The 51,666-nt window shown below is 41.8% G+C and overlaps 1 protein-coding gene across 1 annotated transcript; it reads left to right on the forward strand.

The window, feature by feature from the left end:
• Positions 1–10,640: 10,640 nt before the first annotated feature.
• LOC115153255 (serine protease HTRA1A) lies at positions 10,641–45,259 on the forward strand. The gene is made up of 9 exons (XM_029698510.1): positions 10,641–11,299; positions 27,140–27,239; positions 27,731–27,935; positions 37,145–37,339; positions 37,418–37,450; positions 37,681–37,795; positions 43,033–43,090; positions 43,344–43,439; positions 44,610–45,259. The coding sequence occupies exons 1-9, from the start codon at positions 10,840–10,842 to the stop codon at positions 44,776–44,778; spliced, it is 1,431 nt and encodes a 476-aa protein (XP_029554370.1). The 5' UTR covers positions 10,641–10,839; the 3' UTR covers positions 44,779–45,259.
• Positions 45,260–51,666: the final 6,407 nt, after the last annotated feature.

A 51,666-nucleotide genomic window follows, 5' to 3' on the forward strand; every position in this document is an offset into this window, starting at 1 on the left:
CTAAAATGGCATTATCTTAATCTTCGCAATTTCAAAGTCTTATTCCAACCTCATAGTGTGGAAATATATATAAAACATCATGTATTTGCCTTCACTGCGCCTTTAAGGCAGCAAGCTATATTCTCTAATGACTGAATAGTTGTCAAGTAACATAGAACTAATCATACTTGTTCATTTCATGCATTCACTGTTGTTTTTATTGAACTAATGTTGTCTTTAGTTATTTACTTTATGGTGTATGACCAAATGATTCTAACATACATTTTCTTTATCTGACTTTAATTTTTTTATTTTACCTTTATTTAACTTGGCAAGTCAGTTAAGAACAAAGTCTTATTTTCAATGATGGCCTAGGAACAGTGGGTTAACTGCCTTGTTCAGGGGCAGAACGACAGATTTGTACCTTGTCAGCTCGGGGATTTGAACTTGCAACCTTTCGGTTACTAGTCCAACGCTCTAACGACTAGGCTACAATCCCACTCTACCCAAACCATAGTATTACAGTTAGAAAGTTGTTGGTACACACTGTGGACTGGTACGAGAGGACTGTGCAGTTCTAAACCAAGCCATGTACATTTGCCTAAACCTAATCCTGCAGGGTACTGTAATGGGGTTTGGATTTGTACCAATAGGACTTCGGTGAGAGAGTGAGTTGTGCGACAGAGTGAGGTGGCTTCATTACGGGACCAAAGTGAAAAGCAGTTACTTCTAGGGTAGGGGATGGTCATTGTCTTGTAGAGATGTTTAAATAATACTCCTAATGGCCAGCAACAGGCTTGACCCCTGACCTCTTCATACCTGTATACTGTACAGTGGCTTTAAACATATTTTTTTTGTGACTGCTGCCCGATTTGTTAAGTTATGATCAAATTGACACTGACAGCTTTGCGTGTGTGAAAACATGGTTTTCTTTAGTGACAGTTTGTTGGGATTGTTTTATTTTGTTATGTTGTAATATAATGTGTTTAGATGTATATTTCCGTTTGAACTTCCCTGTGCCTGTATTGCAAGGTAGTGAAGGTTAACCCAACCATGCTACTCAATGGTCTTATTTCAATAGATCTCATTAGTGGTTCTGCAAAACCATGCAGCTGCTCAAGTGCCTGCAGAAATTCTATTAAACAAAGCTATTCTAATCCATTTTGTCTTGTGTACTAGATTTTAATTGTCGCTATTTATTACGTGGATGACTTGAAAGAAATAAACACTTAGAAAATGCTCATGTGTTGATGAATTATTGCTTTTATTGAATTATTATTGAATTATTATATGTTATTGAATTATTGCAATTCCGTTCAACCTAGATGAGCAGTGGCTCATGATCTGCTCATCCAACTTTCCCACTGGCCATTTACATATTTTGAAATAAAATCAAGGACTAAATCCAGATGACCCAGACAATTACAATTCTATGAAATCATAAACTGTGACATAAACTATGCTAAATACTAAGAAATGGTTCAACCTCTGTTACTCAGCCTAATAGTTAATTGTATGACTACTCTGTCCCCTGGTGGTGAAATTGTAACATTTTGCTTTCTTCCCAGAGTAGAAATGTCACACTACATTTGACTCACTCCTATACAGACTGACCTTTTGTAATAGTCACTTAGCAGTCAACATTGTTTGGGTGTTCTGTGTGAGCAGTGTGTGATCGAATGGAGGCCCGTGGTGACCAATGATGTCATACAGTTGCTTTGTGGACAACAAAAACAACATCTGGATAGACTGTGGGCCGGTACGGCTCTCAGCGTCTGGGGAAGCCCAGTCTCTCTGCCTTTATTGGCCTACAACGGGCTTTTGTGGGGCTTCTGAGAGACAAATAAAGCTGCCGTTGGGCCCTAAGAGACCTTTGCATGTTCTCATGCAGAATGATACATATCACACCAACAATGTGTCCAAGTTGAGATTTGCCTTGCTTTATTTTACTTATTAGGGTGTAACCTAAAGTCGTTTTCATCCAAATGTTTTTTATTGGGTTGATATTGACCCTATAGGTTGCCATGTCATTTTCACAAAATACATTCAAATGGCAAGTGTTTACAACACCAAACGTCATGAACTCCATTGTCAGTTCACTCCCCTCTTCTTAGCAATGCAAGACAAGGTGAACCATTATGAAAACAGGACCCTCTCCATTGGGATGGAGGAGGATGTTAGACAAGCCCCATAGCACCACAGGGGGCCCTAGGCAACCTCCATCCCAATGCCTGGGCCATGAGTATTGGCCCAACCACCTCATTAAACCATAGTCATTAAAATATCCCTGGCCCATAAGCAATCATAGTATGTGAGAGGGGTTTATGACCGTGATTCATTGGTCCATTGTTTGCTGGACCTTTTACAGCCCACCACAGGCATCTAACGTAACAGAGATGCGTTGTTCGCTACACTATATAAGCCACTAGCTATAACATAGGAATTTCCGCTTCTCACACATGCAATTGGCCTATATTTCCTCCAATAACAATTTGTTTAATCTTCAATATGTGCAACTTCAGAAAACTGTTTGGATTTCTGTTAGAATACCACAAAGAGCAGTTTGCTAATTATCATAGGATCAATGTATGTTGAAATAAAAAGCTTTGAATGTTAGCTTTGCTTACAAAATTGATTGATTCATCCCCACCCAAGTTCCCCTCAAATATTGCTTTGTTTTGTTTTGTTCATTTCTGACCACACATATGGCATAATTAATGAATTAAGAAATTGTCTTTTTTTATGATTGAGCAATAATTTTATTTTATAAATGGCTTATAACCCACAGCCACCATAAAACCCCTCACACCATCCCTCGCTGTTGTTTTTGTAGCCTAATTACATGAGTTGAGTAAGTTGCTAAGAGTGACTAGTTCGTATAGGGAACAGTAAAAAACGGGATGTTTAGGGCTGAAAATCCATAATCTCCCTGGCAGAATTATACATGCTTCATGACCAGGGGTGTAAGGTACTTAAGTAAAAATACTTTAAAGTACTACTTAAGTCGTTTTCTGGGGTATCTGTATTTTACTATTTCGATTTTTTTATTACCTTTTACTTCACTACATTTCTAAAGAAAATAATGTACTTTCTACTCCATACATTTTCCCTGACATCCAAAAGTACTCATTACATTTTGAATGCTTAGCAGGACAGGAAAATCATCCAATTCACACACTTATCCCTGGTCATCCCTACTGCCTCTAATCTGGCGGACTCACATTCTTTGTTTATTAGTAATGTCTGAGTGTGCCCCTGGCTATCCGTAAAAAAACATTTTTTTTAAAACAAGAACATTTTTGAAGGAATTTGAAATGATTTATACTTTTACTTTTGATACTTAAGTATATTTTAGCAATTACATTTACTTTTGATACTTAAGTATATTTAAAACCAAATACTTTTAGACTTTCACTCGTAGTATTTTACTGGGTGACTTTCACTTTTACTTGAGTCATTTTACCCGGTCACAGTTTATAGACTTGTTTATGTGTTGCTGTGCAGTTTGTTGCTAACGTTTCTTTGCTACCTGCCAACTTTACGGTTTTTACTTATCAATTACCGTTTTATATTTTAAATTTTTCCCTCGCTTGACTTTTTTCATTCAAGTTTTTCAACCTGTATGCTTTATCTGTACATGGTTCTACATGACCTCCACCAGCCGAAGCTAAGTAGTAACATTAACATTATGCCTTCTAATTGCAGTCGCTGTACTCATCATATACAAGAGAACGGTCGCCTTATGGCGAGGATAGCCGTGCTGCAAGCCCAGCTTCAGATGCTGAAACTGTATCTTTGTCACCAATTAGTACAGATAGTAGTATAAATCCCCTCGCACAGTCATCGCAGCCGTACAATTTTCTCATGGCTTCTGGAAGGAAATGCTGTAGGAATGCTCAACCGGTGTCGCTCATTCAGCCGACAGAAACTTTCAACCGGTTCTCCACATTAAGCAACGAGTCCGAGTCTACTCTGGTCTCTCCTCCACCCGTTACGGGGTCTGGTGGAAGCCGAAGCGTCCCACCATTAGCTCTGACAAATTGAACACCCTATTCATTGGTGACTCCATTACCCGTAGTATTAGACTTAAAAATAATCATCCAGCGGTCACACTGTTTACCAGGGGGCTGGGCTACCGACGTTAAGGCTAATCTGAAGATGGTGCTGGCGAAGCCTAAAACTGGCGAGTGTAGAGAGTGTAGGGATATTGTTATCCACGTCGGCACCAACGATGTTAGGATGAAACAGTCAGAGGTCACCAAGCGCAACATAGCTTCAGCGTGTAAATCAACTAGAAAGATGTCAGCATCGAGTAATTGTCTCTGCCCCCCTCCCAGTTAGGGGAGTGATGAGCTCTACAGCAGAGTCTCACAACTCAATTGCTGGTTGAAAACTGTTTTGTGCCCCTCTTAAAAGATAGAAATTGTAGATAATTGGCCTTCGTTCTGGGACTCATACACAAACAGGACCAAGCCTGGCCTGCTGAGGAGTGACGGACTCCATCCTAGCTGGAGGGGTGCTCTCATTTTATCTATGAACATAGACAGGGCGCTAACTCCTCTAGCTCAGCAATGAAATAGGGTGCAGGCCAGGCAGCAGGCTGTTAGCCACCCTGCCAGCTTTGTGGAGTCTGCCACTAGCGTAGTCAGCTCAGCTATCCCCATTGAGACTGTGTCTGTGCCTTGATCTAGGTTGGTCAAAACTAAACATGACGGTGTTCGCCTTAGCAATCTCACTGGAATAAAGACCTCCATTCCTGTCATTATTGAAAGAGATTGTGATACCTCACATCTCAAAATAGGGCTACTTAATGTTAGATCCCTCACTTCCAAGGCAGTTATAGTCAATTAACTAATCACTGATCATAATCTTGATGTGATTGGCCTGACTGAAACATGACTTAAGCCTGATGAATTTACTGTGTTAAATGAGGCCTCTCCTCCTGGTTACACTAGTGACCATATCCCCTGTGCATCCTGCAAAGGCAGAGGTGTTGCTAACAATAGCACATTTTACGATAGCAAATTTCAATTTACAAAAAAAAAAAAGACTGCGTTTTCGTCTTTTGAGCTTCTAGTCATGAAATCTATGCAGCCTACTCAATCACTTTTTATAGCTACTGTTTATACGCCTCCTGGGCCGTATACAGCGTTCCTCACCGAGTTCCCTGAATTCCTATTGGACCTTGTAGTCATGGCAGATAATATTCTAATTTTTGGTGACTTTAATATTCACGTGGAAAAGTCCACAGACCCACTCAAACGGCTTTCGGAGCCATCATCGACTCAGTGGGTTTGTCCAACATGTCGCCGGACCTACTCACTTCCACAGTCATACTCTGGACCTAGTTTTGTCCCGTGGAATAAATCAAATCCACAATATTTTTCATCATAATCCTGGACTATTGGACCACCATTTTTTTACGTTTGCAATCGCAACAAATAATCTGCTCAGACCCCAACCAAGGATCATCAAAAGCCGGGCTATAAATTCTCAGACAACCCAAAGATTCCTAGATGCCCTTCCAGACTCCCTCCACCTATCCAAGGATGTCAGAGTACAAAAATCCGTGAACCACCTAACTGAGGAACTAAATTTAACCTTGCGTAATACCCTAGATGCAGTCGCACCCCTAAAAACTAAAAACACTTGTCATAAGAAACTAGCTCCCTGGTATACAGAAAATACCCGAGCCCTGAAGCAAGCTTCCAGAAAATTGGAATGGAAATGGCGCTACACCAAACTGGAAGTCTTCCGACTAGCTTGGAAAGACAGTATCGAAGAGCCCTCACTGCTGCTCGAGCATTCCTATTTTTCCAACTTAATTGAGGAGAATAAGAACAATCCAAAATGTATTTTTGATACTGTCGCAAAGTTAACTAAAAATTCCCCAAGAGAGGATGGCTTTCACTTCAGCAGTGATAAATTCATGAACAACTTTGATGAAAAGATAATGATCATTAGAAAGCAAATTATGGACTCCTCTTTAAATCTGCGTATTTCTCCAAAGCTCAGTTTTCCTGAGTCTGCATAACACTGCCAGGACCTAGGATCTCTTGACACATTGATGAAAGTAGTCTTGGCCTCTATACCTTCAAGCTGCACACTGGACCCTATTCCAACTAAACTACTGAAAGAGCTGCTTCCTGTGCTTGGCCCTCCTATGTTGAATATAATAAATGGCTCCCTATCCACCGGATGTGTACCAAACTCACTAAAAGTGGCAGTAATAAAGCCACTCTTGAAAAAGCCAAACCTTGACCCAGAAAATGTAAAAAACTATCGGCCTATATCGAATCTCCCATTCCTCTCAAAAATGTTAGAAAAAGCTGTTGCACAGCAACTCACTGCCTTCCTGAAGACAAACAATGTATACAAAACACTTCAGTCTGGTTTTAGACTCCATAATAGCACTGAGACTGCACTCGTGAAGGTGGTAAATTACCTTTTAATGGCGTCAGACCAAGGCTCTGCATCTGTTCTCGTGCTCCTAGACCTTCAACCCAAATTGGTCTACACGGACAAATTCTGGCCTGGTTTAGATCTTATCTGTCAGAAAGATATCAGTTTGTCTCTGGGGATGGTTTGTCTTCTGAGAAATCAACTGTACATTTCGGTGTTCCTCAAGGTTCCGTTTTAGGACCACTTGTTTTCAGTATATATTTTACCGCTTGGTGATTCGGAAACATAATGTTCACTTTCACTGCTATGCGGACGATACACAGCTGTACGTTTCGATGAAACATGGTGAAGCCCCAAAATGTCCCTCCTTGGAAGCCTGTGTTTCAGATATAAGGAAGTAGATGGCGTCAAATTTTTTAAACAGAGATGCTAGTTCTAGATCAAAAGAAACAAAGATATCTTCTTGGATCTGACAATTAATCTTGATGGTTGTACAGTCATCTCAAATAAAACTGTGAAGGACCTCGGCATTAGCAGGACCCTGATCACTCTTTTGACGAATGTATCAAGAATATTTCAAGGACAGCTTTTTTCTATCTTCATAACTTAGCAAAAATCAGAAACTTTTTGTCCAAAAATGATGCAGAAAAATTCATCCATGGTTTTGTCACTTCTAGATTAGACTACTGCAATGCTCTACTTTCCAGCTACCTGGATGAAGCACTAAATAAACTTCAGTTAGTGCTAAACACGGCTGCTAGAATCTTGACCAGAACCAAAAAATGTGATCATATTACTCCAGTGCTAGCCTCTCTACACTGGCTTCCTGTTAAGGCTAGGGCTGATTTCAAGGTTTTACTGCTAACCTACAAAGCATTACATGAGCTTGCTCCTACCTATCTTTCCGATTTGGTTCTGCTGTACATACCTACAAGTACGCTACGGTCACAAGACTCAGGCCTCCTTACTGTCTCTAGAATTTCTAAGCAAACAGCTGGAGGCAGGGCTTTCTCCTATAGAGCTCCATTTTTATGGAATGGTCTGCCTATCCATGTGAGAGACACAGACTTGGTCTCGACCTTTAAGTCTTTATTGAAGACTCATCTCTTCAGTAGGTCCTATGATTGAGTGTAGTCTGCCTCAGGGGTGTGAAGGTGAACAGAAAGGCACTGGAGCGACGAACCACCCTTGCTGTCTCTGCCTGGCTGGTTCCCCTCTCTCTACTGGGATTCTCTACCTCTAACCCTATTACAGGGGCTGAGTCACTGGCTTACTGGTGCTCTTCCATGCCATCCATAGGAGGGGTGCGTCACTTGAGTGGGTTGAGTCACTGACATGATCTTCCTGTCCAGGTTGGCGCCCCCCTCGGGTTCATGCCATGGGGGAGATCTTTGTGGGCTATACTCAACCTTGTCTCAGGGTAGTAGGTTGGTGGTTGAAGATATCCTTCTAGTGATGTGGGGGCTGTGCCTTGGCAAAGTGGGTGGGGTTATATCCTGCCTGTTTGGCCCTGTCCGGGGGTATCGTCGGACAGGGCCACAGTGTCTCCCGACCCCTCCTGTCTCAGCCTCCAGTGTTTGTCCTGCAATAGTTTGTGTTGGGGGGCTAGGGTCAGTCTGTTATATCTGGAGTATTTCTCATGTCTTATCCGGTGTCCTGTGTGAATTTATGTATGCTCCCTCTAATTCTCTCTCTTTTTCTTTCTTTCTCTTCTCTCGGAGGACCTGAGGACTCTGAATGATCGGCTATGAAAAGCCAACTGACATTTACTCCTGAGGTTCTGACCTGTTGCACCCTCTACAACCACTGTGATTATTATTATCTGACCCTCCTGGTCATCGATGAACATTTGAACATCTTGGCCATGTGCTGTTATAATCTCCACCATGCAAAGTCAGAAGAGGACTGGCCACCCCTCAGCGCTTGGTTCCTCTTTAGGTTTCTTCCTAGGTTCTGGCCTTTCTAGGGAGTTTTTCCTAGCCACCGTGCTTCTACATCTGCTTTGCTTGCTGTTTGGGGTTTTAGGCTGGGTTTCTGTACAGCACTTTGTGACATCGGCTGATGTAAAAAGAGCTTTATAAATACATTTGATTGATTTTCTATTAAGGTATCTTTACTTTTACTTAAGTGTTACAATTGAGTACTTTTTCCACCACTGTTCATAATCTCTGCTGTTGTAAGGCAGTCGGTGTGTATAGCTTCCTATTGATTGGAGAATTATCATATCAAGTTAATCAATGCTATGATGGCCCACACACATGAATGGGAATTTATTATTCACTATTTAATTTTCTAAACAGCTAAATTAAAATGGTTATCTAAAGGCACATATTTTGATTACTCCATCCATTATAGGTACAGTGCATAAGGAAAGTATTCCGACCCCTTCCCTTTTTCCACATTCTGTTACGTTACAGCCTTGTTTTAAAATGGATGAAATAAACAATGTACACACAATACCCCACAATGACAAAGTGAAAACAGGTTTTAAGATTTTTTTGCAAATGTATTCAAAATAGAAAACATGCCTTATTTACATACTACAGACCCTGCAATGAGACTCAAATTGAGCCCCGGTGCATCCTGGTTCCATTGATCATCCTTGAGACGTTTCTACAACTTGATTGGAGTCCACCTGTGGTAAATTCAATTGATTGGACGTGATTTGGAAAGGCACATACCTGTCTATATAAGGTCACTCAGTTGACAGTGCATGTCAGAGCAAAAACCAAGCCATGAGGTCGAAGGAATTGTCTGTAGAGCGCCAAGACAGGATTTTGTCGAGGCATAGATCTGGGGAAGGGTACCAAAACAATTCTGCAGCATTGAAGGTCCCAAGAACACGGTGGCCTCCATCATTCTTAAATGGAACAAGTTTGAAACCACAAAGACTCTGGCCGCCCGGCCAAACTGAGCAATCAGGGGAGAAGGTCCAGAGTTCCTCTATGGATGGGAGAACCTTCCAGAAGGACAACCTTCTCTGCAGTACTCCACCAATCAGGGCTTTATGGTAGAGTGGCTAGACTGAATCCATTCCTCAGTGAAAGGCACATGACAGCCCGCTTGGAGTTTGCCAAAAGGCACCTAAAGGATTCTCAGACCATGCGAAACAAGATTCTCTAGCCTGATGAAACCAAGATTTAACACTGTCCTAAATGCCAAGTGTCACATCAGGAGGAAATCTGTCACCATCCCTACGGTGAAGCATGGTGGTGGCAGCATCATGCTGTGGAGACGTTTTTTAGCGGTAGGGACTAGGACACTAGTCAGGATCGAGATGAACAGAGCAAAGTACAGAGAGATCCTTAATGAAAACCTGCTCCAGAGCGCTCAGGACCTCAGACTGGGGTGAAGATTCACCTTCCAACAGGACAATGACCCTAAGCACACAGCCAAGACAATGCAGGAGTGGCTTTGGGACAAGTCTCTGAATGTCCTTGAGTGGCCCGGACATGAACCCGATCGAACATCTCTGGAGAGACCTGAAAATAGCTGTGCAGTGACGCTCCCCATCCAACCTGACAGAGCTTGAGAGGATCTGCATAGAAGAATGGGAGAAACTCCCCAAATACAGGTGTACCAAGCTTGTAGCATCATACCCAAGAAGACTCAAGGCTGTAATCGCTGCCAAAGGTGCTTCAACAAAGTACTGAGAAATACTTATGTAAATGTGAGATTTGAGGGGTTTTTTAATTATAGATTTGCAAAAATATCTAAACCTGTTTTTGCTTTGTCATTATGGAGTTTCGTGTGTGGATTGATGAGGGGGAAAAAACGATTTAATCAATTTTGAGTAAGGCTGTAGCATAACAAAATGTTGAAAAAGTCAAGGGGTTTGAATACTTTCCGAATGCATTGTATCTAACTACCATCGTGGGTTCGTCCAGCCTGTTGAAAGGGTCTAGTCATTCAGGCCAGTCCTGCACTTCGATCCACTGTATATAGTACAAAAAGTACAGTACAACATTTTTTTTTTAAATGCATGAAATGAAATGTATGCATTCACTACTGTAAGTCGCTCTGGATAAGAGCGTCTGCTAAATTACTAAAATGTAAAAAAAAAAAAAGTATATTCCAAAAGTGTAGCATATTCCAAGTTAAGCCTATATTCCAAAATGGAATTAATTCAAATAGGCCTAAATGCTAAATAAATACCCAAGCCTTAGGGCGTCACACTCATACAATAATTGCAATGCGTGTTATTGTCTGGAAAGTGTGCCGGGTCATGTGGAATTGAATAGGCTTTTATAAATGCAGTGCCAGCAAAAATCCGCTTAGTCGCCTATTGGTGCGCAGTGGAAGTGGAGCTTTTCCAAACCCCGCAGTATCTACAGTGACTGCTCTGCTCTACACTTTTCAGCTAACATATTCAAACGTAATGTAAGTTTTAGAGTAGCCCTGACACTTTTTGTTTACTTCACAATTTTTGGGCAACAGTCCGTTTCACAGTAAACCACCATGTTTTGGTCACTATTGTGCATAACCGTTTGCTTGGCATCCCTACCTGCCGAAGCACAGATCTCTAATAGGTACGTTATCGGCTGTCCCAGTCGTTGTGACAAGGCGATGTGTCCACGTATGCCAGCTGAGTGCTTAGCAGGAAAAATCCTCGACCACTGCAACTGCTGCCCGGTGTGCGCCTCTGGAGAGGGCGAAGCGTGCGGCGGCAATGGGAAGCTTGGAGACCCGGTGTGTGCAGAGGGGTTGGAGTGTTCGGTATCGGGCGGAGTGAGCTACTCTGCCACGGTCAGAAGAAGAGGGAAGAGCGGCGTTTGCGCCTGCAAAACTACCGACCCTGTATGTGGCAGCGACGGTGTATCCTATCGTAACATCTGCGAGCTCAAGAGGGTCAGCAACCGGGCGCTGAAACTTCAGCAGCCACCTGTTCTGTTCATTCAACGGGGAGCTTGTGGAAAAGGTAACTTATTTATTAGGCATATTATTTCATTCCACCACTTCAATGTGCTAATTGTTTTATAATTCTTTCTGGTGGGTTCCTAACTTTAAATCAGTGCTAGTGTTACTCAACTTTAGGCGCAAATACAGTGCCTTCAGAAAGTATTCATACCCCTTGACTTATTCCACATTTTGTTGTGTTACAGCCTGAATTGAAAACGTATATTTAATTTCATCCATCTACCCACAATACCCCACAATGACAAAGTGAAAACACGTTTTTAGAAATGTTTGCAAATGTATTGAAATTAAAATACAGAAATTAATATTCACACCCCTGAGTTAATACTTTGTAGAAGCACTTTTGGCTGTGATTACAGCTGTGAGTCTCTTTGGGTACGTTTCTAAGAGCTTTGCACACCAGGATAGTACAATATTTGCCTATTCTTTTCTAAATTCTTTACGCTCTGTCAAGTTGATCATTGCTAGACAGCCATTTTCAAGTCTTGCCATATATTTTCAAGACAATTTAACTCAACTGTAACTCAGCCACTCAGGAACATTCAATGTCATCTTGGTAAGAAACTCCAGTGTAGATTTGACTTGTGTTATAGGTCAGTGTCTGCTGGAAAGCAGACTGAATCAGGTTTTCCTCTAGGATTTTGTCTGTGCTTATAGCTGTATTTGGTTTATTTTTATCAACAAAAAAAACTCCCTAGTCCTTGCAGATGACAAGCATTCCCATAACATGATTCAGCCACCACCATGCTTGAACATATGAAGTCATACTCAGTGATGTGTTGTGTTGGATTTATCCCAAACATAACATTTTATATTCAGGACAAAAAGTTATTTTCTTTGCTACATTTTTTGCAGTATTACTTAAGTGCCTTGTTGCCAACAGGATGCATCTTTTGCAATATTTTATTCTGTACAGGCTTCCTTATATTCACTCTGCTATTTAGGTTAGTGTTGTGGAGTAACTACGATGTTGTTGACCATCCTCTGTTTTCTTATATCACAACCATTGAACTCTGTAACTGTTTTAATATCACCATTGTCTTTACGGTGAAATCCATGAGCAGTGTCCTTCCTCTCCGGCAACTGAGTTGGGAAGGATGCATGTATCTTTGTAGTGACTTTGTGTATTGATACACCATCTAAAGCCTAATTAATAACTTCACCATGCTCAAAGGGATATTCAGCTTCTGCTTTTTTTATTTTTACATACTGTATCTAGCATCCGGTGTCTCTTTGAGGCATTGAAAAACCTCCCTGGTCTTTGGTGTAATATGTGCTTGAAATTAACTACTCGATTGAAGGACCATACAGATAATTGTACTGTATGTGTGGGGTACAAAGATAGTGGTTAACATGGTTTATTAATGACACCCTATTATTGAACACCAAATGAGTCCATGCAATTTGTTAAGCACATTTTTACTCCTGAACTTATTTAGGCTTGCCATAACAAAGGGGTTGAGTACTTACATTGAAACTATAGTGCAAGTGATCAATGCTGTTCAAGATTCTTCACAGATTATTAAAGCAATTGAGAAGATCTCCACGGACCTGCGACCTTTGCATGCTATCTTGAACATGCACACTTTCTATTATTACATAAAAGACTTATAGTTAGACTACAGTAGGCTAGCCTCAATGTGGCTATGGATGATACTCATTTGAAGGTTGGATAAATACTGTTTGGTTGAAACAAATATCAACATTTAAGATTAAGCTATTGGCTTAATCTTATTTTTTTACTTTTATTTTTTATTTTGTTGAAGACATGAATCCAACATAATTTGTTAACTTGTCGACAAGTTAATAGGCTATTTACTGTATTGCAAAAGTGATATTGAATTGTGTTTGGTTCTCAACGCAGCCAAATATCAACATTTGAAGATGTATGTTTTATGTCATTGTCTTAGTCTGGCTTTGATTCCAGTTTGTCTACAAATTAATGATTGACACCTACTGTATGTTGGATTCACGTCTCCATCTCAACCAAACATCTACAGTTGAAGTCGGAAGTTTACATACACTTAGGTTGGAGTCATTAAAACTTGTTTTTTCAACCACTCCACAAATTTCTTGTTAACAAACTATAGTTTTGACAAGTCGGTTAGGACATCTACTTTGTGCGTGACATAAGTAATTTTTCCAAATAATGTTTACAGATGGATTATTTAACTTATAATTCACTGTATCACAATTCCAGTGGGTCAGAAGTTTACATACACTAAGTTGACTGTGCCTTTAAACAGCTTGGGAAATTACATAAAATGATGTCATGGCTTTAGAAGCTTCTGATAGGCTAATTAACCTAATTTGAGTCAATTGGAGGTGTACCTGTGGATGTATTTCAAGGACTACCTTCAAAATCAGTGCCTCTTTGCTTGACATCATGGGAAAATCCAAATAAATCAGCCAAGACCTCAGAAAAACAATTGTAGACCTCCAGAAGTCTGGTTCATCCTTGGGAGCAATTTCCAAATGCCTGAAGGTTACCACGTTCATCTGTACAAACAATAGTACGCAAGTATAAACACCATGGGACCACACAGCCATCATACCGCTCAGGAAGAAGACGCATTCTGTCTCCTAGAGATGAATGTACTTTGGTGCGAAACGTGCTAATCAATCCCAGAACAACAGCAAAGGACCTTGTGAAGATGCTGGAGGAAACAGGTACAAAAGTATCTATATCCACAGTAAAATGAGTCCAATATCGACATAACCTGAAAGGCCGCTCAGCAAGGAAGAAGCCACTGCTCCAAAACCGGCATAATAAAGGCAGACTATGGTTTGCAACTGCACATGGGGACAAAGATTGTACTTTTTGGAGAAATGGCCTCTGGTCTGATGAAACAAAAATAGAACTGTTTGGCCATCATGACCATCGTTATGTTTGGAGGAAAAAGAGGGAGGCTTGCAAGCCGAAGAACACCATCCCAACCGTGAAGCACGGGGTGGCAGCATCATGTTGTGGGGGTGCTTTGCTGCAGGAGGGACTGGTGCACTTCACAAAATAGATGGCATCATGAGGAGGAGAATTATTTGGATATATTGAAGCAACATCTGAAGACATCAGTCAGGAAGGTAAAGCTTGGTCGCAAATGGGTCTTCCAAATGGACAATGACCCCAAGCATACTTCCAAAGTTGTGGCAAAATGGCTTAAGGACAACAAAGTCAAGGTATTGGATTGGCCATCACAAAGCCCTGACCTCAATCCTATAGAACATTTGTGGGCAGAACTGAAAAAGTGTGGGCGAGCAAGGAGGCCTACACCAGCTCTGTCAGGAGGAATGGGCCAGAATTCACCCAACTTATTGTGGGAAGCTTGTGGAAGGCTACCCAAAACATTTGACCCAAGTTAAACAATTTAAAGGCAATGCTACCAAATACTAATTGAGTGTATGTAAACTTCTGATCCACTGGGATGTGATGAATGAAATGAAAGCTGAAATAAATCATTCTCTCTACTATTATTCTGACATTTCACATTCTTAAAATACAGTGTTGATCCTAACTGACCTAAAACAGGGAATTTTTGCTGGGATTAAATGTCAGGAATTGTGAAAAACTGAGTTTAAATGTGTTTGGCTAAGGTGTATGTAAACTTCCGACTTCAACTGTATGTTAAAGAATAGGACTAAATCTAATCTAACTTGAAATGCACTTTAAATAAAGTTGGATTTATTCCCATTCTTTAACTTTGATTTTTGGTTGAGATGGAGACGTGAATCCAACACAATGATTAACTTGCAGATTACTTTTGAAATCAACCTAAGCTTGAAAACCTAGGCCGCCTTTAATGTATTGTCTATTTTAAATTGTACCCTGGGTTGAATTGAGACACTAGCTGTTGATGACGTTGCAAATGCTATATAGGCCTAAATAGTATCGTTGTTGTTATACTGTATGATTTATAAAGTATGGTTACATTTCATTTTCTCTGTTAAACCTACCCTATGGAATGACTTATAGCATTAGTGAATACATTTAGCTATTAAAAGAACTGTCAATAATCGTTCTCATGATACCACATTGGTTGTAGTCAATGACAAACAGCAAAGCTAAGCAGCGCTGGGCTTGGTTAAAACCCTGGATGGGAGATCAAATGAATAGCTATTGATAGATCAACTCTCCAGTAGGAGGTGCTGCCCAGACTGTTGTTTTTTTTCTCATATTCGCTATAACGTTGAGCATCTGACGTTGTTTGAAAAGTAGAATTTCAACATATTTTTACAAGATTTGTCCATGTTGAAAATTGGTTACAATGATTACATTATCCTGTAGTTGAAATGTCACCCTCAAAACAACAATTGATTGTGTTACAGTCTGAATTTGAAATTGATTAAGTCAAGATTTTATGTCACTGATCTACACACAATACCCAATAATGTCAGAGGGAAATTTGGTTTGTAGAAGTAAAAATGTGTTTAACAAATTGCATATTAAGTTGCATGGACTCATTCCATATTCAATAACAGTGGTTAACATCATTTGATATTGGCACCCTACCCTATTAGGGTACCTCAATTGACTACTGAATATCAAGCACAGATTCAACCACAAAGACCAGGGAGGTTTTTCAATACCTCGCAAAGCTGGACACTGGTTGTAGATACAGTATGCAAAAAAAAAAGCAGAAGCTGGATATACCTTTTGAGCATGGTGAAATTATTAATTAGGCTTAAGATGGTGTATCAATATACCCAGTCGCTACAAAGACACAGGCGTCTTTCCTAACTCAGTTGCCGGAGAGGAAGGAAACTGTTAAGGGATTTCACCGTGAGGCCAAAGGTGATTTTTAAACAGTTCCAGAGTTTAATTGTTGTGATATAAGAAAACTGAGGAGGGATGAACAACATTGTATTTATTGCAATAGGTCATTGTTGCTGACTTTACCATGGAGTAGCCTATATTAATTTCCAGGATTAGATTAGAAAATGTGTCCATTAAGTTACACAGAATAGAAAATTGTCTTTGGCGCTCTCGCTTACATAAAAAATATAAAACAGACATAAAACATACACATTACACACATTGAGCATTTACCTCACGTCAGTTCATCAGAATCTTATTTAGGATTGTCTCTGCGGAGGGGATAAATAATTTCCTAAAGGTCCAATGCAAATAATTTCTGGTAACAATGGATTATCTTACTGTGATTGTTTTCAATTAAATGGTCAATGAGAAACAAAAATATCATCTCAGGAAAGGGCAATTTCTCAAGCAAGAATGTAGCTATTATTTGCAGAGGTTTGGAACTCTTTCTTATTGGTGATGTCACCATTGGCCACAACTCCATCCCACCAAATTAGTCTATAATGTCAGGACTTTTCAAGCAGCTTTTACACTAAAATGACATTATCATAATTTTCACAATTTCATAGTATTATTCCAACCTCATGGTGTGGAAATATATATGGGCCTTTAATGCCATTTTTCCGTGCAAGTGGCACCTTGTTCTTCAAACGGACGGCATCATTTGGATGGATGCATGCAGCTTGTGGGTGACCTGAAGTGCTTTCCTTGTAAAGTTCTGTGTGTACTATTTTGCTGGCCTGATTGACAACTTGTGCCAGTTTACTCCTGTTCCTTACTGAACCATTCTCATACCAGAAGGAGATGTTGAAGGTAAAAACACTCTGTAAGTGATCTGTACACCATGGTCAGTGTGTGTTTGCTTGCATTAAAACTTCTTAGCTTCCTTTAGTATAAAAACACTACCTTTTGTATGGACTCTACTCTGTGAGTCCTCAGTTTCAGCCAGTGCAGCTGAGCTGCAATCTGAGACGCTTGTAATCAGAATCAGTGGGACTCAACATAAACCAGACCGTCTATCCATCCCAGACATGTTATGATATGAAATATCATAACATTAACAGTTTGTGGCAACCTTTTAAGGGGTTTCTATTTCCCTCCTCAACTTTGTCATTGCTAGAGCATTGTGTCATATAGCCTAGTGAATTATCATGGCTGGACTTGTGTCATGTAGCCTTGTCATATAGCCTAGTGAATTATCATGGCTGGACTTGTGTCATAAAGCCTTGTCTCAAATAGCCTAGTGAATTATAATGGCTGGGCTTGTGTCATAAAGCCTTGTGTCATATAGCCTTGTCATATAGCCTAGTGGATTATCAGGGCTGGGCTTGTGTCATATAGCCTTGTCATATAGCCTAGTGGATTATCAGGGCTGGGCTTGTGTCATATAGCCTTGTCATATAGACTAGTGGATTATCAGGGCTGGGCTTGTGTCATATAGCCTTGTGTCATATAGCCTTGTCATATAGCCTAGTGGATTATCAGGGCTGGGCTTGTGTCATATAGCCTTGTCATATAGCCTAGTGGATTATCAGGGCTGGGCTTGTGTCATATAGCCTTGTGTCATATAGCCTAGTGGATTATCAGGGCTGGGTTTGTGTCATATAGCCTTGTGTCATATAGCCTAGTGGATTATCAGGGCTGGGCTTGTGTCATATAGCCTTGTGTCGTATAGCCTAGTGGATTATCAGGGCTGGGTTTGTGTCATATAGCCTTGTGTCGTATAGCCTAGTGGATTATCAGGGCTGGGTTTGTGTCATATAGCCTTGTGTCGTATAGCCTAATAGCTATTGATAGATCAACTCTCCAGTGGGAGGTGCTGCCCAGACTGTTTTCTCTTCTGATACTGGCTATAACGTTGAGCATCTGACGTTGTTTCAAAAGTAGAATTTCAACATATTTTTACAAGGTTTGTCTGGGCATAAGCAACATTAGAATAGTAGAATACACAAGGTGCAATTTAGAAATGTGGTTGTGCATCAGCAGTTTTTCTCTTGTAATGTCAATCACTGACAGTCACTCAATTAGCCGTGTCAGCTAACAATTTTTAGCGATCTAAACTTGTAGTAATACAGGGGGCCCCCATTGATTTTCAAATTGTATTTGTCATATACACATGTTTAGCAGATGTTAGTGCGGGTGTAGCAAAATGCTTGTGTTTCTCTCTCCAACAGTGCAGCAAGTCACTCTCACTCAGATATCATTAAAGAGCAACAGCCCCTAAAAAGTAACTTCTCATTTTGAAAATGGTCTATGTGGCATCGATATAAATCAGAATATTCTAGTCCCATGTGGCTCAGTTGGTAGAGCATGGCGTTTGCAACGCCAGGGTTGTGGGTTCGATTCCCACGGGGGACCAGTCTGGGGAAAAAAAGGAAAAAAGTATGAAATGTATGCATTCACTACTGTAAGTCGCTCTGGATAAGAGCGTCTGCTAAATGACTAAAATGTAAAAAAAAAATGTAAATGTAAAATTGACTGCTAAGTGTAAATAGGATAATTTTGGTCATAAAGTCAGCCTCGTCCAAAACTGAGATTTGCGAGCTGATAGGAAAAAATGCTATGTCAAGGAATGAAGGTTACCATATCAGTTTTCTGTGGGTTGGGTTTATTTTAATCCTGCCCACAGCTGGCAGCACCCAAGTAATCATCAATTCGGAGCACAGCTGCACGCGACCCAATCATTATGTGGTGGTCAGTTTGTGTTGCCATTCAATATCTCTATGGGGCTAGTTAGGTCCCAATTACATTACATTACATATTTTTAAATGTCAAAGGCACAAAATATGAATGACTTTACATCATACCAACTATAAGTTGTAGAAATTCATATACAAATATTGGCACTGCATCTGTTCCTAACATTTTCAAAATGTAAACGACGCTGAGGAGGATGATGCAGAGACGACCTTTACGCTCACACCTCACCCACAGGTGGTAGAGAGATCAACAGTTCTTTAACTGTGTTCTTTAACTGTGTTTGTATGTCTGATGTGCTCCATGTGTTTAGTTCTTATAGTTGGACCACGCCCCAACACCTGAAGCAGAATCCACCTCTAGGCGAGGAAACGTTCACTCCGCCAGATGCTGTGTGTGTGCACATGCTCAGTGCGTATCACAGTATTTGTTTTCAAAACACTGCTTCGTTGTCAGACAGTTAATGTAAGTGTGCGTGCACATACTGTACAATATGTGCATGACAAAAGCCTATCTGAAGTTTTTTTGAAGGTCTCCATGTGTATACCTTTTCCAACATGAGGACACACAAGGCAGGCCAAAGTTATGTCTGAGAGTGTCTCCTCAGTGATTGAGCAAACATTTGGGATGCAAATACTTGATCCAGCTCTTCTCCAGCTCCAGTCAGCCTAAGAAAACAAAGTGCAGCTCTGTGCCAAGCTACATGAAGGCCCCTGGCCAAGTAAAGAGAGGCTCCAGACCACTGGCCTCACTTAAAGCAAACACATTAAATTACACTTGGTACATGATGTCATTTGCATCTAGTTTCTGAAGTTGTCGATTATGCAAGTTGTTTGAAGTGGCACAGGATTTAGGTAAAATGTTGCTGTCCCATGGGCCCCTCTTGTGTTTTAGTCACAGAATGGCATATATGACCATTTTACAAGAGGTAAGATAATACAAATGTTGACTTTAGGATGTTGAGAACAACCTTTTCATTAATTTAAATTCACACCCAAAGGAACAGCAACATTATGCATATCTCTGGTGAGTGATTGGGGCTTGCTGCTTTTACAATGGCAAGCTGTGTTGATGTGCTTTCAAATCAATGTTAATTGCTCGCGTACAATGGAGAATGTGAATTGTCTTTGATTATGCTTGGTGGCTCATGTACAGTATGCTGATCGTGCACATATTTCCTCCTAGCCTTCTCATCTCTGCCTCCCTTTTGCCACTCTTCCTCTGTTTCTTTCTTTCTTTCTTTCTTTCTTTCTTTCTCTATAACCATGTTTCCATCCACAGTTTTTCAGGCAGTCAAGTCATATTGTATAAAAACAAAATCACGACACCTGTGATGGAAACGGGAAGTTTTGGTGTAATTTTATAAATGCCGACAGATAACGTGTTCGTTCGATATGGTGGGATCTTTTTGTGTTGGTAAAATTAATTATGCAGGAAATGGCATTGGAAACCCCTTTATGCGCAAATATTGATATAATAACTATCATATCGAAGTACATTTGGAGTCATGCGATGATATGGTGTTTGGTTCTCCCAATATAATTTGGGAAACCATGCAGTTTTTTAGGCTATACATGAAATAAATGATGATGAACTTCACAGGGTGGTGAAAGTGCACAGTATGAGCATGATGCTCCTTTCCAATAAATGTTGAGGGTCTTATTCTGGTGACATGATGATCGATGTTTGACTGCCGTTTGACAAATACGAATGTTCTTGCTGTTATCCATAATAGGCAAATCTCATCATGTAGACTAGCCAACCTGCACAGCCTACCTGTACTGTCTGCGAGCTGTTGGCTAGAGCGCAGGTACCAAGTCCGGAGTAGGCCATTTGGTATTTAACACAACAGTTTTTGTGACAAAGCTATCGGTAGAGTTGAAAATGCTATGGAAACACATTTACCTTTAGATTTGTATTCGGTACATGAGAACTTAAGCGATAAAATATATTTTGTGTTCACTACGTCATCACGCAATGATTTTTATCTGCAACAAGTCCATTTGGTGGAAACATATTGAACCACTGATGGAAAAATGTGCATATTTTCTTTATGCGGAGTCTAGAATATTCTCATGAAAATATGTCGTCAATTTGAAGAGAACCTAGTTTATTCCTTCCTCTGCTTTATCATTCTCCATATTTCTTTCCCCATTCCTTTCCCAGTCTCTGATCCCAAATATAAGGCACATTCCCAGACCGTAGTTCACTACCCAGTCCTCTAGACTATACCCTTTCTAGCTTCGCACTTTCAGTTCATCAGCAAGGGTCTAGGCCTTAGGGACAGTGACCAGGGATAGAATTGGGATTGTGCGTTTCTGTGTATGTTCACAGAGCTCAGTGGCTATGTTTCCTTTGACTCAGGGACTCTCTCAAAGGCTTAGTGAGTGTGTATTCAGTGCAGCCAATGCATTTGCTGCATCACAGCCTCGCAGCAAGGGACGTGAATTACAGTAATACTGCAGAAGGAATGCAACCCCACTGACACTTCAACCCAATCCCTCTGCATGTAGGATGGGGATAAGGAAGAGCAGCTTCCTTAGGGAAAAGCTCATAAAGTACTAACAGTGTGTACAGGCAGGCAGACTGGTGTGTGTTGGGGAGTGCTTGATACAAGAATGAAGTTTGGTTTCTTGATGAGGTCAGTGAGTTGGAGTGTGTCTAATTAGAGGGAGAGATACATACCTGGGTGGAATGTCTCTTTGACGGGAGGTTACTGAGCTGGTCCTTGGAGATCATGACTATCTGAAGAAGCTCATTGTTTCATGAGCTTTTGAGTGGTTTTGTGTGTTGCTACATGTTGCATAGACATAACGAGACATGAAGAGAGAAAATGTGGCTCCATCCTCCTCTACTCTTTCCCCCAGTTCCCCCACTTCTGAGGAGGTCAAGTTGAGGGCACGGCCACTCTGCCAGACAGCCAGGCCAGACGAAGGTAACTGATAAGACAACATGGACTACCTTTCAGGGAGCCAGAATAGAGACTGCTACCATGTAGCCTGCAGGGTAGGAGTGTTGGGCCAGTAACCGAAAGGTAAAAATCTGTCATTCTGTCCCCGAGCAAGGCATTTAACACAATGTTTCCCGGGTGCCATGGATGCTGATTAAGACATCTCCCCACACCTCTCTGATTCAGAGGGGTTTGGTTCAATGCGGAAGACACATTTCAGTTGAATGCATTCAGTTGTACAACTGACTAGGTATCCCCCCTTTCACCCTTAGATGACGATAGGCTTTGCTTTGCTTCTGATGGCACCCCTCTCTCTTCCTCTGTCTCAGTCTGTAGTAAAGCATGCCTGCCTGGGGACTGAGCACTCAAATCAAAAAGCCATCTGTCTCAGTTTAACTGTTTGTTTGTAGGACCTTTTTAAGTATATTTTATTTGACACAATTCAACATTGAAATAAATATTGCCAGTGCATGAGGGTCGACTAAACATATACAGTATATAATTCTGTAAGGAAGCTTATGCATATGTCCTCCATTTCAGAACAGTAAAAACTGATAGTTAATAAAAACACTCATTTTTCAAAGGCATTCCAATGATATTCATGATTTTAGAGGGAGTTTATTTATTTTTATTATACCTTTATTTAACTATGCAAGTAAGTTAAGAACAAATTCTCATTTACAATGACAGCCTAGGAACAGTGGGTTAACTGCCTTGTTCAGGGGCAGAACGACAGATTTTGACCTTGGCAGCTCGGGTTTTCAATTCACCAACCTTTCGGTTACTGGCCCAATGCTCTAACTACTTGGCTACCTGCCGCCCAGGTTTAAGTAGATGCTCTCCATCCATGGTCCATATGCTTTTTGATTTGTCTCGTGGTCGACTTCATTCCATCCGGCGTTGACCTGATCTGAACCCCAGCTTTGACAGTGTCTCATTAATAAATAACCTGTCATGGTCTACGTACAAGGCAACAGTACCTTACACTGCTATGGAAGGAGCACACACTGACTACATCTGGTTTGTGATTTTCCCAAGTCCGCAAGAAAGGTTTCGTCATCAACTGGCACAAATCCACTCTCCTTCATTTCCACTGCAGTGATGTGTCTGTGGAAACAAATCAGGTATGTCTGTGTCAAGAGGGAGAGCCAGGTATCATCATAACGTTGAGAAGTGAAGAAGACAGGTTGTAAATTATGACCTCTCTAGAGACTTCAGACTGATCTTAGGTCTAGATGAGAGACTTATCCCTACTGTTCAATCCCATTGTGTTTGAGCTATGTTCTTTTCCATTCCGTGATTTTCGTGTCTTAAACTTTAAGGAGAATACTTCAGACCCTGACCTTCATTGCAGATCTACTCGAATCGAACTACACCAGCTCAGACGCTCGTCGGATGTGGCAGGGCTTGCAAACCATTACAGACTACAAAGGGAAGCACAGCCGAGAGCTGCCCAGTGACACAAGCCTACCAGATGAGCTAAACTACTTCTATGCTCGCTTCGAGGCAAATAACACTGAAACATGCATGAGAGCACCAGCTGTTCCGGAAGACTGTGTGATCACGCTCTCCGCAGCCGATGTGAGTAAGACCTTTAAACAGGTCAACATTCACAAGGCCTCAGGGCCAGATGGATTACCAGAACGTGTACCGCACGTTCTTGCGGTACACAGAACGTGTTCCGCAAGCATGCGCTGACCAACTGGCAAGTGTCTTCACTGACATTTTCAACCTCTCCCTGTCCGAGTCTGTAATACCAACATGTTTCAAGCAGACCACCATAGTGCCTGTGCCCAAGAACATTAAGGTAACCTGCCTAAATGACTACTGATCCGTAGCACTCACGTCTGTAGCCATGAAGTGCTTTGAAAGGCTGGTCATGGCTCACATCAACACCATTATCCCAGAAACCCTAGACCCACTCCAATTTGCATACCGCCCCAACAGATCCACAGATAATACAATCTCTATTGTACTCCACACTGCCCTTTCCCACCTGGTCAAAAGGAACACCTATGTGAGAATGCTATTCATTGACTACAGCTCAGCGTTCAACACCATAGTACCCTCAAAACTCATCACTAAGCTAAGGACCCTGGGGCTAAACACCTCCCTCTGCAACTGGATCCTGGACTTCCTAATGGCCGCCCCCAGGTGGTAAGGGTAGGTAACAACACATCTGCCATGCTGATCCTCAACACGGGGTGCGTACTCAGTCTCCTCCTGTACTCCCTGTTCACTCATGACTGCATGGCCAGGCACGACTCCAACACCATCATTACATTTGCCGATGACACCGACGAGACAGGCTACAGGGACGAGGTCAGAGACCTGGCCATGTGGTGCTCGGACAACAACCTCTCCCTCAACGTGATCAAGACAAAGGAGATGATTGTGGACTACAGGAAAAAGAGGACCGAGCACACCCCCATTCTCATCGACAGGGCTGCAGTGGAGCAGGTTGAGAGCTTCAAGTTCCTTGGTGTCCACATCACCAACAAACTAACATGGTCCAAGCACACCAAGACAGTCGTGAAGAGGGCATGACAAAACCTATTCCCCCTCAGGAGACTGAAAAGATTTGGCATGGGTCCTCAGATCCTCAAAAGGTTATACAGCTGCACCATCGAGAGCATCCTGACTGGTTGCATCACTGCCTGGTATGGCAACTTCTCAGCCGCCGACCGAAAGGCACTACAGAGGGTAGTGAGAATGGCCCAGTACATCACTGGGGCCAAGCTTGCTGCCATCCGGGACCTCTATACCAGGCGGTGTCAGAGGAAGGCCCTAAAAAGGATCAAAGACTCCAGCCACCCTAGTCATAGACTGTTCTCTCTGCTACCGCACAGCAAGCGGTACCGGAGCGCCAAGTCTAGGTCCAAGAGGCTTCTAAACAGCTTCTACCCCAAAGCCATAAGACTCCTGAACATCTAATCAAATGGCTACCCCCCCCCCCCCCATCTTTACACCGATACTACTCTCTGTTTGTTGTCTATGCATGGTCACTTCAATAACTCTACCTACATGTCCCTACTACCTCAACTAACCGGTGCCCCCGCACATTGCCTCTGTACCGGTACCCCCCTGTATGTGGTCTCGCTATTGTTGTTTTACTGCTGCTCTTTAATTACTTGTTACTTGTATCTCTTATTCTTGTATTTTCTTGTATTTTTTGAAACTGCATTGTTAGTTGGGGGCTCGTAAGTAAGCGTTTCACTGTAAGGTCGACACCTGTTGTATTAGGCGTATGTGGCTAATACAATTTGATTTGATTTGAGATGCTATTGGGTGTAACAAACCCAGTCATTCCTGTATGAAGTTTTAACATTGGCTTTTGTTAGACTAAAATGAAACAAGTTGCCTAAAGCCATCATGCTATATGACCCCCTTATTTTTGGGGGAAATTACAGCTATGCTGACGATATGAAGTATGAATTCCATTTAGGAATTTCCCCTCTTGAACAGGAAAGAAATGGGTTATTCTGAACGTGTAATTAAGTGCAGTATGTCAGGCTAGTGCTCATTCTACACCTGTGTTGGGCCTCAAGCAGAACGTTTTTCTTCTTTTCTTTCTCAACCCATCACAGTAACGTTAAAGTTAGACTAAAGAGATTTCGGAATAACTTCTAATCATTGGTAGACCTATTCTTCTAGGTTTTTGGACGCCACTTTGCATTGGATGGCGAGTAATAAAATCGAACTTAACAACCTTTATAAGTCCAAAACAGCAAGGTGTAGGATTGTACGACAAAACATATTTTGTGCTCTCTTTCTATGTTTTGAACATAATTATTTGAGGAGGATGTGGAAAGAGAAAACAGAGTTGTTAAAAGCATGATTGTTGTATTTACTTCAATAGGCAATCTGCAGTTCAAATAATAACAAAGCGGACACCCCACCTCGGTTTTGGTAAACAGCTCAGGAATTGGGTTGGAGAAATGGAACCACTCTCACATCCATAGACAGAGCTATGGATGCAAGGAATGACCGTCCACGATATCAAAATTATAGTTTTAACCATGTTTTGAGGTTATATAGTCAATGTTTGTTTACAATTACATTGTTTTACTCCACAGTTTGTAAACAATCTTAGATTTGGGGTTTCTGATCGGGTACAACGGTTGAACTAAGCTCATGAGGCATTTTTAAGTTATATTCTTCAAGAATCAATTAATATATAAAATCAGTGACCACCCCATTCACGAAAAAGGTTTGCGTGGTCGTGGCTTTCTAGGTAAAGCAGGCAGACAGACATAGAGGCATTCAGTTACTGTTCGATTGAACGTTAGAATGGGAAAAACGAGTGACCTAAGCAGCTTTGAACATGGTATGATCATTGGTGCCAGGTTCGCTTGTTCCAGTATCTCAGAAACGGCCGGCCTCCTGGGCTTTTCATGCACAACAGTGTCTAGGGTTTACAGAGAATGGTGCGACAAACAAAAACATCCAGTCAGCGGCAGTCCTGTGGGCGAAAACAGCTCATTAATGAGAGGTCGAAGGATAATGGCAAGAATCGTGCAAGCTAAAAGGCGAACCACAAAGAAGCAAATAACGGCGCAGTACAATAGTAATGTGCAGAGCGGCATCTCGGAACGCACAACTAGTCAGTCCTTGTCATGGATGGGCTATTGCAGCAGACGACCAGACTGGGTTCCACTCCTATCAGCTAAAAACAAGAAGAAGCAGCTCCAGTGGGCACACGATCACCAACACTGGACAATTGAGGAGTGAAAAAACATTGCCTGTTCTGATGAATCCCGTTTCTTGTTACATCATGCTGATGGCAGAGTCAGGATTTGGCGCAAGCAGCATGAGTCCATGGCTCCATCCTGCCTGGTGTCAACGCTACAGGCTGGTGGTGTAAGGGTGTGAGAAATGTTTTCCTGGCACACCTTACATCTCTTGATACCTATTGAGCAATGTTTCCATGCCACGAAGAATTCTGTATGTTCTGGAGGTAAAGGGGTGTCCAACCTGGTACTAGATGGGTTTACCTAATAAACTGGCCGCAGAGTGTATATTAATTCAAAAGTAAAAAATAATGTATGTTACAATCACAGATTGCTGATTTAAAAAGCAAAATGTCTATGATAATCGTCAGAAAAGGCTTAATTCACAACCTGGAAAAAGACAGCATGATATAATTACATGGTATATCATCAACATTTCCTGACTTGTCTTCTTACAGAAGACCTCAAAAGGCACTTACAAACACAGGATAGTGTCTATGCCACAAACTGTCATCGTTCCCTTTCTCTTCAGATAATTACCAGTTTCATATACTGGACTTATTCTTGCACTGCTGTTACATTCTGTCATTGAATTTGTGTTTCTGGTGAGTAAATACTTATTGCAACATCCTGTCTCTGTTGTATTTCTAGCCCAGGACAACCCTAACAGTCTGAGACACAAATACAACTTCATCGCTGACGTGGTGGAGAGGATCGCCCCGGCCGTGGTTCACATTGAACTCTACCGCAAGTAAGAGCTGTGTGTGTGTAGGTCCTTGAATATCTGTAGACAAATACTAGAGTTTTCTTTATGACCCACCTGGATGTAAGAATACACTAGTTGGGACGACACTTAAGTACTTATCCTTTTTCATTATCTCTGCCTCTCCTTGTTCAGGGGCGGCAGCGTAGCCTAGTGGTTAGAGCGTTAGACTAATAATCGAAAGGTTGCAAATTCAAATCCCCGAGCTGACAAGGTACAAATCTGTTGTTCTTCCCCTGAACAAGGCAGTTAACCCACTGTTCCTAGGCCGTCATTGAAAATAGGAGTTTGTTCTTAAATGACTTGCCTAGTTAAATAAAGGTAAAAATTCAAAAAAATGATCTTTCTCCATATCCCCTGTCTCTCCTTCACCCTCTTTCTATTCCTCCCTCCCTTTCTCTATAAATGTCTCTCTCTTCTCTCCGCATCTGTCTTTCTTTCCCTTTCTACCTCTCTATCTTCCCCTCCCTCTTGCTCAGGATGGCATATTCTAAGAGGGAGGTGGCGGTGGCCAGTGGCTCAGGGTTCGTGGTGTCGGAGGATGGACAGATCGTGACCAACGCCCACGTTGTGGCCAATAAGCATAGAGTAAAGGTGGAGCTGAAGAGCGGTGCCACCTACGACGCCAAGATCAAAGACGTGGATGAGAAGTCCGACATCGCACTCCTCAAGATCGACTCACCAGTAAGAGTGGTCACTAGAGGTCACGGTCATAGTTCCAAATCAAATTGAAATAACTTTATTCAAACAACTTACCAAATCAATAATTAACATAGGAGCCAAACGGAGGCATAAGGAACGGGTTTGCAGTTAGAAACATTTGCAACATGTTAGTTTGCTTGTGTGTGCCACCCACTCCTTCACAAAGATCGTCACATTATTCCTTCAAATGGAAACTTTATGGAATATTATAAGTGCATAAATAGTGGGTTTGAGGAGTGTGGCTTTACACAGTAGCTCCCACGCTTCAGTCCTTTTTAATTCCTGCCTATGAGAGTGTGTGGGAATGACATTGACAGTTTCAACACCCGTGGAGCGGATTGGATTTTAAGTACAGCCTTCCAGGCCAACAGCAGCCATCTTGGTGCAGTACTTTCCTATATTTTACAACTGCATATTTAGACACCATTGGCAAAGTGAACAACAATTACTCAATATTATTCCCTATAAAACAGCAGGGGAGTCGGAATTGCAAGATGTTATTGATAGAAAAGTGTTGTTCAGCTTGATATCAGAGAGGTGATTGTTTGAGTGGTGCAACAAGTACAATCAAATGGTCCTTGTAAATGCTGGTATTCAACACATAGTTCATGTTGGCAATGGCATTCAGAAAAAAACACTTCATAAAACAACAGTCATTACGCAACGATTCTCAGAAATAAACTTGGAAGATATTCTGCAAAGACTCATTAACAGCAGATGAAAACCCATGTTATGCTCCAATGAGAAAATAGTTTTGATTGCAAAAGTTTTGCTCATAAATGGCATGGAGGCAGGCCATGTAAGATTTTTGCCACGGGAAAGTACAGTAACATTGAGAGGCTGTTGCTTTGTGGACCAGCGGGAAACACATCCCACATGAATCATAGTCGACAACCATATGAAGGAATGCCTGGCACCTAGTCAAAGCCACGGGCTATGAGTAACTGCACAGCAGAATGCCTCACCGAGCTTTCCCTCGCTTCAATGCACAGCTGAAAAGACACTCACGACAAGGACAGGGCTACACACTGCATCGGCCCAAAACGTCAAGACAAGGTTATGTTTTCTTTTATGCGGCCTACATTGGTTCCTCATACTGGCCCTGGATAGGTCTACATTCAAGACCTATACTAGACAACAGTAAGGTGATATCAGACCCAAAGCAGTGATCCATCAATGTCTGAAGAAAAGATTATGGATGGAAATAGTTGTTGTAATGAAAACCAGCATAAATCTTATAGTTCTCAAAACAGGACCAGTTTCAAGACACTGAAAAGTCGAATGCTTTGTGCCATGGTGGTAAAGACTACCACCCAACTACTGGTTGACCATGACAGCCCAGCGCTGATTGTGGATTGACCATACACCCGGGGCCCCATTGTGGCTCCATAGCTAAGACTTCTTTATATTTAGTTTATTTGGATCCCCATTAGCTTTTGCATAAGTAGCAGCTACTCTTCCAGGGGTCCACAAAAAACACAAAACATGACAAGTAACAAAACACTGATACGCTGATAGTCAAGGACAGTCGCACCAATGATATACAAACAATACAACAACAAAAAGAATACAAATATATATATAGAGTGTGTTAGAGTGTGTGTGTTTGTGTGTGTCCCCTCACAGCCCCAGAGGTTCCAGGAGTTATTATTTAATCCGTTTTTAAAGGTCATTTTGCTGTTTGCTTGAGTAATTGGAGGTGAAAGGGAGTTCCATGCGATGATAGCTCTGCATCGTGCCATGAACGCGTTTTGAACATGGGGACTGTGAAGAGACCCCTGGTGGTATGTATTGTGGGGTATGTATGGGTGTTTGAGCTGAATGTTGTTTGATTATGCAGACAATCTGGAATTTAAGTCACAGTAATATTTATCATAAAAACTAGAAGAGAAGCCGTTAATCTCTCGTCAACCCTCAACCAGGAAAGACTTGCATGCATGTTGTTCATGTTAGTTCTGGATGTGCAGTTAATGGAAAGGCCTGCTGCTGTTTTGAGCCAGCTGCAGCTTTGCGATGTCTTTCTTTGCTGCACTGGACCATATTACCAGCCAGTAATCAAGATGGGACCAGAGCCTTAATAACTAGTACAGTTGATTTTTGTGTCAAAAACACAGGACTAATTTTTATAACAGACATATCCCTCCCCTTCTTCAGATCAACTTTGTCAATATAACTTGAACATGATAATTTGGGCTCCCGAGTGGCGCAGCGGTCTAAGGCACTGCATCTCAGTGCTAGAGGCGTCACTACAGACACCCTGGTTCGAATCCAGGCTGTATCACAACCAGCCGTGATTGGGAGTCCCATAGGGCGGCACACAATTGACTTCCAACTCTTAAATAAAGGTAAAATAAAATTGACAATCCAATGTTATACCTAGGAGTTTAGCTTGCTCAATGATCACACCCTTTATGTACAACTCCAGTTGAGGTTTATGTGTTAGAATGTTTTGAACCGAATACGATGCTTTTAGTTTTAGATGAATTTAGGACCAGTTTACCTATTCTGATACTGACTGTAGCTCTGTATTAGAATCTCAGTGAGCTCACTGGCTTTGTTGCTGACATCTAGAGTGTGGAATCATCAGCATACATAGTCATTCTAGTTTCATGTAAGGTCAGTGGCAAATCATTTGTAAAAATGGAGAAAAGTAACGGCCCAAGGCAACTGCCCTGGGGGATATGGCACTGTAGATATCTGATGTTAGAGAAGCTTCCGTTGAGGAACACTGTGGGTTCTACTGAATAAATAACTCTCCAAACATGTGATGGCAGGTAATGTTAAGTTTTTTTCAATAACAATTTAGGATCAATAACAAAGGCTGCACTGAAATCTAACAGCTCCAACTATCATCGTAATATCCATTTAACCAATCATCTGTCATCTGAGTCAGTGCAGTACAAGTTGAATACCCTTCTCTGTATGCATGCTGAAAGTCAGTAGTTAACTTGTTCTCTGAAAAATATCATTATATTTGGTCAAACAATCCTCTCCATCAGTTTACTAAGAACAGGCAGAAAACTGATTGGTCGACTGTTAGAGCCAGCAAAGGGTGCTTTACTATTTTTAGGCAGTGAATTACTCTTGCTTCCTTCCACGCCTGTGGACACACACTCCTTTAGGCTTTGGTTAAATATATAGCAAATAGGAGTGGCACATACATTCTCAATAGTTTCCCATCAAGGTTGTCTATACCTGGTGGCTTATCATTATTTATGGATAACAGTAGTTTTTCCACCTCTCCCGCACTAACATGACCAAATTCAAAATAGCCATCCTTCTCTTTCATTATTAGATATTTTATACAAAAATATGATTGTTCACTGTTCAATGTTGTCATTTCACTTCTGAGTTTTTCCACTTTACCAGTGAAATAATCATTCAAATGATTGGCAATATCAAAAGGTTTGTTATCGATAACCCATAACCCAATTAATCTCCATTGAAGGTATTCTGCCTATGACATCGTTTAAGGTACTCCAAAGTCTTTTTCCATTGTGTTTTATGTCATTTATCTTTGTTTGGGAATATAATTTCTTCTTTTTTTACGTTTAGTCACAAAATGGCTCAATTTGTTGAGCCAGCTGTTGAAATCTTTGCCCCAGTTGTCCCTTCTATGTGAGACAGTGTCTACCCAGTTCCATGGGGGACAGCACATCCCAGCTAATGATACATGGGGTAGGGGAGGGTGTTTGTGAGGGAAAGAGTCGAATAGAGATGGAGAGAGTCAGTGAAAGAGAAATTAGAGGATGAGAGAGGGAGGGAGATAATTAGACGGGAAAATAAAGGGAAAGTTAGAATTTCTTAATTTGAAATGTAAGGGAAAATATAGTCAGTCGTCACAGTTTTGTCCTCAGTGCTTCAGGTCTGTACTCTTAAGTATTCATCTCTTTCCCTCTTTTCCTCACTCTCCCTATCTCTCTTGCTTCAAGTGGGAGTCATTATGAGTAGGGGTTACTATTGTCAAACGTTGTAGTGCATATAAGCCCACTGAGAAAGAATCAATCACACGTGAGCTTTGAAAATGTACTTTTTGGATGTAGAATACCCTCTCTTCCCCCTCGGTGCTCCATGAGAAGCAGAGTTTATTGGTGGCTGGGTTGGTCCGTTCCTGGGTTGTGGTGTGGTGTACCCCGTCTCTGGGGAAGACATTAGTCTGTCTGCAGCAGCTGGGACTTCAGAGGATGGGAAGGAGAAAGGGAAAAAGTGCTACACTCCTTTCTGACAGAAAGAGAGTGGGATGGAGAGAGAGGAAGAGAGGGAAACAGTTCCATATGTCTGGAAAGCTAGGTGAGGCTAATGAGTTCTCTGTGATGTAGCGCTGGGACGATATTGAGAGAGGTCATCATGTAGGGGAAGGAGCAGCTTGTTAACCCTATCAACTCACTGCATAACTTGTCTCTCATACACAATAGTTCACTGACGATGTCCTCAATTTGGGCAGTGCCCAAAAAAACTGAGGAAGTCATGTCAACAGGACGCCACATCATCATCACTAAATGCATTGTTTCTCAGTCCCCTACCACAATGTTAGTCTGTAAGCTCCCCATGTAGTCCACCTCCCAGACGTCTGCTAGGATGACTGGCGCTGGCTAGACCAGACCAGGGCTCTTATTGGTTTAGGAGACATCCAGGACATGCTCTGCTCCTCATCTTGTGGAAAAAGTGGTGTCCTTCTGGAAAGAAGCAGAGGGTAAATGAATCACATCCTCGTCTCATCCTCCATTTCACTCGCTCTCCCACAATCGTTCTCAACCATTTGAATGCAGCATGTGCAGACGAGGGCCAAGGAAAGCCGACCGGCCTTGCTCTTATGTTCCATGCTGCAGACTTGGCCTAGTTTGTAGGTGGTTGTTTTCCAAGCCAGTGATGCAGGGAAGAGAGACCCAAACATCCCAACCGCATCTCGTCAGGTCTGCATGGCCTAGAGATCAAAAGTGTGTGGCGTCTAGCCGCCCGTCAGTGAGATGGCATCCAGTCATTCAGGGTGTCTGTAAACTATGCTGAAGGAATGGAGCTTTTGGCCATGTGTTTGCTGTTATGTTGGCTGTGATATTTACAACAATGTGTGCACCATATTGTTTTTCTGTCCGATATCAGTGAAGGTTAGCTTAGCCAGTATGGTTGAAAGTTGTTTATATTAACTAGCCTATGCTATTAAATATTGTTAAGATGGCTAGCAATCAGTGAGGGAAGGGACATTTATTTTTCTTATGACATAGACTTTTCCCAGCTCCTGTGATATATTTGGGTGTGTGCGTAACTCTTTCCCTGAAACTAGCTGTTATGTTGAGCTCACACACGTACGTTTCTGCCACCCCTCAGCCAATGCTGATCCCCAGAGCTGATGGTTCTACAGGTGTGAGCATGTCAGATCACGCTCCTCTTTATTCACTGTGGCACAACCCTTGGGCTAAAAGTTCATGTGTAGCCAAAGTACTGTACACACACGAACAGTCACACCACTTGCTAGTCCTCCCCATGATATCTACAGTTATCTCTGCATGGTAGCACAGTGCTACAAAGATAACATAATACCTACTGCCTTGAATTCCCCTATAGGAAGAACACAGTAGTGACCACAGTAAAAACCGTAGACGTTGTAATAGGTTTAATCACCAAACAAAGGGTGTGTGTATTTCACTGGCATGTCTCTTTGAACTAACGGGTGCCAGCTGTGTTGGTGTCAGTTTACAGTTGTGAATTTCTTGTGTTAAGTAAAATTAACCCGTTTTCACATATTTACGTGCGCCTTTTAAACTATTAGCGACAGTCCATCACAGCATGAAGCTTGACAAAATATGTTTGCACCTAGGCTCAAGTCATAAAATAGGAGTTAATGTACCGTAAATTCCGGACTATAAGCCGCAACTTTTTTCCCAGGCTTTGAACCTCGCGGCTTAAACAATGACACGGCTAATATATGGATTTTTCCCGCTTTCAATTTTTTTTTCTCCAAAAAAACATTCTGTGATGTGCTCAAGTTTTTTGCCGGCATGAAGCTTTCATTAGACCAATGAAATTGCCGAACGGGTTAAGGTCAAACAACTTTTTGGTTTACTGTTTAGATTAAATCGAGCGCTCTCAAACTTCCCATCATTCTGATTACGGTAATCATTTTGTCACTCTCATCATGGCAAAGACACGGAGAAATGCATATGATGCAGCTTTCAAGTTGAAGGCGATTGATCTGGCTGTTGGAAAAGGAAATAGAGCTGCTGCACGGGAGCTTGGTCTTAATGAGTCGATGATAAGACGTTGGAAACAGCAGCGTGAGGAATTGAGTCAGTGCAAAAAGACAACTAAAGCTTACTGCAAATTATTATTTTTTTGTTACAAGCCGTGTTTCGTTAAAGCCTATTTATTTTTGTTACAAGCCGTGTTTCGTTAAAGTCTATTTATTTTTGTTACAAGCCGTGTTTCGTTAAAGCCTGTGTAAAGTTCATTTGTTTCAATGTAGACACCTGCGGCTTATAAACATGTGCGGCTTATTTATGTTCAAAATAAAAAATAAAAATTAATTCAGTGGGTGCGGCTTATATTCAGGTGCGCTTAATAGTCCGGAAATTACGGTAGTAGGTTTTAAAAGCGATTCCAAACTGCCAAAGCTGTAATATGAAACAAAGGCTTGTCTATGGCAACAAAGGAGGCATTTTCCCTGTCGGTCCTTCCACCCCCTGCCATAGCAGACACTCTAGATGTACAGTACAATTTTCTAGAGATGGTTGAGATGATGAATATATGAATATCTGGAATGATACCACGACTTCTAAGTGCCCCTGTCATGCCATACTTTTTCTGGATGGCTGTTAGTAAATACTGGCTTTCCTGTTGAAGTATGTGCCTTTTTCTGTCACTGTCTCAGCCTCTATTCAAATCTGAAATTGTGCCATTCTCAGTTATGTATGAAGCAATTGAGAGCTTGGAAAACATTCATTTTTTAAGAATAGAGTGGTTGAAATTTAAATTCAAAGTTTTAACTTGAGATTGAAGACCAGGTATTAGTGCATTTAACTGAAAGCATCTCGCGTGATGTTAGGGACGGCCAATGCAGGAGAGGGTTTCCTGCTCCTCGTCTTCTACCTTTAACCACCTCTTCTTAATGTGTAAAAACTGTTGGTAGCTAAATCCGGCAAGAACTAGGACCATGAAAAAACTCTCTGCGCAGTTGGCTTCTGCGCCCTCACACGCTAGTGACTGAATGCTGATATACTTGGTTCTGACTCATTACAGGCTGTCCGGCAAGAACAGTACGGAAGCTTCTCAGTCCAGGACTTTTATTATCTTCATTACCACACACTGTAGTGTGGTAAATGTTGGGGGATGAGTGTTAAGGCATTAAGACCAGCCCATGGTTCAAAATAACCTGGTGAGTCACGTATGGTCAAGAGAAAGTCAGGACCACCGAAATTACATATACAGTATACGACACGGAATCCACAAGGACAAAAAGTAGCTGCAAGTGGTTAGTAGGTGAGAGCTAGACTAACAGTCCTCACACATGAAGAGTCACTGCATTTAATGTTTCCTTTATGCCTATTCACACATAGACACTCCCACCCTCAAAGGGCTCATATCAGCTAGTCTAGGCATTCACAGTTTGAGTGGATGTGTGTAAGCATGACTGTACCGCCCTCAAGACAGTGTCAGCACTGTGTGTAAGCAGATGGATATGTACAGGTGTGTGTCAAGATGTGTTTTCGTCATTCACGCTGTTATTACCACTGTCACCACAGCAAGCGGCTGGCAGACAACCAGTCCTGACTGTCTCAGTGACTAAGACTCACCTGACTTTCTCTTGCCACCATGTGCCTTTTCTACCTCCATCTGGTTATCCCCTCACCCTGGTCGGGTCGGGGTAGGGGCGGTGTGTGTGTGTGTGTGTGTGTGTGTGTGTGTGTGTGTGTGTGTGTGTGTATTTCCTCACAAGGGCAACAAAACAAGGAAAATTCAGACAAGTGGGGACATTTCGCCGGTCCCCAAAAGGAAAAATGCTATTTTAGGCTTAGGGGTTAGGTTTAGGGTTACAATTAGGGTAAGGGTTCGAATAATGGTTCGGTTTAGGGTTTGAGGTTAGGTTAAGGTTAGGTTTAGGGTTTGAGGTTAGGTTAAGGTTAGTTTTAGGGTTTAGGCAAAATAGGATTTTGAATGGGAATCAATTGTTTGGTCCCCACAAGGATAGTAAAACAAACATGTGTGTGTGTTTGTTCGTGTGTATGTGTGAGTGAGTGTGAGGGTGGGGAGTCACAGACTGCTATTCCGGTGTCATGTCTGGATGAAGGGAATGAGAGGGGGGAGGAAGAGAAGGTGGGATTGGGGGATGTGAAAAGTTCCCCTCCTCAGTTACGCACTCTCATCTTCTCACTGTCATCTTCTATTAATACTTACGCTACAACTCAGGGGCCAAGTTCGCATTGAGTTCCCGCAAGCTAAAATGGCGTCTTATAATTGACATCCATTTTTATAGATTAATACTATTTGTAGACCTATTCAGCTATTGTAGGCAACGGTCAGCAGTAAAAAGTGGCTCTAATGTTGTGTAGGGATGCCAATCAACATGTAATAACCTAGTGTATACACTATATTGGAAAGGGAAGTGTAGTGTTATCATATTTCATGATGGCATTATGAATACGCCTGGGTAGTTGACTACAGGGCGTGTTTTGGTGTTTGCATACAGATCTTTGGCTTGTTGGCCAGTCAGTCTCAGTTACCTTAGCTTCCCACACTGTGACTCTATTTATAACCCAGGGTAAACAAAATGGATACAGGGAACAAATGGGAAAGGTCTCAAGATGGTGCTGTTGTCAGGGAATTCATGGTGGGCACGCTTCGGCTAGGACCATACACTCATTGGCTATGACTGGACGGAATGGAAATTATTTCATGCAGAGAGAAACTGTGGCTGGATAAATATACCCTCTGTCTGTCTAGGCACTGTCTCTGGCTTGTCATGGTTGCCTAGCCATGGAGTCTGTGGTTCCGGAGTTTAACATAAATGGATTTGTACTGTTTCATGAGGTACTGGCCAGTAGTCACTTATAAAATAGATGCACTGTTGAGGGGGTGGACTGACCATACAGTGAGAAGAATTGGAAGGGTCTATGGAATTGTGCTTGAAGGACTTTAGGTTCACTGTAAATATTAATGCTGTAAATAAATATGCCCTCCCTAACTTGTCCACCCTACAGATCAAGCTTCCTGTGCTGATGTTGGGGCTTTCGTCAGACCTGAGGCCTGGGGAGTTTGTGGTGGCCATCGGAAGCCCCTTCTCACTCCAGAACACAGTTACCACAGGAATAGTCAGCACAACCCAACGAGGGGGCAAGGAGTTGGGCCTACGCAACTCTGAAATGGAATACATTCAGACAGACGCTATTATCAATGTGAGTCTGAACACATGCACACACATCCCAAAGGATTGTGAACTGAGAACTGAAGTGATGTCCTTTTTTTGTTGACAGTATGGTAATTCAGGAGGCCCTCTGGTGAATCTGGTGAGAATACTCTTTGTTTATTGACAGTTAAACAGTAGTTCTACATGTCTAATAGAAGGCAGACACTGTGTCTGCATGATGGCACATTGTAGTTTGAAACTGTATGCAAATGTGTGATTGTGTTACAGTGTTATTAGTGTGTCACTATGTGTGGTTTTCAGACACTAAATTGACTATATTGTTGTTGGATGATTGTATTATTGACTTCATTATTGACGGTGTTATTGTAGGATGGTGAGGTGATCGGGATCAACACTCTGAAAGTGACAGCTGGTATTTCTTTCGCCATTCCCTCCGATAAGATCAGAGAGTTCCTGACTGAATCCTACGACAGACAGTCCCGAGGTAGGACATTGTATCCCTATAATCATCCTGGATGTAACATCTAAATATGTCCCCTATAGTGCATGGTCCTGTTTACGCGGAACCTAAACCAGCTGCGCGCGTGCCCCATTGTGCATACATTTATTTTGTCCCCCTACACCAAACGCGATCACGACACGCAGGTTAAAATATCAAAACAAACTCTGAACCAATTACATTAATTTGGGGACAGGTCAAAAAGCATTAAACATGTATGGCAATTTAGCTAGTTAGCTTGCACTTGCTAATTTGTCCTATTTAGCTAGCAAATTTGTCCTATTTAGCTAGCTTGTTGCTAGTTAATTTGTCCTGGGATATAAACATTGAGTTGTTATTTTACCTGAAATGCAGAAGGTTCTCTACTCCGACAATTAATCCACACATAAAACTGCCAACCGAATCGTTTCTAGTCATCTCTGCTCCTTCCATGCTTTTTAATCTTTGAATTTATATGGTGATTGACATCTACACTTTCATAGTATTTCCATGACAACCGGCAAAACATTTCGTCTTTCAATCACCCACGTGAGGAGATGGCACGTGGGTACCTGCTTTTCTAAACCAATGAGGAGATGGGAGAGGCAGGACTTGCAGTGCGATCTGCGTCAGAAATAGAAAGGAGTTCTATTTTAGCCCTTGGCAACGCAGACGCTCGTTGGTGCGTGCGAGCAGTGTGGGTGCAATTATTGAATAACATGGATTTCTACATTTATTTTGCGACGCTCGCGCACACGGCGTGTCCGGTCTGGTCAGCATGTTAGCCATGTTTTGAGGATAACCATAAACACTTACAGACAACAGACCCCATTATAACTAAGCATATCCCATGGCTCACATCAACACCATCATCCCAGACACCCTGGAACCAATCCAATTCGCAAAAAAAGATCCACAGATCACCAATCTCTATTACACTCTACACCAGGGGCATTTCTTGAATTTGAAGACATTCGGGGCTTAGCCCGAAGCCAGTAGGGGCGTCCAGGGGCATTCTTCCCTGGCCCCCAAAGAATGGAATTTCAACAGCTAAATGCATGAATTTGGCACATTTTGACACGAACACTGAGAGATTAGAACATTGAGAGCTTAGGAAATGTTCAGGTAAATTGTACCTTCCTACCTGACACAGCAGACACTGCCAGTACTCAATTACAGTTGCTACTGTGGGGGTCTCTACTCTGGAACACTCTCTACTCTGGAACACATACATTTACAGTGTATTGCCAAAAACCACTCAACAACTTCAAACATAAACTGAGAGGGAGACACACACACACACACACACAAACTGTGTCGTAATTAGAATCCATAGAGCAGCTTTAAGTGATACTGTCTACTGTGTGCTCACCCCTCCTCTGCCTCTCTACATTGCTTTCTTTACATTGCTGTTTCTTTTCTTGTCTGCCTCATCAGAAAGGTCTCAAGGTAGAGGTGCAGCATGTCATTAGTTAGTTTTAAATGGCGACTGTATTATAGATTTTGTTTATTAAGAAATGCTAGCGGCCATGACTGAATTCAGATGTGAGTTGATTTTGGGGTGTGGTTTGATGTGGGTGTCTCCTGTGTGTGTTCGCTGGTGGGAAGAGTTAGCCAAATTATTTAGCCAATTAGCTGCAGCCGGCTGGTGTACAACATGACTGAATTTGGATAGCCTATCTCTCGGGCAAGTTAGGGACCATCAATAAATGACAATGTCAATGAGACAATATTTTCATGTTGCACACCTTTTCATTTTTTCTCATTTCCATATTTATGTATGAATTTCTGAAATGTATAGTTGGTTTGAGGTTTTTAAGTAATTGATATTTGGAGCTATTGGAATTTTAACATGTTGTCCCATTACATTTTGTAATTAAACGATTGTCCCTAACTAGCCCCATAGGGATATCCAAAGTCAACCCAAATTTACCACAGTCATTAAGATCAGGCCGTGTGCAGCTGCACTCCGAATTGATGATTACTTGTGTGCTGCCAGCTGTGGGCATGTGTGAGGGATTAAAACAAACCCAACCATCATTTATGCAGTCACGACCGACCACAAGTCTCACAAAACTCTGTTTTGGATGAGACTGACTTTATTACCAAAATTATCCTATTTACAGTTTTTAGTCAATTTTGACAGTAGAATAAACGTTTCTGACTCATATAAATGCCACATGAGCTGTTTTCTAAATGAGAAGTTGGTTTATAGGGGCAGTTGTCTTTAAAGTTAGTGTATACTGACAGGACCAGGGCAACTCAACTGTAAAGAAATATTCAAGAGTTTTCATAATAGCACAAAGAACTCCAATGTGGGTATGCAGAACTGCAAGCAACTGCCGCCCCATATGATTTTTTTGTGGCCCCACCACCATCAAAGTTGCCCATCCCTGCCCTAGGGTATATGAATATAAAGAGACATGAGCCCCAAAAAATACCTGTAGAATGGAATAAGTTATAAGACCTTGTCAGTTCTACTAGCTAATGTAAGATTTTTAGTAGATTGCGTAACATTTGAGGACACAACTTAAGGGCCTATGTATTTTCAATATTTTGTTCACCTACAATCTAACCACAAAGCTGGTCATTTTTCCCCCTCTCTTTCTGGCTGCCCTCCCCATTCCCTTTCAAGTTCAAGTTAGTTTTCTTGTCACATACATGTGGAGTACAATGCTTTCTTGCAGGTTAACCTCTCGGCAATGCAGCAACAATAGAAAAAGTAAGTAGCTAAATGAATAAAAAAAGTAATACAAATAAAAGCTAAATTAAATAATTTCACCAATTTAATAATGGGCAGTTTCGTTACAAATAGTTACATAGTCTATATGGAAATAACAGACATGAGGCAAGCATGTTTACCTTTAGAATGGAATAGGTTATAAGACCTCTGTGATTCATTTAATTTAGTCAGTTCTACCAACTCAACATTGCTCATTTTCAACAGGGGTAGCCTTTCCTGCAGTCGAATAACCAAAGTGCCCTCTAGTGGCCTCATGAGTGGGATGTTATTAATATTTTTCATAATTTCATAATGAATAAACATATATTTTTTTTAACAGCCCAAAATCCGGTGTTTCTATGTCAAATGGTTTTGTATTATGGTTTTATTTTTCATTATTCTGCTATGTGTATAACGTGTAATATTAGGATGCAAACTCAAAATTGAATACATTTCAATTCTATATCTGACATGGTACAGGTGTCTTTTTGAAGCCCATAACCACGTGTGTGAAGTATATACTTTTGTTTCAGAGTAGATTAGTTTAAGACTACCAAGAAACACTCTGTGCGACCCTGATTTAGCCCACTGCAATAAAAGGTTAAATATAATGTTGAGGTAAAGTTGAGCTTCAGTCCACAGATACTGTATGTGCTTCAGTCAGAAACATTTTCTCATCTCTTCGGTCTCAGCTAGCTAGCCAGCTAGTAGCTACCGAAGTGGCTAGCCAGCCAAGCTAGCTACAGATACGAAACCCATCAAATACACTCACAGTAAATAAACACTTGTCCTAATACGACTTATATTGACATCCTTTGCTTGCCCATTCACTAAATATAATGTTAAATAACTCTGAATGACACCCAATAGCTTTAGGATGCTGAGCGCTAACGCTAGCTTGTTAGCATTAGCCAGCCCTTACGCTAAAGGAGACTAGCTAGTTAGCTACCACCAACCCTGCACAAACATGTGGCTAAATCTGATGCAGTTTGACTGTCTGGCTGTTCTGTCCGCTCCACCTCATTCATTGCTGATTTCAACCGGCTCACGTTTTTTGCCTCTCTTTCGGAAGAAGTTCAAAATATCCATATTCGCTCTGTGCTATGCTGAAAACTCTGACTGAGTGACATGCGTTTTGCTGAGTGATGACATTGACATGTAACCAGTGCTGTAAGGGTGGGCAAGGGGTCAAGGGACATGAGCAGTCCACTGTGTTGTGAAATCTTGACCAATCACAGCAGGCACTGTGACACAAAAGGCTTATTGCAGTGCCTCCTACTGCCTAGTGCAGTATATAACTCATATCAGACTGAAATGTGAAAAATAAAAAAGTTTGGGTCTGGACCAAAAGCATCTAGGGCTGGAGCCCCAGCAGCCCAGGCCTAATGACGACACTGCTCCACACAGCCCTTTCTCACTTGGACAAAAGGAACACCGATGTGAGAATGCTGTTCATTGATTACAGCTCTAGTTTTCAACATCATAGTGCCCTCCTAGCTCATCACTAAGGACCCTGGGACTGAACACCTCCCTCTGCAACTGGATCCTGGACTTCCTGACTGGACGCCACCAGGTGGTGAGGGTAGGCAACAACACATCTGCCACGCTGACCCTCAACACGGGTGCCCCTCAACACGGGTGCCCCTCAGGGGTGCATGCATAGTCCCTCCTGTACTCCTTGTTCACCCACGACTGCGTGGCCACACACGCAGTTGTGGGAGGCCACGCCAACACCATCATTAAATTTGCAGACGACACGACTGTGGTACAGTAGGCCTGATCACCGACAACGATGAGACAGCCTATAGGGAGGTATGGCAACTGCTTGTACATCACTGGGGCTGAGCTCCCTGCCATCCAGGACCTATATATACCAGGCGGTGTCAGAGGAAGGGACAAAAAAATGTCAGACTCCAGCCACCCAAGTCATAGACTGTTCTCTCTGCTACCGCACGGCAAGTGGTACCGATGCACCAAGTCTGGAACGAACAGGGCTTTGAACAGCTTCTACTCCCAAGTCATAAGACTGCTAAATAGTTAAACAGTTTGCCAAATAGCTACCTGGACTATCTGCATTGACCCTTTTTGCACTAACGTTTTTGACTCATCACATACACTGCTGCTACTGTTTATTATCTGTCACTTTATTCCTAGTTATATGTACATATCTACCTCAATTACCTCGTACCCCTGCAAATCGACTCGGTACTGGTACCCCTTGTATATAGCCAAGTTATCATTACTGATTGTGTATCTATTGTTACCTTTAGTGTGACGTTTTTCTTTTCTATTATTTCTCTATTTTCTTTCTCTCTGCATTGTTGGAAAGGGCCCAGAAGTAAACATTTCACTGTATGTCCACACTTGTTGTTTACGAAGCATGTGACAAATAACATTTGATTTGACCCAGCCTCAGAATCACCCAGATATTCTTCAAGTCAAAAGGAAACCCCTTTTGCATATGATTAAAGAGCTGCCCTCTTCCTGATTTTTTTTTCTTATTATTATTGTGTTTCCTTAGGAAGAGCTGGGACAAAGAAGAGATACATTGGTGTGAGGATGATGACACTCACTCCAGCGTAAGTAGATCCTCATTAACTGGTCATATTTGTAATGAAAAAGATGGGACGTTTTCTTTTGTCAACTCCTGATAAATACAATTGAAAGGCTTGAGACTGTGAAAGTGTGCACTAAACTGGAGAATGTAGTTATCCAAAGCTGTCAAAAATAACATATTTGAACTGGGCCTGGTGAACGGCATTTCAGTTGGATACAGACAACTAAGCACTTTTTCCTAATGGGTTGCTTAATTTCTTCCCCTTCACTCTCTAGGTTGACCAAGGAGCTAAAGGTGCGACACAAAGACTTCCCTGATATCACCTCTGGAGCGTACGTCATGGAGGTGATCTCCAAAACGCCGGCCGCAGCGTAAGTACAAACTAACAGGGAAAGAAAGTACAAACACACTCCATCTCACCAACAATATGAGTTTCTTATGAGTGTGAGGACAAGTTGTCTGACTTTTTATGTGCTCAGGGGTATTGTCTTTGGCTCTTTCCAATGTATGTACACGTTTCAAATGTCTATAGACCATCAACGCCCAACTCTCCCCACAAAAACCCACTTACATTCACACACACTCTCTCACCCGTTTTCACGTGAAAATGCATACACACAGACACACACAACCCCCCTTAGTAAAACATTGCTTGTTCACCCACTCAAAAATCCTCCCCTCCCACATCCTCAGCAGCACATTCAGTGTGATCAGCTCTGGTGACCACTGTTCTACCAGAGAAGGGTTGTGGTTGGAGAGACGCTGAGGTCAGCTATTCCATTCATCCCTCAAGTAGCAAGGGGTTTGCTGTGGTTTTCCTGGTCCCTCTCACCCTGCCCTAGTTCTTATCCTAGGCCTTCTGTGTCTCATTGGTGGTGTAAGTGTTAGTCCTGTTTGCCTGAGTACAATGAGGGGAATGTGGAAGTATTGTCAGAGATGGTGGGAGAGTAGCTGTGTGAAAGTGGAGGCTTTGATATCACTTCTGGGAACCACTCCAGTCTTTGTGTAATTTGGTTTTACTAGATTTCTATTCTGGGTTTGTTTGGTCTGTGGGAGTGTGTTGCACAAAGCACTTTCCCCTGACTAATTATTGTGGTCCGGATGAAGGATACATATATGTTGTCATTTAGCAGACACTTATCCAGAGCCACTTACAGGAACAATTAGGGTTAAGTGCCTTGCTCAAGGGCACATCGGCCGATTTTTCACCTAGTCGGCTCAGGGATTCGAACCAGCGACCTTTACTGGCCAAACGCTCTTAACCGCTTGGCTACCTGCTACAGTTAATTTCAGTTCATTCTAACACATTTGTCCTGCACTACAAATTAAGGCATCAAATAATGTGCAAACTATATTTACCTTCTAACAAGAAAAATAAAGGCAACCCGGCCAATGGAATCCATTCCTAGCTGAATGTAGGTGCAATAAAGAGCAATCATGAATCTATACCTTGAAATAACAATCTTATTATTATAGCTAACTGTTCTATCCAGCATGTGTGTTGCTGTAGTTCTCATTCTGTTGTGTTCCTCCTCTCTTAGTGGCGGTCTGAAGGAGCATGATGTCATCATCTCCATCAACGGCCAGCGGATTTCCTCAGCAACCGACGTCAGCACCATCATCAAGAAGGACGCCACGCTGCAGGTGGTGGTGCGCCGTAGTAACGAGGACGTCATCATCACCATCGTTTCCATGGAGATCGACCCCTGACCCCCCAGCCCCATCCATGAGCTGATGCTCATTAGCATCACCAATGGACCCTATATGGACATGTGTGTTTAATCGCGCCCCATGGAGAATTTGTGGCCTTTAGGGCTTTGTGGCACCATGCACCTGATCAGGTTAATACTCTGCCTTGAAAAGGAACGATCGTATAGAGCATCTCAGCAGAGTTGTACTTCCTCATCCATGTGTATTACACTTGTATTATTGTACGCTTCTACTAATGTTTACTGTTAAACACTAGCTAGTTGACCTGTTTTGACCTGTTTGTTCTGTGTATTTTTATACTGACTGATTGTTCAGATGGAGGCCCACCATGGCAATGTAAAACAATGTAGAGAGCAGCTCTGAGCGAGTTGTTCAATTATTTTTTTCTAAATTCCTATTCTAAGTACTGTAGTTTTATGGTGTATTTGTCGATGACATTTACGGGGAAGAGAATAAAGTCTTAAGTGTTTTATGATGGTAACTTTGATGTTGGAGATGAAAGGATCAATCTGAAGATCTCACGTATCACAATCTTTTTCAAGCACTTTCTCTCCCCACCTCTCTTTCTGTATCGCTTTCTTTCTCTCACTCACACGCACACATACATCCACGCAAGCACACACCCACGCAAGCACACACACACACACACACACACACACACACACACACACACACACACACACTGTGATGGACTGCTCCCTGACAGATTAGATTTACAATATTTTCTTTGCATGTGTATGAGCTTAGCCATGACACACAGTCACACACACACACACACTCACAAGGTGGACATAAAATTGATGTGGGGCTGTTTTTTATTTAGTTTTACTGCCTCCATAAGGGTTTGATACTGGCCTGCTGTGGCAGTTGAGCTAGGGGCTCTGTAGGCTGACCTCACAGAGAGGATAATGATCCATACGTGATCCAGACAAGGTCCTACAGATGAGACACATGAACACACCGTAAATGATACAGACAACATCTTAGTGTCATTATACTCCTTATAGTGTGTTGTAACATATGGAGTATGTCTAGATTCTGAACTAAAACATTTCCCATTGATTTATTCAACATTAAAAATATTAATATCTCAAAAGTAGATTTAGATTTTGTTCATTTTAAGACTTAATGTTTGGAACAATATACTCGACAAGTACATCAAATTCACAGAGTGGGCTCTCTGCTAATTCTGAAGCTCTGATCAATTTTATGAGCACCAATAGAGTGAATGGGAAAATGGATTCAAAGAGAACTCCCTCTGCTGGTGATTTTCAGAATGTGCAATCCTAAAAGAGGACTGTGATTCGTTAATGACCTGTAATGTACATTTCTATGTGTAAAATTGGTAATGTTATTAAAAGTACCAGAGAGCCCACTCTGGAAATTTGATGTGTTTGAAGAGTATATTGTTCCAAACAATATGTAAAAAAAAATAAGAGTTTTGAGATATTAATATTCATATTTTTTATGTCGATTAAATTAAGGTGAAAAAATTGCCCTATATTATCCCAAAAATGCTGGATTTCAGTTGGTGTAGGCCTAGATTCTAACTGATTTCAGTGGATGAATAACATGATCAAGACCACTTGATCAAACCTAGAGATAGTGCAGAGGGTGAGGCTCAGGATTTTAATCTTCCCAATGCAGTATTCACATGCTACACATCAGAGTAACATGAAGAGGAGAGCTTACATAACATGATACATTAGATGTGTATCAAGGCACTGTGTTGTAGTGCATTTTGAAGTACTGTAAAAAGGAAACACATGTTAAGCAACTGCTGCCATCTCACGGTTCTATGAAACACTACATCCTGGTACACAGAATCAAAACACTTCACTTTTTCTGTATCGGTCACACAGATGTTTCAAAGTGTTGCATTGATAGCCTTCACTCTGCAAAAACATTGTTCCAGTGGGGTTGCTAACTGACCCAGAGACAGTGAAAACATCATGCATATGTGACTCCATGAGTGTAGTCGTGGATTCAGCTATGAAGGGCAGAATGTGCCTATGTATGAAGTCTACGTATGCTCTGCCAGGGTGCCAGGGTTTGTGCCCAAACCATCAACATCAACCATAAGGGTCATGATTCATGACGGCATTAACTCATTTCTCTACAATCTAGAACCTAAAAGGGTTCTTAGGCTGTCCCCATAGGAGATGCCTTTGAATAACCCTATTTGGTTCCAGGTAGAACCCTTTTGGGTCCATGCATAACCCTTTCCACAGAGGGTTCTACATGTAACCCAAAAGTGTTTCACCTTGTGTCCTGCTTTGCTCTCGGTAGCAAAGCAAAGCTAAAAGGAGTGATAACTGGGGTGACCTTGCAGCAGTATGTCGGAGGGAGCAGCATGTAGGAGGGAGATTCCGAGGTGTGATAAGTGTGCAGGAGGGTATGGGACAAAGGAGTGTGACATTTCAGTGAAAAAAGTGATGTATTTCAATGGTGGTGTGGCCATGCTGTGAGGAAAGAAAGAGGATGATGTGTGAGGGAGCCTGAGAGAATCACTGTGAGTTGTAGGCCAGTACAGAGTGACCCGAACAGTTTGAGCTTTTGTAAGGTTGGCTTCTTGCCGTTTATTGCTATGGTCATTAGCTGTACTGTGTACATGGTAGTAGCAGCAGCAGATAAGTTTTGGCGTCTCAGAGATTAAAGTGCAGAAGAACTACAGGGGGTTTTGAGAGAAGGGGTTCCAGCCTCCCAGGCTGACGGCCTGGTGTAGGTTCTGTTAGGACCAAAGTAGTGGGAAGGGGTGGTGGGGTATGTTGGGGATAGTGTAATATATATAGGTTTAGATGGTGGTGCAATTTCCTTTTTTTGCCCTTTTCTGTGAATAAATGTGCAATGCACTTTCTGAACTGTGAAAGGCAGCAATACACAACAAAGAATCTAGTTGACCAAACTTTGACTAACTACGCTCAGTTACAAATGCAGGTGGCAGGAAGATCATTTTTGGATAAGGATGTGTATGTGGGAGATCCGTTTGGGGTCTTGAAGAAGATTAATCTTGTGCTGGCGAAAGTGGGATCAATCAGAGTGACCAGGAATGGGCTTGTCAAATCAAATCAAATTGTATTTGTCACATGCGCAGAATACAACAGGTGTAGACCTTACAATGAAATGCTTACTTACAAGCCCTTAACCAACAATGCAGATTTAAGTCATCCTGATCAATTGTGTGTCAAAGGACCAGAGGAAGAAGGCAGTGGGCATCACGAGAGTTGGGCCATCTGAAGTGTCACGCTTCGAACTCTGGAGTAGGGCTCCTGTTAAGGGAGTCATATCTGGGGTGTCGGTGGAAATAAAGAAGGAAATCCTTGTGACGAGAATCCATGGTTAGGGCCTGTCGCCTGACCCGCATGGTGAATGGAGGAAAGGAAGAAAGTTTGTCGGTGCTATTGTTTTTTGATAGTGAATACCCCCCTACACATGTAAAGCTAGAATATAAGAGGTAAGGAGTAAGATCTTTTGGGTCAAAACCACTACAATGCAAAATTGTTTCAAATGTGTGCAGATGGAAGGAGTATATGGAGAGATCGAAGTGAAGAACGGCCATGTTGCAATTGTGGTGGGGATCATGACCCAGTGTTCATGGAGTGCCCTGTAAGGGTGAAGGAAGTTGAGGTGGCTAAAGTTAGGGTGGTAAATTGGATCTCCTATGTGGAGGCAATTAAAAGTACTGAGATAGAAAGTGACACTAGTGTTGAAGAGATGGTTGTGGATGCACCACAGCCCATAGTGAATGTTTGTCAACTAAGAAAACCAGACATTCTATATGTAAAGAAAGTGGATTTTGTGGCGTTCATTGCAACTGTGATAAACTGCACGGCTCAAGTAGCATGGAAGTCAAAGAAATTGGACATTATTGTGGATGCGGCGGGAAAGTATCTGGTGCTTCATGAATTCACAGTGGAAGAGTTGCAAGGGTTATTAGTGACAGAAGATGTGTCCCCCTCCCAGGCCTCTGAGCCTGTGTTGGGATCAGCATAGCCATGGGAATCAGAATCACAGCACCCCATGAAAAATCTGAATTAAAAAATATATTAATAAAAACATTTATTCAAGTACCCCCCCCACACACACCTTTACTAGTCCTGTATTAGCTAACTGATATAGCATATTGAGTGACTTTCTGGTTGTCAGTATGAGTATTTTTATCCACATGCTGCAACTGTTGCCTTTTGGGATCTTTTATTTTCATCCCACACAGTAGGAGGCAGCAATACAATTTTTGGATGTAGTCCGCTGTAAAACACCAACAAAGAAGAAGAAGAACGTGTTGGGTCAAGGAAAGGTGAAGGAAGCGAGACGGTGGATGGTGGTTGGAAGAGCGCGGTTGTTTAAAATATTAAAGCGTTGCGGTAGCTATTGATAAAGAAGAACATCAACACAAGGCAGCTGCTTTATAAGTGGGATGCACTGGCCAGCGCTACATCCCGAGGGGTTTGTGCTGATTGTACGGAGATTGTAACAGCCGATTAAATGGCGTCCCTTGAGAAGACAAGAACAAGATGCATTTCAGGAGAAGTGCAATATTATCATAAGGAGGGAAAAAGAGAGGCAGAGAAGGTCTAAGAGAGGGAGGGAGGAAGAGGGCGAGCTCGAGTCGGTTAAAAATTGTGGTAAAAAAGGAGATGGTTTGTTAAAGAAGAATAATAAAAAGTGTAAGCAGAGTGAGCTGAAGACAGGAGAAATGGAAGTGAATGAGGGCAAAGTATCAGAGATGGTAGGTGTGGTGAAGTTCCCGGCACCCGAAGGTCGGGATAAAGATGAGTCTGTGACAAATTTTTAAAATTTAACTTTTATTTAACTAGGCAAGTCATTTAAGAACAAATTCTTATTTACAATGACGGTCTACCCCATCCAATACCTAACCCGGACGACACTGGGCCAATTGTGCGCCACCCTATGGGACTCCCAATCACAGCCGGTTGTGATTCAGCCTGGAATTGAACCAGGGTCTGTAGTGACACCTCTAGCACTGAGTTGCAGTGCCTTAGCTTGCTGCGCCACTCGGAAGCCCTAGGAGTGAAGTTTTTGGAAAAAGTGGATCCTTGCCTTTTGACTGATCCATTTGTGGTTTCAGGGTGGGTGAAAACAGAGTTGGGTGCTGTGGAATCGGTGAGGGTAACCAGAAGTAGTCTTGTGATAATTGTTTGTGTTCCTGCTGATCAGAGGGAGCAGGCGCTCCGCGTTAAACGAATGGGTGCAAGAGATGTGAATTGTTTTGCTCTCAAGAAAAGGGCGCCATTGAAAGGAGTGATTACTGGGGTAGCGGTAAATGTAAAGGTCGACCAACTGAAGGGGAAGATTCCCGGTGTTTGTGATGCTCGTCGTTTAGTGCGACGCAGACAGGGTGGCATGAGTGGTGAAACAGAAGAGTCGTTGTCTGTTCTTTTGAGTTTTGATGTTGAGTGTTTGCCCGACCAAGTGACGTTAGGATATATAAGTTATCATGTACAAGCTTTTGTGCCGTATACATTACGTTGTTACAGGTGTCAGGCATGTGGTAGTAGTGTGTAGGAAGGAGGTTCCTAGGTGTGAGATGTGTGCAGAAGTGCATGAGACAAAGGAATGTGTAACATTGGGGAAAGAAATGGTATGTGTTAACCTGTTTGGGATAGGGGGCAGTATTTTCACGGCCGGATAAAAAATGTACCCGATTTAATCTGGTTACTACTCCTGCCCAGAAACTAGAATATGCATATAATTAGTAGATTTGGATAGGAAACACTCTAAAGTTTCTAAAACTGTTTGAATGGTGTCTGTGAGTATAACAGAACTCATATGGGAGGCCAAAACCTGAGAAGATTCTATACAGGAAGTGCCCTGTCTGACAATTTGTTCTCCTTCTAGGGCATCTCTATCAAAAATACAGCATCTCTGCTGTAACGTGACATTTTCTAAGACTTCCATTGGCTCTAGGAAGGCGCCAGAAAGTGGAATGAGAGCTCTCCAGTCTCTGGGCGAAAAACAGCAGGGTTTTTTGTGAGTGGTCCTTCTGAGAACAATGACACTGAGGCGGGCGTGCACGAGACGACTCCATTTTGTTCTTTCAGTGTTTGAATGAACACAACGTCGCCCGGTTGGAATATTATCGCTATTTTACAAGAAAAATAGCATAAAAATTGATTTTAAACAGCGTTTGACATGCTTCGAAGTACGGTAATGGAATATTTTGAATTTTTTTGTCACGAAATGCGCCGGCGCCTCACCCTTTGTATAGTGACTTGAACGCACGAACAAAACGGAGCTATTTGGATATAACTATGGATTACTTCGAACCTAAACAACATTAGTTGTTGAAGTAGAAGTCCTGGGAGTGCATTCTGACAAAGAACAGCAAAGGTAATCCAATTTTTCTTATATTAAATCTGAGTTTGGTGAGGGCCAAACTTGGTGGGTGTCAAATTAGCTAGCCGTGATGGCCGGGCTATGTACTCAGAATATTGCAAAATGTGCTTTCACCGAAAAGCTATTTTAAAATCTGACACCGCGATTGCATAAAGGAGTTCTGTATCTATAATTCTTAAAATAATAATGTTTTTTTGTGAACGTTTATCGTGAGTAATTTAGTAAATTCACCGGAAGTTTGCGGTGGGTATGCTGGTTCTGAACATCACATGCTAATGTAAAAAGCTGTTTTTTTATATAAATATGAACTTGATTGAACAAAACATGCATGTATTGTGTAACATAATGTCCTAGGAGTGTCATCTGATGAAGATCATCAAAGGTTAGTGCTGCATTTAGCTGTGGTTTTGGTTTTTGTGACATATATGCTTGCTTTGAAAATGGCTGTGTGATTATTTTTGGGAGGGTACTCTCCTGACATAATCTAATGTTTTGCTTTTGTTGTAAAGCCTTTTTGAAATCGGACAATGT

This window comes from Salmo trutta, chromosome 18 (genome assembly GCF_901001165.1).
Source record: "Salmo trutta chromosome 18, fSalTru1.1, whole genome shotgun sequence".
In the NCBI taxonomy this organism is placed as follows: domain Eukaryota; kingdom Metazoa; phylum Chordata; class Actinopteri; order Salmoniformes; family Salmonidae; genus Salmo; species Salmo trutta.

What these genes read in the sequence shown, in the direction of transcription:
- LOC115153255 (XM_029698510.1), top strand. Translation starts at nt 10,840, where the DNA reads ATGTTTTGGTCACTATTGTGCATAACCGTTTGCTTGGCATCCCTACCT. An exon ending in TCCTCAAGATCGACTCACCA is followed by an intron (nt 27,936 to 37,144) that starts GTAAGAGTGGTC and finishes TCCACCCTACAG; the next exon opens with ATCAAGCTTCCTGTGCTGAT. An exon ending in ATGATGACACTCACTCCAGC is followed by an intron (nt 43,091 to 43,343) that starts GTAAGTAGATCC and finishes TTCACTCTCTAG; the next exon opens with GTTGACCAAGGAGCTAAAGG.